General features: G+C 48.2%; 2 protein-coding genes and 1 non-coding gene across 10 annotated transcripts; 2 read left to right on the top strand and 1 right to left on the bottom strand.

Annotated features, from left to right (window-relative positions):
• Positions 1–14,667: 14,667 nt before the first annotated feature.
• Pla2g5 (phospholipase A2 group V) lies at positions 14,668–54,749 on the top strand. 8 transcript variants are annotated; one of them, XM_036179124.1, is made up of 6 exons: positions 14,668–14,713; positions 23,103–23,197; positions 45,794–45,843; positions 47,624–47,768; positions 53,030–53,136; positions 53,806–54,749. In XM_036179124.1, exons 2-6 carry the CDS (start codon positions 23,109–23,111, stop codon positions 53,925–53,927), a joined length of 513 nt encoding a protein of 170 aa, XP_036035017.1. In that variant the 5' UTR covers positions 14,668–14,713; positions 23,103–23,108; the 3' UTR covers positions 53,928–54,749. The 8 variants fall into 8 exon arrangements, with proteins under 8 accessions (XP_036035017.1, XP_036035016.1, XP_036035022.1 ...); XM_036179123.1 differs by lacking the exon at positions 14,668–14,713 and adding an exon at positions 16,729–16,822; XM_036179129.1 differs by lacking the exons at positions 14,668–14,713; positions 23,103–23,197 and adding exons at positions 29,060–29,329; positions 42,752–42,843.
• On the bottom strand, positions 18,269–20,956 carry Pla2g2a (phospholipase A2 group IIA). The gene is made up of 4 exons (XM_036179131.1): positions 20,914–20,956; positions 20,570–20,714; positions 19,912–20,021; positions 18,269–18,411 (listed from the first exon to the last, which is right to left on the bottom strand). Exons 1-4 carry the CDS (start codon positions 20,954–20,956, stop codon positions 18,269–18,271), a joined length of 441 nt encoding a protein of 146 aa, XP_036035024.1.
• Positions 24,369–24,538, top strand: LOC118579053. Its single transcript, XR_004944420.1, has one exon. It is a non-coding gene; the product is annotated as a U1 spliceosomal RNA (small nuclear RNA).
• Positions 54,750–69,058: the final 14,309 nt, after the last annotated feature.

The following is a 69,058-nucleotide window of genomic DNA, read 5'->3' as shown; positions in this document are numbered from 1 at the left end:
ACTCAAGCAGGCAGCCATCTTGGCATGGTGGAGCCTGTTCTCTGGCCTCAGAGTGGAGCACTTATAGAGTGAATAAATCCCTTTCACGCCCTTGTTGATGTCTTCTCTTAGCACAAATGGCATCCGTTGTGTCTTCTTTCCTCACAAAGACCCAGAACGATGAGGAAAATGAAGAAGGGCTCAGAAGCCTGTCTTCTGCCAGCCAGCTTCCAGCTCTGCCTCCAGATGGCGCCCCATCCCAGGGAGCAGCAAGATGGGAGACAGTTCTCACAAAGTCAACGAGGCCTTGTTACATTTTTCTCCTGAGAAAAGAACGAAGGCTCAGAGAGAGAGAGAAAGTAACTTGCTCGGCAGGAAATTTTTTAAATGTATTTGATTTTATTCATTTGTGTATGTGTGCATGTATCTGTATCTTTGTATGTGCACGTGTGTGTGTGTGAGTGCCTGCAGAGGCCAGAAGAGGGCGTTGGATCCCAGGGTTGCTCTTTCACAGCATGAAGCTGTTTGCTGTGTAGCTCCTCAAGCTCTCAGTGGAGTGTTCACAGCAGCCGGGTTCTTAGTATTTTGCTCAAGGCAGCCAGGGCACCAGGGAAGGGTCTGGCAGCTGTCAATCAAGGTATCAAATCACCCCAAACCCCCAGCACTGGAGCTTATTTAAAGAAATTTTAAAATGAGCACTTACATTAAAGACATCATTAATACTAACAGTGGTTTGATAGCATCTTCCAGTGCTTAACTTTTGTCTGGAGCTCTCAGGGGGCTGACATGGACCCCTGACATGAGGATAATTCTCCAGTCGCAGTCAGTGCTCATGACTTGTAGTAGGACTGACCACGACTTCTGTCCCCTTCCATATCTGGATTCCTGCTAGAAGGCTGTGATGGGGAGGTAAGGTGGTGAGTGAGGATGTGGGTTCAGGGCTTCCTGAATCTTCTCTAGTTCTGTGGTCAGTGCCTGGGAACATGTTAGATGTCTGAAATGTCATTGGAAAGGTGACCAGCAAGTTAGTCATTTGGCTGTATGGTTTCTCTGACTACAGTTGTTGGTTGGGAGACCATGAAGAGACCCAGATAATAGGTGGCTTAAAATAACAAGTATGTTTTAAAAGAAATAATAAAATGGCGTTTTCTGGGCCAAGCACAAGTGAGCACGGCCTTGGGGACATAGATTCAAGTTACCCAGAATGGCAAACACTTCTGCCCACGAAGAGGCTACCTTATGTCAGTTATGCCAGCAGCAGGTGGGGTCATGAAGCGGGCCGACTGAAGAGGCATGGGCAGTCTTCCAGTTCAGATGCTGTCTTTCATGAGTTGAGAAAATCTCTACCAAGAATCGGGCTTTGTTACCTTCTTAGTCTGAAGCCAGAGAAGCTCAAGCTTGGTGTACATTGTATCCAGTGGTAGGGGTGTGTGTGTGTGTGTGTGTGTGTGTGTGTGTGTGTGTGTGTGTGTACAAGTGTACATGTATCCTGGGCTACATGTATATGTGGATGTTAGTTACATGTGTGCAAGTGCACTTGGAGGCTAGACACCTCAGGGGTCACTCCTCAGGCACTATCCACCTTCCTTTTGAAACAGAGTCTTTCACTGACCTGCAGCCCCAGGACTTTTGACTGTCTGTACCTCTCCAGGACTGGGATTATAGGCATAAGCCACGATATCCTGTTCTCACTCCCCATATCAGCTATGTCTTTTTTTATGGTTAATTTAGTTTTATGGGAAACTAAAACCTAAAAACAAAATATACTTAGCCCAGATGATCATCGAGTACTGTGTGGGCAGACCTTCACAGGCAAACAAGCTTAAATTTATTTCTGAGCACAGAATCAGCACTTGGGAAGGTGGATGAAATGCAGCAGCCTAGCATGCATCCATGCCTTTGGGTTCTGGGAATTGAACTCAGGCCCTCACACTTGTAAAGCAAGTTACTCTACTGGCTAAGCCATCTCCCCAGCCCCCAAATAACCCGAGATGACTCTGGCTTCTTGAACTCTCCAGAGTCATAGTGCTCCAATGAGTGCTCACCTGTCAAGACCCCCAAGCACAGCTCTACCTCTAAGGAATACTTCATGTCACTGGTGTGACTCTGTGAGATCAGTATCTACAGGTCAGAGTGGGATCACATGGGGAACTGACCGCTGGGCCTGAGTCCATAGACGCGTCAGTGACAGTGGTGTTCCTGGGTCAGTGTGACAATGTGACGAGGCCAGGTTGCTGAGCTTAGGAGAGAGCAGGTAAAGATTGGATGATGCTTCTTCTTCTTCTTCTTCTTCTTCTTCTTCTTCTTCTTCTTCTTCTTCTTCTTTTTTTTTTTGGAAGTCCTATTGTAAGTAGGAGAAGAGAGAGAATGGAAGACTGCTGGGAGATTATCTTTAGTGTGAGTCAAGTGCCCAATGATAGAGCTCATAGTTAAGATGGAAGGTTCTAGAAGGCTTTCTGTCTCATGCTGAGGCTCCTCCAATTCAAGGACGGTGTCCTCTCAGTGTTGAATTTGGTCTTATACATCAGAGGAGAAGCTCCTTCCAGGAAAGGGGCTGTCTTCCCCCTTTCCCATTACAGTGGGAGCTCCTCCAAAGAGCCATGGTGCCTCCGTCATCAGATGTAACTATTTGCGGAGGTAAAACTGTCTCCTCCATCACACTAAAAGTCTCTCGATGACAGAGTCTAGGTCTCCCTCAGAATGAGTGCTCCCAGGCACCAGGGATGATGTCTCTTTTACTTGACTAAGAGATCCAGAGAGAATGCATTGTCACCACTGGCCTGGAGGCCCTAGAGCAGTGGTTCTCAACCTGTGGGTCTCAACCCCTCTGAGGGCCCAATAAGACCATCAGAAAACACAAATATTCACATTACAATTCAAAACAGTAGCAAAATTACAATTATAAAGTAGCAACAAAAATAATTTTTTGGTCGGGGTTCACCACAGCATGAGGAACTGTATTAAGGGGTTGCAACCTTAGGAAGGCTGAGAACCACTGTTCTAGAAGCAAAGGCTGACTCTCCCCTGTCCTCTGCATGTCCACAGTATATCCAGTGTTGATATTGACCAGGCACCTCTCTCCTTCCCCTGTGTCTATTTCTGGGGTTTTAATTCTTTTTTTTAAAGATTTATTTATTTATTATTATGTACACACTGTTCTGCCTGCATGTGTCCTTGCAGCAGGCCAGAAGAGGTACCAGATCTCATTACAGGTGGTTGTGAGCCACCATGTGGTTGCTGGGAATTGAACTCAGGACCTCTGGAAGAGCAGTCAGTGTTCTTAACCTCTGAGCCATTTCTCCAACTCTATTTCTGGGGTTTTAAAGGGTGGCTTCTGCCAGGAAGCTGCCTGGGATCCTGATGGGGATGTAACTTGCTGTTTCCTTGACAACTGCAGCACCCCTACAACAAGACTGCTGCAGCTGGACTGGCAGTTGCCCAGTTTTCTTCAGCTGATGGTGCTATTGTGGTATGGGATCTTCGGGAGGCAGGGACGAGCTGATAGAAAGCAGCCACTTGAAAGACTTTGAAGGGGAGCCATCCCCTGCTCTGGCTTACCCCCCCTGCCTCCAATGCCCCTCCCCCTCTGCCTCCTGGTCTGCTATGGTGTGAACAACCTTCGCCTTATGCTCCTGACTCCATGAACTGAGATTCCCTCCATGATGGACCCAAGCCCTCCAAAGCCACAAACCAGGAGGAATCATCCATCCATGTCAGGCATCCTGTCTCAGAGACAGAAATAATACAAGGCCATTGTGCAGTCGACCCACCTCTTGGGTAAAAAGCTGGTTCCCAAATACCGAGGGACTTCTTCTCTCCAACAAAATGTACATCATTCTATCTGTGGTGTTTGAATGCATAGGGCCCCCATAGGCTCATGTGTTTGAACTCTTGGTCCCTCATTGGTGGCATTTGGGGGATGTTATGGGGCCTGTGCTGGCTGGTTTTGTGTGTCAACTTGACACAAGCTAGAGTCATCAGAGAAGAGGGAGCCCCAGTTGAGGAAACGCCTCCATGAGATCCAGTGGTTAGGTATTTTCTTAATTAGTGATTGATGGGTGAGAGCCCAGCATGGTGGGTGGTGTCATCCTTGCGCTGGTGGTCCTGGGTTCGTCCTATAAGAAGGTGGGCTGAGCAAGCCATGGGAAGCAAGCCAGTAAGCAGCTCCCCTCCACGGCCTCTGCATCAGCTCCTGCCTCTGGGATCCTGCCCTGTTTGAGTTCCTGTCCTGCCTTCCTTCAGTGATGAACAGCAACAGTGGAAATGTAAGCCAAATAAACCTTTCCCTCCCCAACTTGCCTTTTGGTCATGGTGTTATGTCACAGCAATAGAGACCCTGACTAAGACAGAGCCTTTAGGAGGTGCAGCCTTGCTGGAGGAAGTGTCACTGTGGGTGGGCTTTGAGGACTGACAGCCACACCCCACCTCCTGTCTCCTCTCCTCCCCACTCCTCTCCTTTCCTCCCCTCCCCTCCTCTCTCTTCCTCCCCTCTCCTCTTCCCTTCCCTTCCCTTCTCTCCTCTCTCTCTTCTTCCTATATGTCTCTCCTGCCTCTTTCCCTCTGGAACTGTAAATCAAAATAAGGTGTTTCATTTTTAAATTTTTCTGACCATGATATTTTATCACAGTAACAGCAGAGTGGCTAATATACTTTTACAGTATTAGTACCATATACTTACATAATTACCCTCATAATTTATAGAATTAAAAACATATAGAAGGCTGGAGAGAAGGCTCAGTGGTTAAGAACTGGCTGCTCTTCTAGAGGACCCAGGTTCAATTTCTAGACCATATGGTGGCTCACATTGTCAGTAACTCTAGTCCTGGGAGTCTGATGTCCTCCAAGACCATATGGTGGCCACCAAGAGGTATGCATGTGGTACACATCCATGCATACAGGCAAAGTGTCATACACATAAATGCATTTTAAAAACAACACAACACATTTCTGATTTGTGCAGAACATGAATTAATTTCTTTACACCAAATAGAATAATTCAGACATAAAGCCTCCCAGTGTATTATTTTGTATAGGCGATTCTAAAGCAAGCAAACTAAAATTGCATAAATATTCTAGAAATAGTGCTTTTCTCTGTGTTAAGGGTTTAACTGTGCGCCCTCCCCCCCATTTATATGTTCAAGTCCTCACCCCTCTGGTTTCAGAGTGTGACTATGGCCATGTGATCCCAGCACTTGGGAGGTGGAGGCAGGAGGATCAGGAGTTCCAAGTTCGTCCTTGGCTACATAGTGACTTTGAGGGCAGCCTGGGTGACTTGAGATCTTATCTCAAAAAACACATGACTGTGTTTGGAAGTAAGGGATTTAAATAATGATTGAGTTAAAATGAGGCCATTAGAGTGAGCCTCTACCAACATGGCTGCTGCCCTCATATGAAGAAAAGATCTGGACACAGGGCAGTGGTGAACACAGGGAGGAGGTGGGCATCTCTGGGTTCCCTGGAGGCCCCCCAGGAGAAGCCCACCCTGTATTTAGCCTTCCTGTTTTCCAGATAGGATCTATTTTTGTTACTTAAGCTCTCACATTTATGATACTTTGCTCTGGCAGCCTCTGGAAAAATCTTATACTTTGTGTTGCTCTGGCAACCGTTTAAAATTAAAGTTGGACTTGGCGCAGATTCAATACACAGCCAGTTTCTAGTTAATACCTGCTCCAGTTTCCCAAACGGTCAGTTCAGATATCCGCCTTCAGTCCCTTCCTCCTAGCGACCATCTCCCCACCTTCCTGACTCACCCCTCTTATTCCCCAAAGCCTAGGGGAGCCACACAGATAAACCTCTTGAGTGCTGGATGTCAAGGATGAGTGCCTTTGTTTCTGTTGCTGTGACTAACTTTGTGACCAAAAGCAGTTCAGGCAAGGACAGGGTTAATTTCAGCTCACAGATTGCAGTCCACCATCAAGGGATGTCAGGGTAGGAGCTTGAAGCAGAAACCATGGAGGGATATTGCTTCCTTGCTTGCTCAGTTGCTTCTCTTACAGGCCCACCTGCCCAGAGACGTCATGGCCCATAGTGGGCTGGACCCTCCCATATCAACCCGAAACCAAGAAAACACCCTACAGATATGCTGACGTGCTAACATGATGGGGGGAGTTTTCTGGCTGACATTCCCTCTTCCTCGGTGACTCTAGCTTTGTGTCAAACTGACAGCTGAAGCTATGACAGATGAGTCACCATGCTTGGTTACTTACTGAAGATTCTTAGGTTAAGTCGGTCTAAGAATGGGTGGTCATATTACCCATCATCCATTTCTGTGCAATGAGGAACACTACAACCACATGAGAGTGAAGACACTGAAAGTCTGAGGTCTTACATTCTAAAAGGAACTGAGTGGCCTGCTTATCTCTTACTCACATTAAAAAAAAGAAAAAAAAATTCCCAGGAAGCTGCCAATCCAGGGATCACCAAGAGTCAGGGGAGTTGGCCACTGAGAGGAAAGCCTATACTGAGGAATCCCCCAGATCACATTTAGTCTGTGGGAGATTGTCCTGATTATTAACTGGTGCAGGAGGGCCTAGCCCAGTGTGGGTGGCACCATCCCCTACACAGACGATGCTGGGCTGTATAAGAAGACTACCTAAGCATAAGCCTCCCTGTTGAGCCAGAAAGTGAGCCAGCAGGCAGTGTTCCTCCAGAGTCCTGCCCCAAACACTAGACTGGGGTCATGGAAGTGTAAAGGAAGTAAATCCCCTCCTCTAAATTGTTGCAACAGAAAGGACACCAGAACACAGGGGAGGGGCAAAGACTCGTCCTTTAGTTAATGTGTGTCTGTCACACTGTCCTTAAATCAGTGTATGTCCATCATACATCCCACCTCGACCTCCTGATTGCTTAGGGGCTGGGATAGATGGGTTGGGAGGCCTTCTTTGGGGAATAGAGAGGAGTTCACAGGGAAGCTCTCGATAGGCTGCCCGCCACTTCCCTATAACAGTGGGGAGAAAAAAGAGGCCACTGTGGGTGAGTGTGGCCTGAGTAGCCACTAGCCCAGACCGACATCTGACCCTAAAATTAGTGATAAAAGAATATAACTGAAACCAAGTGAATTCAGCTAGGGAGTTGACTCAGGCATTCTCGTAGCTGCAACATGGAACATTTTGGAAGGACCAGACGACTTACCCAAGTGCTTCACTTTTGGAGGTGGAGGTGGGAATCCCACACCTTAGAAACAATGGGATGTGCTTTTCATTTGCATGCAGAAGCTTCTAAAAATATCTCAGGATTGAAAATCTTGCCTCTAAAAGAATCCTTACAGGAAGACAAATGAAAGCCAGGCAGCTCATGGATGGAAACATTCCAATCTTGTAAACAGAAACATGATGAAACAGTATCTATGTAAAAAGCAAAATTTGTACTATTTAAAACAGCCTGTGGGGCTGGTGAGATGGCTCAGAGGGTAAGGGCGCGTTAAATAAATTAGTTTTGTGTGTGCATGTGTGTATAGGACTCAGAGGACAACGTGTGGGAGTCACTTCTCCCATCTTATGGGTCCCTGGGACTTAGGTAGTCAGGCTTTGTGGTACTCACCGGGCCATCTCACCAGCCCCAGACTGCTCATTTGGGTAACAGATTTATTAGAAGTTATTTAATAGTACAGACAGCATGGCAGGAGTTTAGAGTTTTGTCCCACAAAGCAAAGTGGGGTTCTCTTCTTATGGGTTCAGAGAGCAGAGGAGGACCCCATGCATGTACTTAGCACTAAGTGCCTGCTTGTAATCAGGTCCTCTCTGGGTGACAGGAGAAGTTTAGGTGAGGTCACAGAGGGGGTGCCCATCAGCTCCTCCAGCTGTGTCAGCTGCTGGGGTGCAGCTTGATGGACTGTAGCTCCTGATGCAACACTTCTAAACCTTTCCCCTCCTCACTGTCACTCCCCCCTTCTCTTCTTCTATTTCCCCATTTGAAAGGAGAGCTCATTTTGTATTCCAGACTGGCCTCAGACTGCAACCCTCAAGCCCCAGCATCCTGGGTGCTGGGACTAGCGGCCTTTGCTTCCAAGTAGGATCTCTTATCTATAGTCAAAGCAAGTTCATTATAAACAGAATCTTTTGGTTTTTTGAAACAGGCTTTCTCTGTGTAGTCCTGGCTGTCCTGGAACTCACTCTGTAGACCAGGCTGGCCTCAAACTCAGAGATCCTCCTGCCTCTGCCTCCCGAGTGCTGGGATTAAAGGCATGCACCACTACCGCCTGGTCCTGAAAACGGCATCTTAACTTCCAAATGTATTGAAGTTTTCTGGGCTTTGGGTCTAGCAGACAGTTCTCTGCTGCTGTGGTTCTCAACCTTCCTAAGGCTGTGACCCTTTAATACAGTTCTCCATGTTGTAGTGACCCCCAACTGTAAAATTATTTCATTGCTACTTCATCACTGTAATTTTGCTACTGTTATAAATCATGATGTAAATATCTGATATTTCTGATAGTCTTAGGTGACCCCTGTGAAAAAGCCATTTGACCCCCGAAGGATCATGACCCACCGGTTGAGAACCTGAGAACCGAGGCCCTGGGACTTGCTCTGCTCCTTTTTCTAGCTAGCATCTGAAACGGCCCCGTCAAGCCTTTACTTTCAGACATCCCTCAGCCCATTGGTTTTGCTTTCACAGCCCAGACTCCAGGCATTAGGAATTATTAGAAGGATACACGACGTGGTTTGAATCCTTGGAGAGTCCCAAGGCACAGGGAGATAATTTACACCCCCTGCCCCCAGATGTGGGCTGCCCAGAGCCCAGTAGATGGCAGCGCAGCACAGGCCACCCTCATCTAGCTGTGGGCCATGCGCTAAGGGGTGAGGCTCCAGGGTTGGTTTTAACCATTTCCTCTTCTCTCACCTCCTCACCCATTTTTGTTTTTGTTTTATTTTGTTTTGTTTAAAGATACACAAGCCAACAACGGAGGGACAGTTTAAAGCTGTGGGCAACCAAACGTCTTTTCTCAAGAACAAACCTGTAGGCTGCATTTGCCACTTTAAAACACATGACACAAATAAAAAGAGGCTAATCATTTTATATAATAGTGTTATTGCTCAGAGAGGAAGAGAAGAAATTTGTCTCAACCATGGAAGCCTAAACCACATTGCAATTCGCCAATCAGGTTTGCTTTACAAAGAAAAGGGCAGTGGTCTGAGGTTCTGTGCTCGGACAGTCATTGGCACCGTGGCAGACCCGAAGTCCAAGAGCAAGGTGGGATTGGCAGCGCTGGTACGCCTCTGCGCTGGTACGCCTCTGCGAAGCAGACGTGTGTTCTCTGACCAGTATGAATTTGGGTGGTGACTGCAGCCTACTGCACTTGCCTGCTGAGATCTGAGAATTACAGCCATCTCTGTCTCCCCAGATTCTCTCTTTTGGAAAGTAGCAAATGATAAAGGAATCAGAAGAGCACATTTTCAGTTTAAAACAGCTCATTAAAGAATACATTTTCACTTGTAAAGGAGTCTCCTATTACGCTGTTCAACTCCGTTTGTTTGTTTAAGACAGGTTCTCACTCACCTGCCTCTGCTTCCTGGGTGCTGAGACTGGAAGTATGCACCACCACACCTGGCCAAAACCAAGCGTCGGCCACACAAGTTGATCTAAATGTGTCGGCTAGAGAAAATATAATCTAGGTATCGTGGCTCACGTTGTAATTCCAGCACTTAGGAGGCAGAGGCAGAAGAATCATGGCCAATCTGGTCTATCTAGTAAGTTCCAGGCCAGCCTGGACTAGAGTGCGATTTTTTTAGGGGGGAAAAAGGAGTGAGGAACCATCACCCTTCAAGAGAGAGTTTTATTAGGAGTTATTAATGCCATAGGCAGACAGGAGCATAGCGCAACTAGGGTCTGAAGAGAGAGGGAGGAAGTAAGGGAGAGAGAGCAACAAATAGGGAGGGAGACAGAGGGAGAAAGCGAGAGAGAGTGCATGCTTTCAGTCCTGTCAGACACACTGAAGCATCTTTTTTTTTTTTTTTTTTAAGATTTATTTTTTTATTATGTATACAGTGTTCTGTCTGCATATATGCCAACAGGCCAGAAGAGGGCGCCAGATCTTACTACAGATGTTTGTGAGCCACCATGTGGTTGCTGGGAATGGAACTCAGGTCCTCTGGAAGAGCAATCAGTGCTCTTCACCTCTGAGCCATCTCCCCAGCCTGTACCAGGAAGCAGCAGGTTTGGTTAATAAGCATGCCACAGTCAGATGCCAGGATTAAAGGATGGAGAAGGGGCCAGCACTGAAGTCACCTGGAGGGGATGGCGGATGGGATGAGGTTTGTGTGGTCCACCTGTGAGACAGCAGAACCCCTGGCCTGACACACTGGGTTTCCAACCTTCCCAGCAGCTTTACTGAAAAGACTCGATTCTCCAGTGCAGGCTCTTAGCCTTTTTGTAAAACAAAAACAACCCCCCCGCAAAAAAAAAAGCAGGCTGTCTGTTCCGTCTTAGGCCAGCAGCAGGTCCTCACCTCAGCACTGGAATGCAGCTTTAATTAGGCAGAGCGATGCCTCCTTCTGCTCCAGGTGACTTGGGGTCTTTGGTGTGTGTGTGTGTGTGTGTGTGTGTGTGTGTGTGTGTGTGTGTGCATTTCTCTGTGTATGTGCATGTGTTTGTGTATGTATGTATGCTTGTGTGTACATGCACACATGTATGCTTGTGCATTCACATTTCTGTCTCTGTTGTGTGTGCTTGTGTGCATACATGTGTTTGTGTATACCTGTGTTTTAACATGTAGTTGGTGAGTTTGTACACTTGTGCTTGTTGTCTGTGTGTGTGTGTGTATTGCTTCTGTTTGGGTGTGCATTTTCATCTGCATCCATTTCATGTGTGTATGTGTCTGTGTGTTTATAGTTTTCTGTGTGTTTGTGCACCTGTGCCTGTGTGTTCATGTGTGTCTGTGTGTGTTGGTGTCTATATGCATTTGTATGTGTACATATACATGCATGCACATTGTGTATGTTGTATTTGCATGTGTGCTTGTATGTGTCTCTATATACACTAATGTATTTGCATGTGTTTGTGCACGTGTAGGACTGTGTGTTTGTGTGTTTATATGCATATATATGTTTTATGTGTGCATGTGTTTGTATGCTTATGTGTACTTGGTATGTATGTGTACACATGTGTGTGTGTCACATGTGCATGTGTAGGTTTGTTTTGCATGCATCTGTGTTTGCGGTTTTTGTTACCATCTGCATGTTGGTTTCAATGTGTTTGTATGTGTGTGCTGTGTGTGTGTGTGCTTATGCATGTATATTTTGTGTTTGTATGATCTTGTATTTGTATTTGTGTGTCCATGTGAGTTTGTTGTGTGTGTGCTTGTGTATGTATATGTGGTGGTATTGTGTTCCCCGAAATATTGTGCACCCAAATAAAGTTATCTGGGGTCATAGACAGAACAGCCACAATATTAAACATAGAGGATAGGCAGTGGTAGCACACGCCTTTAATCCTAGCATTCCAGAGGCAGAAATCCTCCTCTTCAAGGATACAGCCAAGCATAGTGAATCATGCCTTTAATCCCAGAAAGCCGAGCCTTTAATTCCAGGGAGTGATGGTAGAAAGCAGAAACGTATATAAGGCGTGAGGACCAGAAACTAGAAGCATTTGGCTGGTTAAGCTTTTAGGCTTCTAGCAACAGTTCAGCTGAGATCCATTCTGAATGAGGACTCAGAGGCTTCCAGTCTGAGGAAACAGGATCAGCTGAGAAACTAGCAAGACTTTTTTAAGATTCCTGCTACATGTATACACAGCTATGTGCATGATTTTTATATACCTGTGTATTTATACTGTGAGTATGTATGCATTTAGGTATGTTTCTGTGTACATGTATATGTACATTGGTGTTTGTGTGTGCATGTGTATTTGTGTGTTTATGCTGGTGATTAGTTTGCGTCTGTGTGTTTGTGTCTGATCATTTATGTATTCTGTCTACTTGTGCATTGTGTTTTTGTTTGTAGGTGTGCATGTGTATTTATATGTGTTTGTGTGTTTTTGTATGTTTGTATATATGTGTACACATGTGCATATAGCAGCCAGAGGTTGACATCCAGTATCTTCTTTGATTATTCTCTATCTTTTTACTTTTCAGTCAGGGTCTCTCACTGAACCAGGTACTCACCAACTCAGTTAGACTGGCCCAGGATGCTTTTGTCTCTGCCCTGACACCCTTAGATGTTGGGGTTATATGCCTACATCCTTACATGGAGGCCGGGATTCCAGACCCGGGTCCTCGCACCTATACAGCAAGCACTTTGCCCGTGGGACCAGCTCTTGGCCCCGGCATTGGTATCTGCCAGTGAGCACACTGGACTAGCGGGTCCTTTGGGTTTCCAGGGCTGCTTCCTCCTATTCAGAAGCGCGGTTGTCTCCCGTCCCCACGTCCTCTTCAAAGCTCTTCACAGTCTCCATTTGAGAGCTCGCACAGTCGTTTTTGGGGTTTTAGATTTTGTCACTGCAATGAATGTTTTTATTTTTGATGGAGTGTTTGGAAAGATCATGATGTGTTCAAATTGGCAATTTGATAATCACACTTTCTCTCTCCTGGTTTGGATGCTCTTTGTAATTACCCAAGTGACTCGGTTTTGAATTTTTGCTTATTATTTTGCATTTTGCCCATCAGATATTTTACCCAGCAATCACCACAAAGCTCTCAAAAAATCTGCTTTGGATGAGAACAAGCTGTTTTGGAACGACAGCAACAGAGCATGTCTGTAATGACAGATGAAAACGAGAAAACTGTGTCACCTTCCAATAGAATTAGTATATGTTCTTCTTTTATTTCTTTTCTTATCTTTATAAACATGCCACATAGCTGTTGTTTCAAACAAGCGTGTGATATTTACTAAATTTCTTGACTTAAGTAGCCCAGGCTGGCTTCAACTTACTATATAGCCAAGGTTAGCCTTGAACTTCCAATCCTGCTGCCTCAACATCCCAAGTGCTGGGATTATAGACATGCCCCACCATGCCTTGTTTTATGCAGTGCTGGATCTTGAACACAGGGCTTTGTGCATGGTAGGCAAGCACTCTACTAACTGAGCCACATTTAAATTAGGGCTGATGATATAGCTTAAGGCTTGGATTTGATCAGCAGTACCGAAGATTTTTGCTTGTTTGTTTTTTAAAATTGTGATGCCATGGAACTGAGATAATGCCAAGAGTTTGAGATCCTCCATAAACAAACAGAAGCTCCAAATCAATAGTAAAGAGACCCTGAAGCTCAGCCAGTCTCTCACTGTGGCTGTCCATTTTAACCAATGTGTTTTCATTTCTCAAACATCGTATAAGATTTTTTTTTCTCGCTTGCCACCCTCAGTGATGTTTTAAATCTTTCATAATCTCGAGCTGCTTGATTTGTGCATGAATCAAATTTGCTAGATTTTAATTGCCCAAGTTTATCTTTCTAACAATTCCTTTAGATGATCTGGCCTGGGGCTTGGTGCTGCCCATTGATCATGCTCCTTCCTCTTGGCATCCTGAGAGATCAAAAAGCTGTAACGGGTACATCCAACCTGTGGCCTGTGGGCCACATGTGTCCCAGGCCAGCTACAAACACAGTCCAGCACATTTGTACACCACAATACCATGTCTCAGGGCCATCCGTGGGATAGCCTGGGTGTAGCACGTGTCCTGGATGCTGGGTGGAGTGGAGGGTGGTAGTGACTCTAAGTGGCTGAAGATTGGTCTCTGTTGGGTACAGTGTCCATGTCTGTCTCATAGGTTCTCCCAGACTCACGGGTCTCCTTAGAAGTTATAGAGAAAATGCTCACATCTCTGTGTCACCCAGAATGAACCTGACTCGATTCCACCCGTGACCAGGTTGCCTTGGTCCTAAAATGGGACAGGAGTGGAATGAAATAGATTCTTGTGTTAAACAATGAGCTCAAAGCTGAGACGGAGGTGAGGAATCAGTGTCTCCCTCTGGCTAGCTGGTATGAACTAGTCAGAGGCCCAGCTAGCTGATTTCGGGGTGTGGGGGGGCACATTCAACGACCAGCCATTATTCCAGATGGCTCTGGTTTTGACTGTCCCTCTTCCTGACACTCCCAGGTGTCCTTGTGTGTTTGTGTGTGACTGCACATCTGGAGCCTTTTTCCACAAGGAAGGTTCGTGTTTGTGTTTTCTTTTAAAAACCATTACTAAATTTATTTATTATTTATGTAAGTGTGCACATCCCTGAGTCCTGGTATATGTGTGGAAGCTGAAGGCAGGTTTGCAGGAACTGTTTGTCTCCTAATCATGGGGATCGAATTCAGGTCCAGGATGGGTGGCAGGCACCTTGGACCATCTAGCTGGCCCCTAAACACCTTTCTAACTGCTCAGTTCTTAACCCCGTGCCAGTGGTCTCTCTTCACAGCATGCTGTCACCACTGGCTGGTGGAAGACACGGTTTTGTTGTATTACGTTCACTTTCCTCTCTGGTTCTCCATCCACCGTTGGTGCCACTCTTTGCTTATTTAGATGTGTTGTTCCTTGAAAAAGGACTCAGTGTTTGTGTAACTCTGTGTGTGCTTTTAGATTATACACACGATCCTGCACTGTACACCCCACCCCTTTTTTGTGTGCCAAGACTGTAAATTAGCAGAGACTTCTGGCTCCTTTGCCAAAACCAGTCTGGCAGAATGACAGGCCTGAGAGAGGAGCCTGGATCTGGGGAAATAACAAGAAATCCTCTGCCAAGCCTTGTAGGAAGCCGGGGACAACCTGGACGGCAGGGTGCAGTTGTGGGGAGCTGAGCCCGTGGGTCCTGGAGCAGAGGGTGAGCAGGGTCAGACCCTGGGTCAGGGCGGAGGAAACTTTCTTTTCTCTCATTATGTGGTCTAGGCTGGTCTTAGATTCAGGCTCCTCCTCAGCTTCCCGAGTGCTGGAATTACAGGCCCCAGCTACTACAGCTAGCTAGAGAACTTTCTAGCCTGTGTTTTTCTTCTGTTTTGCTCCTTGATTCTGAGATGATTCAGCTCCAGAGGTGTGATGATGTCGCCAGAGCCCTTAGAGTCGGAGGCTGGGCCCTGGCAGCCCTAACAAGCCGGGCTCAGCCACCCAACCTCAACAGGCCAATTAAACGGAAGCAACCGTGAAAAGCAGAGAAAGATATAGTCAATGTAGCCATGGTGGGAAGAGGAACAAGGAGGTTCGGTGAGCCCCAGATCCATCTTCACGGTTTTGACATGGAGAGGGCAAGAGCTGTGCCTAACTAAGTGGCCCCGGTCAAGGTGTGGTCCTGCCCATCACTGACCCAGTGGTGCGTGCTCGGGTCACCCCTGTAAGGTGGTCTGGGGCGAGCCATCAGAACTGTGTGAGTCAGATTCTTCCTCAGGTTGGCACTGGAGATTCCATCATCGAAGGGCGGGGCACAAGTGTCTTCTAGGACATCTTCATTTCTGTCTCAGTGACAGCTGTCCCACATCACTGCCTGGGGAGAAATGTTGAAAAGCAGTGCAGGCTGTCCCCTGCCCTCCGAGGCCATCCATTCCTCTTCTCGGGTCCTTATTCCTGGGGCGGCAGGTCATGCCTCAGGATGAGGATCTCAGTCAGCGCTGCTGATTCAGGTGCTTGGCGATAAGGTGCTGAGCAAAGTACCTGCCTTATGGTGGCAGCAGAGGGGATGATGAAAAGGATGATTTCTCACCTCTCTGTCCCCCTACCCAGAGTGACAGTCACCAGGAGACAGGACATTGACTGGGCAACATGGACCATCTGATTCAGTCTTGCCAGCAAAGGGAAGGGCAAGAAACTGCCTGAAAGCCCACAAGTATAAATGCCAATTATAAAGAATGTAATTATTGACACAGGCCAGCTCGCCAGGCATGAGGGAGCATGCCCGAGTCCCAGTGTAACGGAGCGTAGCGAGCTGGCCTCTTGGTGGCTGTCTTAGTTTCTTTTCCTTTTGCTCTGACACCTCAACAAAAGCAACTCGGGAGAGAACGTGTGTGCTCTGGCTCACAGTTCAAGGTAAGCTCATCGCAGTGGGGACATCGAGGACACGGGGAGCGTGAGGTGGCTGGTCATGTTGCATCCACAGGCAAAAAGAAGAGAGCAAGGAATGCTCCCTAGTACCCAGTTCTCCGTTTTATACAGTTCAGGGCCCCTAGTCCAGGGAATGGTGCCAACCACATTGAAGATGGTCTTCCCATGTCAGCTAACAGAATCAAGATAATATACACAGGCGTCATCTGCTGGGTTGAGTCTAGCTTCTCTTCTGGGCAGTTGACACATGAGGATGACTTTTTTTTTTTTTTGGAAATTCCCTGGAGACAGTGTTTCTCTGTATAGCTCTGGCTCTCCTGGAATTCACTCAGTTTACATGTTAGCTAGCACTAGAGAATAACACACTGCCCAAACATCCTGAATTTAATAAGAATAATAATGAAATTGCCTTTTATAAATTATTTGTGTATACATATGATGCATGGATAAGCACACAGGTGCCTCCCACTGCACACATGTTTGGGTCAGAGGACAGCGTTCTTCCCTTCCACCATGTCAGTTCCAGGCATCAAACTTGGGTTGGCAGGCTTGCTCAATAAATATTTTTACCCACTAAGCCATCTTGCTGGCCCACCAACACCCCTCCCCTTCAATCCTTTTTTTTCTTTTGCTTGGATGGTTTGCTGGGCTCATCAGTTTGGGCAGGAAGCATTTTGGGGAATGAGTTTTGAAAGGTCCTTGGCAGTTTTTGTGTAGGTGTGGCACTTAAAACTGATTTTCCATGCCAGAGATCTTCTTATTGCACAAGGCTCAGACTCCGGCATCCGGGTGACCTGAAAGCACGGAACAACTTCATGAAGCTCATCATCTCAAGCCTCAAATCCCAAGTTTTCATTTCTGAGAAGGGTGCCTTAGGCGCCTGGGTTGCCAAGGAGATGTTGTAAGTTACAAAATCACTATTTGGGGGTGGGAGGAATTAAAAAAATCTTTTCTTCTATTGGCCAAAATGTCAAAAGGAAAACTCTCATCTGAGGGTTGGCATAGTTTTTTGTTTTTAATTGTTTTTAAATGCAGTTTGTCTTTTTATTTTAATACAAATGAAAAAGTTAGCAGATTCAGACTAGGCAGAGGGGTCAACAGAGACAGACAGCTGAGAGTGTTTATTTGTCATCCTGCGCCCACAGACCATTCCCAGAACTGGGGATCTCGCTGCTTTCCGGTTGCTCTTTCAGGGGCAAAGAGAATCCTCGGAGCTGTCAGGGCATCTTAAAGATCTGTGCAGAGATTCTCAGTTTGACAAGTGCAGGCGGCACAGGATTCTATTTTTGCTTGGTGGCCAGCTTTGCACACGCCATGGCTCTGGCAGTGTTCCGGGAGGAGGTCTGTGTCGGGCGTGTGGGCACAAGATGCCATCCTCCATAATCTTTGTTTTCTTTAAGTTCAAAGTGGTGGAGGCTTCACGGAAGCAACTCCACTTTACTCTGCCAGTTTCAGCTTCCGCATCCTCCGAAAGCCAGGAGAAATGGCTCTGGCCTCGGGGTGGGGAGAGGGAGGCCTGCCTTTGACAGGGAGGCAGCTGTAGTCAGATTGGATACTTCTTGCCTTCTGTTTCCTCTCTTAATTCTCAAACAAGCCCTAGCGGGAGGCACCACTTGAACAAGAGAGTCAGGGCTTAAGGTGGTGGGAGACTTACAGTTGGACCCATCTAGACTGATCCGGAAGCCTGTTCTTTTGTGTTTGTGTCTCTGAGAGTGCCCATGCGTACATGCATATGTGTGCACGTCTATGGGTGGAAACTGTAGATCAAGCTCAGGTGTGGGTCCGCAGGACACCATCTACCTTGTTTTTGGAGGCAGGGTCCTGCACTGGCCTGGAACTTGCCAATTGCCAGTGAGTCCCAGGGATCCATCCGCCTGTCTTTGTTTCCCCAATTCTGGGATTGTAAACAAAGTGTCTGTGGGTTCTGGGGGTTGAACGTAGGTCCTCATGCTTGCATGGTAAGCAGCCTATGGACTGAGCTATCTCTCAAAGCCTGTACTTTTAGAATGCACACTTTACATCTATCTCATTTCACGTTAAGAGAACACACACGGTCGCTGGTGAATTACTTTATTTGTGAGAGCCTCCCAGGACTCTTTTTGGTTCTGAGAGGCGGGAAGTTGGATGTGAAGGGGAAGGTGGACATGGGAAATCTGTCAGTCCAAGGTAATGGAGTGGTGGGGACAGGTCAGTCTAACTCACCAGGCTTTGGTGTCTCATTCTGGGTGGCGACAGGAGGGCCCCCACCTTGCCTTTGGGGTGGGAGAGGGGTGTTTTCTTTATCACTAGGGGACTTGGTGGGGCTGGGGAGGGGTGTTGGAGGAGGCAGGTCAAGATGTCACGTCTCTCAGCACCTGGGTGACTTCCCACTGCAAAACTTATTGGGAAAGAACTGATACTTTAAATGGTAGCTTTTCCGGTTCCGGGCAAAGCATTCAGTGGCGGCTTTATCACACTGGCACAGCTGTTTCCTACAGGAGTTCTGGTTTGCTGAAATTAGGGGAAAATAGACACTGAGCTGACGGTTGTTAATATCCCACAGCTGCTTGTGGGGACCTGCCTGTTCTGGGACAAGTACTAGGGCTGCTGGGAAGGCGGAACCCCATCTGGTGGGGATGCAGCAACCAAGCATGGCACTGCCAGAGGGTTGCTTCACTTCCTGGGCACCCTCTTCTAGGTTGTTGTGTTTTCTCAAAGGCAGGGTCTCATGTAGTTCAGGCTGGCCTTGAACTCTCTATGTAGCTAAGGATGACCTTGAATTTCTGATCTTCCTGCCTCTACATCCTGAGCTGTGGGATCCCAGGCATGCTAAATCATGCCAATATATATAGTGCTAGGGATGAAACCCAGGCCCTTGTGTATGCTAGGCTAGCATTCTGCCAACTGAGCTATGGCTCTGGCCTCACCTTCTTTTCTTTTTGGTTTTTCGAGACAGGGTTTCTCTGTATCTTTAGAGCCTGTCCTGGACTAGCTCTGTAGACCAGGCTAGCCTCGAACTCACAGAGATCCATCTGCCTCTGCCTCCCGAGTGCTGGGATTACAGGCTTGGCCTCACCTTCTTGCTAACAGACCTGCTTGTGTGAGGAAGCCCAGCCTCACTGGCCTCGGGATGGATGGTACTGGTGAGAACCTGTGGGGTCCACCCATTCTCCTTGGCTGTGATTGGTTTTAAGGTAGTATGTATGCGGCTTCATTCTGAATGAAGCACCAGAAGAGGAAGTCAACAGGGACTCTGGGAAGTGTTCATTTCCCCTCTCCAAAGAGTCTTAGAGAGGGAAAGCCACCTGTCACTGGAGGATAGGAGGGCTCTTGGAGCTATAGCGTGCTTAGAGTATAAGTACAGACATTGGCAACATGCCGGAGCTAAGGAGCAGATCTGATCCTGGGATGTAGCAGCTGCCCAGACTTGGCACCACACTGTCCTAGGATTCTCACAGGTTGTCATCTTTCCAATCTGACCTTGACCGTTCTATACCATGTGTGACTGACTCTCTTGCAGGTAGCATGGCTCACTGGCGCACACCCCCCACCCCATGCACCCAGCTAGTGTGAGCCTTCTTTTCACAAAAGTGTGTCTTGCTACTTTGCTAAATAACAGGTCCCTGTTGCTGTGGTCCACAAACCTCAAGACAATGGCCAGGAATTCTTGACCCTGCCCCTTCCTTGTCGCTCTGCTCAGACTCATCTTCACATGTCCACTGGGTAGCACATGTCCTCTTTGACCCTTTGGCCATACTGTGCCTCGCCTGGGGGATGGCCCAACCTTCCTCTCCCACTGTGTGCCTCACTGACTCTCTTAGGACTCAGCTGAGACATCACTGCTTGCAGGATTTACCTCAAGCTCAGGCTGGGCAAAGGCCTTTTCTGCCTTCCTGTTAGAGTCTTCTGTGAGGTTCTTAAATTCCCTTTCTGCTCCAGCAAACTGCCCAACATTTGTGTGCCCAATAAACACATGAGGGAAGCTTGCTGGCATCTTGGGGGCTTTCTTACCAGCGCAGGTGATTGTGCCCCCTCGGTAGCTGAACTTGTAGGACAGAAATTTTGTACCACACCCACGTTTTTCCAGACGGTAGTAGCAACAGTCATGAGCCACGCAGCACCTGGTTGGGGGACACGTCTTATTGAGGCTGGCTTCTCACAGCCCTGGAGACCTGGTGCCTCTGCACTTCCCTTGACCTTTTGACCCTTTGCAGAGACTCAAAAACTTTGGAATGGTCTAGAGTGGAGTTCCCAAAGAGCTGACTATTTTGCTGGCTGGGATTCACCAGGGTCCTGAGGCAGCAGGCACCAGCCCTGCTCTAGTCCCATCCCCACCAGGGCATTGACACAGTGGGCACCAGCCCTGCTCTAGTCCCATCCCCACCAGGGCATTGACACAGTGGGCACCAGCCCTGCTCTAGTCCCATCCCCACCAGGGCATTGACACAGTGGGCACCAGCCCTGCTCTAGTCCCATCCCCACCAGGGCATTGACACAGTGGGCACCAGCCCTGCTCTAGTCCCATCCCCACCAGGGCATTGACACAGTGGGCACCAGCCCTGCTCTAGTCCTATCCCCACCAGGGCATTGACACAGTGGGCACCAGCCCTGCTCTAGTCCTGTCCCAGCCAAAGTGAACAGAAGATAAGGAAGACTGGGGTGTCCTCACCGATCTGTTGCATCCTTGGGGGATCCTCTGCCACCCACGCCACAGTGGCAACCATAGAAGGCATAGCTTAACTCAGCTCTCTTTCCTGTCTTAAGTAGGATCATTTGCCAAAAGTTGGCAATGCTCCCTTGTATCTGCATTGGGCCTGAAAGGAAATGGAGAAATGGCTGGTGAAAGGCAGGGACCCTGTTCCCCTCTTCCACATTGGCGTCTCTCTCCCCACAAATGACTTTCTTCCTCTTCTCACTGAAAGAGGGCTGGGGTAATGAGAAGGAAGGCTGGAGGGTGGGGTGCCTCTCTCCCAGATGACACCCCACCCTGTGGAGTTCAGGGTCAGGTCTTACCAAAAGCCATGATCACAGCTGCCAGTAGCCAGAGGACCTTCATGTTGTCAGTCTGTGAAGGACAAATATCGACGGACTGGCCTGGGCATTTCCTCCCAGGACTCTCAGCCTCTGCCCCAGCCCCTGCTCTGCTGGCTGACTTAGCAACCCTGGAGCACAGATATGCTCTTGTGTGGGGCCAAGTCATAGAGAGCATAGAGAGTGGCTTTTGACAGTGCATCATGAGTGTCAGCTCTTGTCCCTTCCTGGCACTGTGGCACGGTTTCTCATACAGGAATGACACAGTACTGGGACCACCCTTACACCTCCTTCCTTCCTCCTGGGAGACTGGACTCATTCCACAAAATCGGGAAGTTGAAGGCAATGCCTCTCCTCGTTAGCTACTCCACCTGCATCCTTACGTTAGGCTCAAGGCTTGGGAATTCCATCCATGGAGTCTGATCCCCAATCTTCTCATCCCCAACTAAAACTGCACATTCTCATTGCAAGCCTTTCTAACCCCGTGTAGATTACATGTATACACACATGCTCTTGAATTCTCCCTCAGCACCTTCCCAAACCCATACAGCATACTTGCACACAAATACTGTCTTGTACATGTTTACATGATGGGGGCTCACATCCACAGGCATGTCCATATGCACACACATGCATACACCCACCTATACAACCACTCAAATGCAGCCACAGGGCAGAAGTCTCTGGGCATTTACCTCTGAGATGATGCTGCAGTTTCCTGTTCCAGGGCCTGTCTTGTTTTTCCTGAACTTTAACTGCCCTTAAATAGCTATTCCTTCTGTGGGGCTGGGGGTTGGTGAGGCACAGGGATGGAGAGGTGGGCGTGGCCAAATAGTGGACTCCAAGATAAGCATACCCAATGCCCTGGGTAATCCCCCCTTTTCCCCCTTACCATCTGGCAGGAAAATCCTTTATATCATGGGTTGACACCACAATAAATTCCAGCCGATTTTGAAACCTCGCTGGCTGCTGAGAAAAGGGCTCAGTTCTTGGCTGAGGAACTTTCCATAATCCAATCTGGGAATGACCAACAGGTCACCTCCTAGAAGCCACTACCAGGAGTAGGCAAGGACTGTGTGGTGGGAATAGGAGTGTTTGTAAGCCAGAGATGTTCCTTTCTTCTGAAAGATTGTGACATTTGGGAAGAGGACAGAGGACATTGATTGGATTTGTTCATTTCATCCACCCATCGATTACAAAGGGTACACGCTAAACCTCTGTGAAGGTCTAAGGTTGCACAAACTTCTTGAGGGGTGATGAGGGTGATGCAGAAGTCCAGTTCTTGGGGCCCCACAGTCCACTCCAGCATGAGAAGGATTGGATGAGGTTGATCCTCGGTCCCCCCAAAAGCCGCCCTAGCACCTTTGTATTTTCTTCTTCCCTCCTCCTCTCCTCCTGCGTGATTTTCTTCTCGTGTGTTTATGTGTCTGTGGCTGTGCCTGTGTGTGCAGGTGCCTGTGTGTGCAGGTGCCTGTGTGTGCAGGGGTATGTGCATATGTGTGGAGTTTAGGGGACAACCTTGGATATTGTTCTTCAGGAACTGTCCCCCTTGTGTTTGGAGACAGGACCTCTCATTGACTTGGACTTTATACAGTAAGCTAAGCTGGCTGCCCAGTGAGTCCCAGGGACCTGGTCACCTTCACCTCCCCAGCACTGGGATTACAAGGGCATGCTATCACACCTGAGTTCTTTACCTGGGTGCTGGGGATTTGAACTCAAGTTCTTTAGACTGCAAGACAAGCACTTTACTGACCGAGTCACCTTACCAGTCCCACATGAATTTTTAAACCCACCAAACTACTGTCGTCGTCCCCCCCCCACAGTCCCTCCGAGTCCTCACTTGTTAGGCAATGGGCTTCTTAATGCTTCCTGAGTCCATGCCAGGCTTCAGGGATACAGTGATTGGAGCGCTTTAGTTCCTAAAGTAAACATCTTTCCCACTGCCCTCCAACCTGTGCTAAGAATTTGGCTCCCATGGCCTTAAGTAAAACACCAGACACCAGTCCTTCAGACATTCCTACAGAAGAGGCTGTGGGATGACAATGGACCCCCATCTATTCCTTGCTCTTTCCAGCCTATGGCAGAGGAATATCATAGAACTACCTAAGTTCAAAGGATCATGTTCAGGCCAGGACAAACCCAAACCAGAAGCAACCTTTCTGTGTTCGTAGGAGATTATGAAGATGGGAGCAGTCTTCTGGGACACTGAGTCATGGAACGAAGGACATCTATTCTGGAATATTCTGCTACTCTCAGAGAACCTAGTGTGAGTAAGAAGTAAAGTATTTTCCCCATGAAGTTATTGATAAACAAGACTGATAATCACTGCATCATTATTTACTTTATACTGTGAGTCATTCAAGCAGATGTCCTCCTGAAAATTCAAATTTACCTTGTCAAAATGCAGATTTTCTTTCAATATGTTATTGGTTGGATGGTGTTCCCCTTTTGTGACCTCACTTCCTGTTCAATTTTGAAACCTTTGAAATATGACCCTGTTCGGAAATAGGGTCATTGCGGATATGAATAGTTAAGATGAGGTCATTAGAAGTCTGACCCTATATACCTTGATGTCTTTACACAAAGGGGAAATGTGGGTTCAGGGAAGTATTCACAAGGTGACATTTCTACTCCCCAAGGAGCCCAAGATGCCAGAACAGCAGGCAGGAGAGTCCTAGACAGACTCTCAGGCCTCCCGAGGACCCAACCATCTGCATTCCTCTGGTCTCAGAGCCCTGAGCCAATCAGTTTCTGTTACTTATGTCAGCAGTGAGCGAGGTGGGGTCAGCACCCCAGGAAGTGCGGCCTGTGGGTTCCCTTCCCCACTTAGAGCCTTGCACTCAGGTGAAGCTGGATTCTTGGCTTTGCCATGGAAAGCGTTATTAGGCCAAGCCAGCAACGAAGCAGAGCTCATCTTCAAGCACAGACCTTAAGCACAGAGCTTAATAGAGAGTTGCCCAGGGAGAATGAGACATCCTCAAGTGTGGGTATGGGCTTCTCAGTGGGGAGTCACTCCTTGGCCCCCCGTGGCTTTCTGATTTCCATCACCCAGTGTAAATCACAGGAAGTTGAGAAGTAAGAGAGTTTTCTTTTATGAACAAAGTTGTAAAGTGGATTTACAAGGAGTGTTGTCGGGAATAGGAAGTGCTAAAAATCAAGGTTAGAAATCATTTGGGTCCTAAGTAGGCATGGCTTAATTTGTCTTTAACATTTTCGGTTGAGATGTCTTTAGGAAAACGCCCCTCATCTCTGTGGGCAGTTCTGGTGTTATCAGCGGTGTGTGGAGTTTCCTGGCTGTGCCAGCAGGAAGGATAAACCAGCCAGATCACAGGGTGAAGGGTTTCCTTCTCATGTCACCCCACTTTTGGGTCTTACTATCTTGCCACTTTTAGACTACTCATTTTGGGGGCTTTGCTGTTATTAGAAAGCCCCAGTGAATACTTACCTGGCAGAGAAGATACCATGATCATGAAGGTGGCTTTCCCAACAATGCTTACCCACTGCACTGCAGATGTGCTGACCCCGAAGTTTCCTCAAATGTGGGGGGTGGGGAGGGGAAACCTGACTATAATTTGTGGTAGAAGGGGAGCATTTGTGTTCTCCCCTTTAAAAAAAAAAGAAAGAAAGCCACAATGAAGTAATGTACCCTCCAAAGCTCTCTGCCAGCTCCTGCATGCCTCTCAGCCTGGGGTCCTTCCCCAAGAACCTGATGCAAAGCCTACATCAAGGTTCAGGGAGATCTCATCCCCTCAGAGACCTCATCCCCTGGGGTGGACCATTCACCTTCCGTTCAACCTCTCAGGCTCTGGAGCACTTACTGTGCAATAGACAGAAGCTGCCTCCCCCTCCATACATCCTGGTGGCTCCACCAGGTCCAGGCTTTAGGACTGCATCAATACTAAAGACCCTGGTGACACCAGAGGTTTTTTTAATTTCTTATTTCTTCAGCGCTTTTTCTCAGAATCCTGGCCACTGACTTGTGTTCCTTCTACCAATGTCTAACCTAAGCTCTTGGACATCACTGAACAAGGCAAGATGTCTGCTCAAATGGGAATCACATGCTGGTTGAGGGAGATGAAAACCAAAATGTGTTCTCTGATGAGCAGACTCAAAGATCCTCAGCAGCATCCTCACACCCCAGATGCGACAGTGGGTTAAGAAGGCCACACCCAGGATCGAGTGGGATCCATCCTCATACGCAAAGATGGTTTGGTATCTGCATCGTGTGTTGAGGGAGAGGGAGAAGCAAAAGCCACCTGGCCATCTCAACAGATGTAGAACAGGCATTTCATAAGATAGACTTTTTATGATGAAAAAAAAAAAAACACCTCAACAAACTAGATAAAAGCCTAAAGGCTATGTATGAAAACGCCTTTGCCAATGTTCTGACCATGGAAAGCTGAAACTATTTCTAAGATAAGACAAGGACTTGCCACTCAACCGAGGCAGGATAGAAAGAACACTGAGGAGGTGGGAGATGGCACCTGAGATCTGGTTGGTTCGTCTGCTGGCAGAGTCATGAATCCCCACACACTGCTGATAAAGCCAAAACTGCCTGCAGAGACAATGGGCGTTTTCCTCAACACATCTCAAGCCAAAAACCGTTAAAGATAATAAGTAAACTAAGCAAATTCTGGGCTCAAAGGACTTCTAACCCCGACTTTGGGTACTTCTTCCTGACAACGCCCTCATAAATCCACTTTACAGCTTTGCCTATAAAAGGAAATGCTTTAACCTTTCAACTGGCTGTGAACAATTTTCTCCTAGTGATGGGAATTAGAAAGCTGAGGGATTATATGTGCAGCCATTGCCAAGACATGCAGTGACTCTCTCTTGAGAGGCCATCCCCATACTTGGGTGTGCCTCACTGTTCTCTGGGTACCTGTGATTAAAATCAATGTCAAAATGCTTTTTAATAAACTCCAACTCCACATCATCCTGAAATTCTTCCCCATGGTGTAGCCAGGAACATGGTTTTACTTGAGTGGAAGTCACTGAGGGGAAAAGGAACAGCTCAGCTGCAAGCATCGTGTGGACCACTTGGTTAACATGATGATGTATGTATTAGTATGAGAAAAGGCAGCACTCTGCCAGCCCCAGCTGGCTGGGCTAGGCTGCCATCCCCAGGACTTAAGGGCAAAAGATAAAGGTAGAGAGAGAGGTGGGGAGAGGAATATTCAGGATTCAGATATCCCTTCCCGGAATGGTCCCAAAGATCTCCCCCTTGTTCACTCTCATCCCAAGTTTCCATTATTTCGCAATATGCTGTAGGGTGGGGACCAGGCCTTCATCATTATGGCTTTTTAAGGGACATTTATAATCCAAATAATTACACCAGCTAACCAGCCTCTTTCACTTTCCCTGGAGTTTCTTCTTTTCTGGAATGTTAAGAATTTCCGTGATGTTGGAGTCCCACAGTCTGTAGCCTAACATGCGGTGGGGGTCCTGCTGGCCTTGACAGTCGGGGCCTTTGTTTCCACGTGAAGTTCTGGATTTTGTTTTCTGTCTTGGTGGAGACTGTACAGATAGCTTTTGTTGGGTTAAGTTTGGAGTTTCTTTGGCTGTTTTCTTTTTCCTGGAGGATGGATGCATCGATGGAGGCAGGAAATCAAAGCTTCCACTAGTACTGTATCTGGATCCATCCCTCTCTTTATATACGGTAGAGTTTAGTACATATGCATTACCAGTTCGCCTCTCTGTTACTGTGATAAAACTCTGACCAAAAGCAGCTTTGAGGGGGAAAGGGTTCATTTGGCTTACAGGTTACAGTCCATTTTCAATGAAGCCAGAGTGCAAAGCAGGAACCTGGAGGCAGGAGCTGATGCAGAGGCCATGGAAGAATGCTGCTTTCTGGTTTGCTCCTCATGTCTTGCTCAGCTTGCTTTCTTATACAACCCAAGGCTGCCTGCCCAGAGATGGCAGGGCCCACAGTGGGTTGTGGGTCATCTCAGATCAACCATCCATCATGTAAATGCCCCCACGGACCTGCACACAGGCCAGTCTGATAAAGGCAATTCCTCAACTGAGAGTCCCGATTTCCGGTTATGTCTTAGAGCAGAGGAAGGCTTTGCCATTTCCCCCTGAGTCTCACCCCATCCCCACCCCACCTCCACAGGGCTGGGGAAGCTTTGCCATTTTCTCATGGGTCTGAGGACTTTACTCGCTAAGGGCTTCCTCCACTCCTTACAGTGCCTGCAGCCAAACCGGATGACTTGAGCTCAAACCAACTGAGCTGTTGACATTCTCCCTCCTCTGTCTCTTGATCTTCTCAGATGTGAGTAGGCAGCATCAGATCCCCAAAGCATAGTGCTGTGCCCCTCCCTCCCGCTCTCCCTGCCACAATGGACTGTATCCTTTCATACCAGGAGCCAAAAGAAATCCTTCATTCTTTAATGTTGCCCTTGGCGGTATTTGGTATCTTTTCCATATCTCACAGCGTTGAGAAGAGTAAGTACTATAGTTGCTGCTGCTAGAAATGTAAGCTTGGATGGTGTGCTGGCTAGTTTTTGTCAACTTGACACAAACTGCATTCACCTGGGAAGAGAGAATGTCAACCAAGGAATCATCTCCTCTATCAGATTGGCCGTGAGCATATCTGTGGGATACGTTCTTGATTAATGATTGATCTGGGAGGCCCAGCCCACTGTGGAGGGTGCCACCCTGGGGCAGGTGGTCTTGGGTTATAGAAGGAAGTGAGCTGAGCAGTCACGGGAACAAGCCCGTAAGCAGCGTTCCTCCACGGCCTCTGCTTCAGTTCCTGTCTCTAGGTTCCTGCCTGAGTTCCTGTCTTCACTTTCCCTCCATAATGGACCTAAGCTGTAAGATGAAACAAATCCTTTTCTCCCCTAAAGTTGCTTTTTAGTCATAGTGTTTATATCACAGCAACAGAAAACAGTCAGGTCCCTTGAGAAAAATGTTGGCAGACTGTTACGATTTAAATCTGAAATGTTCCCCACAGGTTCACGAATTTGAACACTCGATCTCCAGAGGGTGGCACTGTTAGGGGGAGTTTGTGGGGCTTGGGGGGTATAGCAGCCTAGTTAAAAGTAGTCACTGGGGTGGCCTTGAAACTGCTGCCAATATCTGGTTCTTGTATGAGCTTTTGCTTCCTGATTCATCAAGACCTAGGAAGCTGCTGTGACGCACTCTAGCGCCATGAAGCTGCTCCACCATGCCGCTCTCTCCACAGTGGGCTCAACGCCCCCATCCCTGTAAGTTGGTTCTGTTGGGTATTTGTACCGCAGTGATGAGAAATAACTACAGCAGAGAATGACTAGCAAGGTTGAAAACACACAGGTCCCCCGACTTTGGCCCACATGATAGTCTTACTAAAAAAAAAGGTTTAGCATTGTTCTTGTGCAGAAACCGACAAGTCCAGGTGGAGGAGGTTCTGCAGAACAAATGTCCTGCCTTCAAACATCCGTGTCAGGTATAGAACCAAGGAGGAGACCAGGTTGAAGGAGACAAACCAGTCACAATGAGTGAATGGCCAGTGTGTGAATTCTATGGGGAAATGCAGAGACAAAATAAAGAAGAATGATATTTAAGGGCGTTCCTGTCCTTATAATAGGAAACTTTTGATTGTTAGATAGTTGATGGGCACCAGATAACAATATTGTGTTAGTGTGAATTTCTCCATGGTTTTTCTTGTTTATGTAAAATACCATCTTCTCATTAGTGGAGAGATGGGGAATGATTTAAGGGTAAGTTTTTGCAATTAGCTCTCAAATAATTGTGTGTGTGTGTGTGTGTGTGTGTGAGAGAGAGAGAGAGAGAGAGAGAGAGAGAGAGAGAGAGAGAGAGAGAGAGAGGGAGAGGGAGAGAGAACAGTAAAATAATAATTAAGGATTTATGGATAAATCTCATAACTTTCAGCAGATTTCAAATTTTTCAAAATGAAACTTTGGGAGATATGTGGCTCCTTGATGACCCAGCATTCTGTTTGCTCATTTGTCCATCTGTCTGTCCTTCCTTTTCCTTGTTGTTTTGGCTGGGCAAGGAGTGGCTGCCGGCTCCCTCTCTCGTTCTAAGTTTATCTGTCACTCACTTGGCTGATGTTTTTGGTGATATGCCTGCTGTGTTCAGTGTCCAGGGTTGAACTCCCAGTTCCTCAGGGGCCATGGCTCTCCCTTGTGAATCTGAGCCCTAGCCAAAGACTCCCACAAGGATTTTCCCTTGTTAAACAGAAGAGAACTTTGGAGCAATCGAAACTGAAACAGATGATTCTCTGCCTCTGCTTTTGGACTCGGGCCCAGCATCCAGAGTCACTCTTGCCTCTCCAGTGGCTGCAGCAGCATCCATTTCTCCACCATCCCGGGAGCCATTTCCAAGCTCCTGGCCAGGACCATATCACGGCAACCTGGTCCTCAGACAGTCATGGCACTTAGCAGCCTCTCAGGTAATTAAGAAAGTTCCAGTGTAAACTCATGGGGGTTAGTCAGGACTGAAGGGATTAGCAAAGGCTTGTGACAAGGATAAGGCAGTGACCTGGATAACCTGGCCACTCCCCTCCCCGCTGGAATGTGCTGGGTAACTGGTGGGGGAGGTGGGGGGGCCCTGTGGCAAAAGGGACAGTGAGGTGCCAGTCTCTGCTTTTGTTGGATTTTCTGCCATCATGAAGGCTGCTGGGGGCTGAGCAGGATGCTTGCAGGCCAGTGTTTACTGTGGGCTTCACAAACAACATCCCAGAGTTCCTCTTATTTCACAGCTTGTCAGCTCCAATGCTTGGGCTGCAGGCCCTAAACTTAGGGATCCAGACTCTAACTACTGTGACTGCTCATGGGGACAGGGCCTGGGAGCAGGAGCTGAGACCCGGCCAAAGAGGTCAGTTATGGGGAGAGATGATCCCCAGACAGGGAGGGGCAACGGGCTGGGGAAAGAGAGAGAATCTGGGCAGGTGGGGTCTGAAGACCCCAAGAGAGGCCGAGAAAGGGCGGGCACAGTTTCTGCCAGAGGAAGCTCCTAGATCTTCAGGATCCCTTCTGTGAGTCTTTGTCAGACCAGGGCTGGGGCAGTTCCTGAGGCAGGTCATGTCTGAAGTAAGGGTACTCAGATGGTCATTCCTAAAATGAACAAAACCAGGGCAGGCAGGGTTATGAGCAGGGTGGGTTATGGCTCATGCTTGCATCTGCCTGAAGGTTTGTCCAACTTTCTCAGGTGTGTATGTGTATGTACATGTTTGTGTGTATATATGTATGTGTGTATACACACACATGTATATATACATATGTACAGGCATATATGCACATACATGTGTATAAATGTGGAGGCCAGAGTTTACCTCAGATGCCTTACTCTATCATGTTTTCAACTCATTTTGGGAGGCAGGGCCTCTCACTGGACCTGGAACTCACTGACCGAATACACCGGCTATTTGTAAGTCCCTTGCCTCCCAAGTGCTGGGATGGCAGGCACACACCCACTGCCAGTCTTTTGTTCGGTTTTCTTTACATGGGTTCTCGGGAGCAAGCTCAGGTCTATTCGCTTACATGTTTGTATGGATGAACCACCTCCTCAGCCCCTGGGTTTTTTTTAATCCAAACCACAGGAAACATTCCCCTTTGGGGAAAGGGGTCATCCACATCTAGTTAACACCCTCTTAACTTCTGTGTGCTGGCCACCTAGGGCACAACCCAAGCAATCCAGAGAAGGGTGCCACACCATTGCTGGCTCATACAAGGAGTCCTTTCTCCTCCCTCCCACATCCTCCAGGCCCCTTCCTCCATTCCCTGAGCACTCCCCTCTCTGGGAGGTATCTGGGCTTGACATTGGAGTCATCAAGGGTGAGCCAGCTCCTGCTCCTCAGGTCTCCCACTGTTCTGATCTGCAAGGGGCACATTGCTATGGGGGAAAGAGACAAACCTAGTTTAGCAGCTTGCCACAGGCCTTCACTATGGTGGTGATTGGAGTCAGGCATCACTCCAGACCAAAAGTGATTCCAGATGCCCCACCCTCTCAAGGGCAGGTTGTATTTATAGCCAGAGAAAAGGAAGTGGTGTGGAAAGTGAGAGACAGCCTGATTGGCTAGAACTCATCTTGTTGTGAGCACCTGATTTGAACAGTAGGGAGCTTGTGATGGCCCAACTACTGGGTTATTCAAAACAAAACAAACAAAACAAAAAACCAACCAACCAAACACATAAACCTTCAGCCAAATATTCACATAGGCAATGTTTTTTGGCTTCTTGCGTTGAGAGTATCTTAATTTTTTTCACTATTATATTCATTGTGCAAAGTGATGAATTTCATCACAACAAATTGATTAATTTCCTTACTTATTTATTTATTTTGTGGGAGTGTGAAGACTTGCACAAGCCACGGTGTGTGTGTGTGTGTGTGTGTGTGTGTGTGTGTGTGTGTGTGTGTGTGTGTAGATCAGAAGACAATGCATGTGAGAGTCAGTTCTTTCCTTCCACCACGTGGGTCCTGGGGATTGAACTCAGGTCGTCAGGTTTGGTGGCAAGCACCAGGAAGGTTCACCCACTGGACTATCTTGCCGGGTCTCACTATGACATTTTTACACGTGTGTATCACACTCTCTGCTCATATTCACCACCCATTAGCCATTCTGTTTCTCTTCCCTCTTCTACTGGTCCTTTATCTTATCTCAATAACCCCCTTCTCCTTTCGTGTAATATGGATAATTATAGACGAGTACTAATAGGTAGGTAGATGGATAGACTTCACATATAAGAGAAAACATGATATTTATCTTTGTGTCCCTGTCCTTTCATTTAACAGGATAACCTCCAATTCTGTCAATTTTCCTACAGATGATGTAACGTCCTTTATTGCTGAATAATTCTCCCTCCTGCATACCTGCAACTCTTCTATAGATGAACATTTAGGTGGGCTCCATAACTTGTTGGACGGATGACTATTTTTTGTAGGTATGTTTTATTTATGTGTCAAGTTAAGCTTTAGTTTAATATTTATAGAGAAGTCTTTGAACAAAACTTTATAGAGGTGATGTTAGACAAAATATCTGGTTTAACAAAACAATAGAATCTACCCTATAGAAAAAAGGATTTGCCCCACACTGGGCTTGAAGATGTCAAAACAAGGCACAATTCCTGTCTCTAGGGATTTTGGTGGAGGGGGCATCACAGCATGATGAGGTTCTGTTAATCCCACTGGATGAGAATAAGACTGCTACCATAGTTTTGGGGCCAAATTTGAAATAAGCTTTCTTAAGTACTGGCCAGGATGATGGACACTAGCCAAGTCCTTATCTGAGATTCCCAGAGAATGACCACAGGTTACATTGTTCAAGTATAAAGGCAAAAGTCCACAAGACTACATACTTCTGCCTTTGTCCAATTAAGGGCAAGAATACATCCTGATATACTTGCTGCCTATGTACCTCCCACCTACATATGATCAAGTACATCCTTTGCAGTTTTGGGCAACAACCTCGCTTATAGAAGTGAAAACGTGATGCTTGTTATCTTACATGAACAACAGCTGCCAGCATTCCAGGAAGTTATCTGCCCTTGGGCAAGTGGGGCATACACGTGAGAGGCATTTTGTTTTATAGTTCTCTTAAGCACAGTAATTTAAACTTAAAATATAACTTTAGCCCTCAACAGTTCCAGGTGCCCAGAGGACTCAGAGTTGGGGACTTTGCAGCTCGGGGTAAGGTGGATTCACAGGAAGGTTTCTCCAAAGGGAGACCCGGTTTGCTTGTTTCTCCAGCTTGCAGGCCAACTCCTACAGGCCTTTGCACTTGTTCCCCCTGCTTTGGGCATTCTTAAGATGGCCCCATGCTTGCTTCCTTCATGCTGTGTTCGAGTGCTTACAAAGTAGTCATTGAGGAATGAGTATGTTGTATCTAGAAAGACAAAAGGAACAAGAGGAGAGAGAGACAAAAAAAGGATGAGAAGTGGAGAAAGGGAAAAAAATGGAGGCAGGACACACTGTGGGCTGTCATGGAGGTGGGAGAGGTCGAAGGATGATCTTAGGTGGCCAGTTGGGACTATCAGAAGAGCATGGGTTCTGGGAAGGAGTCCATGTCATTCCAAGGGCGGTAGACATTCTGAAGGGCTCTTTACACCTGCCTTTCTCAAGGGCAGACATTGCTTTATAAACGTGATGTGGGGCTGCGGGAGCGGGATAGGGCTTGGCCACAGCTGCTCCCATGGGGAATGCTTGCTGCTTGGAATGGGTAGAGCTGAATGGAATGGACAGCCCTGCTCAGGTATAGAGATCCAGAACCCTAGGTGCTATCTAGGACCCCAGCAGTCAAGAACAGAAGCTCACTCTTAAGACTGTCCCTCCTCTGAAAAGGGACAAGAGAAAGCAAGTGAGTTTTGTCAAAAAAATTTTGTAGAAAAAGACAACATCAGCCGGCCATAGGGGCACACTCCTTTGATCCCAGCACTTGGGAGGTAGGGGGTGGGGGTGGAGGCAGGCAGATCTCTGGGAGTTCTGGGATAGCCTGATCTACATAGTGAGTTCCAGGGCAGCTGGGGCTACATAGCAAAACTCTGGAGAGGGCATGGGGGTGGGGACACTGTAGGTAGAGCTCATTCCTGGTATATTTCCTGGAGATGTTTTCACTGATAGGCTTCTCAGAGATAAAGCATGTGCTGAAGTCAGCCACTCTGGCCAAGTTGGGGAAGTTACTGTGTTTAGGGTCAGAATGTAGACCCTGAAAGCCTTTGCCTGCAACAAGCCAGGCTCACCATCCCTCCTCCATAGCCCAGTTATTGACATAATTGATAATGGAAATCAGAAAAAGAGCAAAGAAGTCCAGTGAGCATCCTCTGTGTCCATGTTCAGGGTCCTAACATGAGGTTTAGCTTTAAATGGTCTACACGCATATGCATAGCTAAGCAATCCTGGCCGAGGTGTGGCCCTGCCCCTCACCACTGTCTGGGCTTCAGTCATAACTGTGAAACCTCCAGCTGGAGCTAAGGCCCCCAGACTTTGATTTCTGGGGACATTTCAATTTTGTGGGATCCATTGCTCCAGCAGTCTGATAACCAAAGGGAAGGGTATGCACGGCTACACATTCCTCCCCAGGATGGTTGCTAAGCTGTACTTGAGCCAGTGACTGAGCGGTGGCTGTGACACCCATCCGAACTGTGACAAGCCATGAATACCGGGGAGGGAAGACTAGCCATGTGTGTTTGTAAGACCGGCTGCCAGGCCCACACTGGGCTCCAGCCCTGGTGGAGCCGCTGTTTCCTCCCAGACTCCACACATTCTTAATACAGCAGAGGAGACAGATGTACCTTTGTCCTGTGACACTTGAGTTCTGGAGGGAGGGTTCTCGGCAATGTCATGACCAAAGCAGCACAGTGTTTTAAGGTAAGAAAACAAGCATGATGACCTTAGGTAGGTAATCTAAGAAGGCAACTGTTAATCCCATTGATTGAGAGTAAGACCACGACCACAATTTAAAGCCAAATTTGAAGCCAACTTGACCAAATGCTATCCAGGTGGGTGGACTCTGGCCAGGTCCATCCCTGGTTCCCCAGAAAAAAAAATGGCCCTGAATCAAGTTTTGCAGCAGCTTAAATATTTCCCATGATGGAAGCAATCAGGGATACTCATACATCATCCCTTCAGCCTACGTCTAGTTAGGGGCAAGTGTACATCCTGCTTGTGAACCTCCCGCTCACATGTGACCAAGCCCATCCAGTGCAGATTTAGGAGATCTGGTGCTTATTTAGGAGAGTGGCTTGTTATCTCCCATAAACGATAATCTCCATCACTTCAGGAACTACCTGTCCTTGGGCAAGGCGCTTGCAGATCAGAGGCATTTTTGTTTCGTGGATCTCTTAGGCATAGTCATTAAAACTTAAAATGTAACTTTGGCTCTCACACATCTTGGATGAGGTGGTGTTAAAGATGAGGCCTGAAGGTTAATAAATCAAGAGCGCACAGTGACTGCTAAGTATTCTAGAGGGCATTCTGTGAGGAAATCTGAGTAAAAAGCCCTTGAAGGTCTGGAGCAAACCAGTTGCCCCACTGGTGAACAGCAGACCTGGAGGGCGCCTGCTGCCCAGTCTGGCTCCCACTTCATGGATGTTGCTTTGTTGCTCTTTACAACGTCACTGAACAGGACTCTGGCCTGAGGAAAAAGTAGGGGAGGTGTCCAGGGTAGAGAGGGAATGAAGCATTCAATAGCCTCTCCAGGGTATATGACTGCTGCATGATTTTTCTTCTTTAAAAAAATCTTGATTGGCTATTTGTCCCTGTGCTTTTTGCAATCTTGGATTCAACAATTCACGCTCTTGCAGTCCCTCCTCTTTCTCGACAGTTGGACACCTGGAGCTCCACCTGGGGCCTGGCTGAGGATCTCTGCATCCACTTCCATCAGTTATTGGATGAGAATTCCAGCTCGACTGTCAGGGTGTTTAGTCATCTGATCACCAGACTAGGTCAGATCAGGCTTTCTCTCGACCATTGCCAGCAGTCTACAGAGGATATATCATTGTGGACTTCTGGGGACCTCTCCAACACTCTGCCTATTCCTGTTCTCATGTGGTCATCATTTATCATGGTCTGTTATTCCTCGTTCTCCCTTTCTGTTCTTGATCCAGCTGGGATCTCCTGCTCCCCTAAGCTTTCTTTCCCTCAAATCTTGCCCTTCATTACTCCCACTGTCGTCCAGGTTGTTCATGTAGATTTCATCCATTTCTCTGTCATTGGGTGATCCCTGTGTCTTTCCTAGGGTCCTGTTCAAATGGAAGCACATGAATTATGAACCAATGGCTGAGGAGCCCCCAGCTAGATCAGGCCCTCTGGATAAGTGAGACAATTGAATAGCTTGATCTGTTTGGGAGGCACCCAGTCTGTGGGATCAGGAACTGTCCTTGGTGCATGAGCTGGCTGTTTGGAACCTTGGGCTTACACAGGGACACTGCTCAGTCTGGAAAGAGGGGATAGGATCTGCCTGTACTGAATCCACCAGGTTTAAATGAATCCCCAGGGGTGTCTTGGTCCTGGAGGACATGGGAATGGAGGGGAGGGGACTTAACTTGAGGTATATGGGCTAATCAACTTAACTTCATATCCCCCTGCCTCCATGTTCCAAGTACCAGGATCATAGGTGTGCACTACCACATCTCATTCATGCAGTGCTGGAGATGGGACTTTGTGTGTGCTAGGTCAGTGCGCTACCAGCCAAGCCACAGCTCTGGTCTTTGTTTGACAATTTTACAGAGTAGCATGGAGGCGTTGCAATGGTTGATTTGACAGAGCACCACATTTCTAACCCTTGGGAAAAAACTTGATTTGCTAGAAAGGTGAAGTGGGGTATGTCCTTCTATCCCTACATTCCAGTCTTTATTGATCTTCCTGACAGATGGTGGGTAGAGAGTGCCTTGTAGTGTACAAACTTTCTTGTCAGACTATCTTTTGTGGAATTGCCAGCTCCCCAATAACAACATGGAGACATTATTAATTATGAAAGCTTGGCCTTTAGCTTAGGCTTGTCTGGACTAGTTCTTATAATGTAAATTAACCCAGTTATAGTAATCTACGTTCTGCTACATGGCATTACCTCTTTTCCATCTTGCACCTCCTGTTTCTTCTTTCTGTCTAGCTCCAAACTCTACCTCTCTTCTTCCCAGAGTTCTCTCTGTGCCTAGAAGTCCCGCCTATACCTCCTGCCTAGCTATTGGCCACTCAGCTTTTTATTATACCAATCACAACAATATGTCTTCACTCGGTGTACAAATATCCCACAACACTATAGGGACAAGAAAGTCTCCCATGATGGCTCATCTTTTTCCAGGACACATGAGATGTGTTGGCCTAAGCCAAACTCCATAAAGTGAGGAACCTGGTGCTGGTTTGTCCATCAGAGCACCACGGTGTATCTGTGATCTTCTCGGTGCCCTCAGCCCTTGAGAGACTTGAAGACAGTGGCTCCCTTAGCCACCTTCACAAGACCAGTCAGCCACTTCCTATGTCCTGTGACCCAGATGTCCCCTGCCCTTCCAGAAGCCTGTTCAGTCCAAGGCTGGGCCCTGGGTTCCCTCCTGCCCTCCAGGGGTGGTCTGTGGTCTACTGGAGTTCCTGCGAGTTTGTCCTTCAGCCACCATGTTCAAGGTGCCCTTTGCAGGTGATGTCATGAAAATTGGCTTGGGGCTGGTGTCACACCTGTGATGGCTGAGCTGCGTCACCCCTCTCCCTTCCCTTGTGCATTTCAAGCCTAGAACAATCAGAGTCACTTCTTACGGACTGGATCAAGGCCTTCTACAACAAAAGACAGCAGACTGGACTTCTCTGCCTGCTCTCCTAGGTCCCTTCTGATGCCACAGCTGCATGCTAGGCCTGCCCTTCCCTACGCATTATTTAAAGACACTTATCATTTTCTATGATAAGTGAGCGAGGAGTGTGCTCCTCCCTCCTACTGAAAATAGTTAACATTTATTGACCCCTTCCTGTGTGCCCAAACACCTGGTTTGTGTCATTTCAGAACAGGGAAAAATCACTGGCCCCCATACTCCTGATGGTAAACCCAGACACAGAGCAGTTCAGTAACTTGTCCAAGGTCACATGTCTTCTCAGCTCTACGTTCAGGTACCTTGTGCTGGTGGCAGGGGATGGCCCACTGTGGGAACACATGTTTGGCTACAGAACCTGGAAGGTGTTAAAGGGGCATTTTCTTCCCTTACAGTTAGTTAAACATCCGGTCTACCTCAGCTATTTCTGGTTCCCTGAAGGTGCCTGTGGGTCTGGCTGTTCCTTCTACCTCGTATACCCTTCAATTTAACTGCCCTCCACCGGGTTCATGCCCTTAGAAACAGGGATTCTTGGCTAGCCTAGAACTTAGCATGACTGAGGGTGACCTTGAACTTTGCATCTTCCTGGTTCCATCTCAGGTGTTGGGAATGCCAGCATGTGCCATGAGGCCTGGTTTATGCAATGCTGGGGATTGAACTCAGGGCTTCAAGCATGATAGGAAAGCTCTGCCGACTGACCAGATCACCCTGTAGGTTTCCATACAGGTGTCTCCTCTTCCTCCTGCAGTGGGTACCCCTTATGTATTGCACTATGCATTGACTGAGCAACTACGGTCTGTGGGGCTCAGAGCTCAGCACTTGAACTGTGAGACAGCTCAAGAGATGATCTTTGCTCTTTGAACTCTGAGTCAGATCATTAGAGAACCCCTATGCCCCCAGCAGTGAGACCCCATGAGTCAAGTTGGGCTAAAGACAGTAAGGATTGGTGAGGATTGCCGTAAAGGAGACTGGGGCCAACACAGGATGTCAGATGCTTTAAGAGAGGTTGGAAATTTAGAGTTTTGTTTAAGATTTCAACACTAGTATATTGGCAGCCTACTACATATTCTTTTGTTTGTGTGTGTGCATGCTTGTGTGTTCATGTGTATGTGGAGACCAGAGGACGACCTTGGCTGTTGGTCCCAAGGCTCTATCCAACCTTTTTCTTTTGAGACAGGCTCTTCCACTGATCTGGAGCTACCAAGTGGGATAGGCTGGGAGGCCAGCAAGACCCAGGGACCCCCTGTCTCTGCCTCCCTAGTGCTAGGATTGCAAGGACAAGCCATCAGTCTATTTTTTTTTTTAAAATGTAGGTTCTGGGGATCGAACTCATATCCTCATGACTGCATTGCAAGCAATTCACTGACTGAGCTGTCTCCTTGTCCTAGTTAAGTGTTTTGAAAAAGCACCACATGGGCTAAGCCTAGCTCCTTTTAAGGGAACACACAATACATTTGCTTTCTGGAGCTTGCTGGGTCTAAAAGGAGCAGGCTGGTACCTAGGCCAAAGTAAGGATGCCTGGCCAATCCTGCTCTGAGAATCCAAACTTCCACAATAACTCTGGGCTGAAAGTGAATAAGCAAAGGTCCTGGGCTAGTCACTCGGCATCCCCTGAAGTCTTGAGCTCTTGTGACTAACGGGGGCTCTGCTTTCCATTCCCCATTTGTCTCAGAGGAAAGCACTGGGTACTGGGTGGCAGGTCAGATTCATGGTTCTGAAGCCTTTTTACTAGCTGTATGGCCTCGGCAAGCTTCCTAACACCTGTCCCGCAGTTTCCCTATTCTTACTCATGGGAGCGGAATCACCGTGCATCCCAGGACCCTAAGAGGGTTTCAGAAGACTGCAAATCCTAAATCCTCACCTTCCTTCCTGAGCCACCATCTGCAGGAACCCCTCCAACAGGAAGCACCCAAGAGGACAGTTATACATGGTGAGATCCAGCATGCTGAGACCCATCAGCTCCCTGCAGAAGGAGGAATCCTAGAAGACGTCCTGCAGGAGGAAGGCTCCAAGCAGATTTTTCTGCCAGGGATCCCTGGATGAACTGTCCTGGGGGCCACAAACCATATTCCATAGCCAGGGTTATTGTGGAAGCATGGGTTCTTGGAGCAGGAGTGGGCAGGTGTCCTTGCTTTGGTCTGGTGCTCTTAGATCCAGAAAACTCCAGAGAGTGAATATGTTATGAGATTCTTCACTCATCCCATGGGGGATTTCCTGGGGCCCTTTTAGCGTGAGAAACTGTTCTTGGGACTGATCAGACATGATCACACAGGAATTATGCCCTGGTGTGGCCCACCCATCTCCCCAGGCTTTCTCTGCCATTGCTGAAGACCGCTGTAGCTTCACTATAGTTTCTATGAGAAAACTATGCTCCCAAGCAGCTAAGCTCCCTGCTGGGGTGAGGACATGTAGATTGGAATTGGAGTGTGTGACTTGAAGCTTGGGTTCCCTGGCTGGTACTGTGTCATGTTCTGTCCTTTGGTTGTTAAGCCTGTTTTGCAGAGTCAAAATTTCTACCAAACTCTGCCCCCACACCCACCTAGACACCTGTCACCAACTAAGAGTGCGTCCCTGAATGCTAATGGGTCCACCCAGGGATGGGTGGAGAGACATTCCTGAGAGCAGGTCAGGGTGTGTATGAGTGGTGGGGAGTCCACCTGTGTCTGGGGGGCGGGTAAGGGTGGGCAGCAGGGTCAGGGGATTGGGATCTGGAAAGGGGGCTGACCCAGTGGGGCTTGTGCCAGCAGAGGGAGAGCCTGGAGAAGGAAGTGAAGTACCCTGGGAGACTCAGGCTACCAGGGTTGGGGCACTGCAGAATCCAGGCCAGGAGGGGTAAAGATCAGGTGACACGGAGGCATCTACCTAGAAATGGGACTTGTAGAGGAAAATGAAAGCTAGAGAAGGCATCAGAGGCAAAGGGAGGTGGCACTTTTTTGGTTTTTTTTGAGACACAATTTCAATATCTTGGGCTGGCCTTGAACTTGATATGTAGCTAAGGATGACCCTCTTGGCCTTCAGCTCATGAATGCTGGAGTTACAGGTGTGCACCACCATACCCAGTTTATACGGGTGCTGGGGATTGAACCTAGAGTTTCCTGCAGTCGAGGCAAGCACTCTGCTGCTACTGCTGCTGCTGCTGCTACTACTACTACTACTACTACTACTACTACTACTACTACTACACACACACACACACACACACACACACACACACACAGGTACACAATGTCCTTTTTCTAGAACATTCCTTCATTCATTTATTAACAGTGTCCTGCCTTTACCATTGTTATAAGTGTTTTATATAAGAGTGTGCATCCACATCTCCTTGTCTTCCTAGTCAGTTTTGTCCCATTTAGAATGGCAAGCCCAGCAGGTGTTTGTGGCAGAGGAAGTAATTTGAGGGGCTGGCAAGTTGGCTTAGCAGGTAAAGGCTTGCTGCCAAGCCTGCTTCCATGACTTCTATCTCCAGGCCCACCTAATAGGAGAGAGCCAACTCCTGCAAGCTGTTCTCTGACCTCCGCATGTCCCATGGCCAGCCTCCCCCAAGGAGAAGACTTGGAAAGAAGGAGAAATGGGAGGGCAGAATAGAGAGTTCTGGCCGCAGCACCTATCACTGCCCATCATGGGCCTTGACTGTCTTTCCCTGCCAGAAGGTAGGGGCTCGGTCTCCTTCACCACTGGATCCCCTTCGGTGTCTGGCACACAGCAGACGAGTGTTTTGTGTGGAGTTGAGTTCCCAGGGTTATGTGGAAGATCCTGTGGTTAGGTCCTAGGGAGAGAAGTAGTCATGAGTGTTCCTTGATGCTGCTGTGAGAGATGGGAAGGAGGACGGGTAGAGAGAGGAGGGCTGGGAGATAGCTCAGACAGCAGAGTGCCTGCCGTGCTTGTATAAAGCTCCAGCTTTGGTCCCTAGAGTTAAAATAAAGCCAGGAATGGTGGTGTGCACTGATAATCCCAGGTACCTCTGGAGCTTGATGGCTAGCCAGTTGAGCTGCACAGAGGAGTTCCAGAGCAATTCAGAAACCCTGCTCCAAAAAGTGAAGAGGGCAGTGTGTATGTGTGTGTGTGTGTGTGTGTGTGTGTGTGTGTGTGTGTGAGAGAGAGAGAGAGAGAGAGAGAGAGAGAGAGAGAGAGAGAGAGTTAGATTCACACAAGCACACAATATCCTATTTCTAGAACATTCCACCATCCATTTGCTAACACTGTTCATCCTTTAACATTGTTACAAGTGTTAATACATGCTCTGATTCATTTAAGGCTCATGACAGCTCTCCCAAGCAGGTGGACTAGCCTAGATGATGTTTTCAGTTAGTGAGAATGTCTAGATTTGAACCCAGGATGTAGAATCTGTGACATTACCCATGGAGCCACATGCTTTTCTGTGTGACATTATTCAATAGTTTGTCCAGTAACCTCCTCACTGGGCTCGGGGGGAGTGTCATTGTATTCTTGTTTCACATGAAGAAACAGAGAGGTATAGTTACTTTCCTAGGGTCACACAGCTACTCAGTGGCTCCTAGGGACAAGCTGGGTGTTCAATAGTGAGTGAGCCAGATATCAACAGGTGGTACCAGTTGGGCTAGGGAAGTGGCATCTTACAGTGTCCCCAGAGGGGGACTTTACAGGCTCCAGAGAAAGCTGGGGCTGAAGGAGAGAAGGAGGAAAGGGTTGTGAGTAACCCCGCTCCCATGGCTACTCCTGAGCTGTGGCTGAAGAAGACAGAACAAAATAGAAGCTGTTGCTGTGGGTTGGGAAACCACAAGGAACCAGAGACTGGATCACTCCACAAAGGCCTACTGTAGCAGAGGAAGTGAGACTGGGGAGGGGACCCAGGGCTCCATCTCTGGTGGGAAATAGCCTTGGACCCAGGTCAACTCAAGCCAGACTCCTCTGGGTATCTCTCCTGAAAGCTACCCAGCCCTGAGGTCTGCATCAGGAATCTAGAGGGGAAGCGACAGGGGGTCTTGAAGTGGGGCCTCCCTGAGTTCCCAGGAATCTTGGAGGTGGCCCAGGCAGCGTGTGGGAGGCATCAGGACAGGCTTAAAATCAAGCAGGCCCAGCTGCTGCCTATTCTCTGGAACGGAGGACAGAGAGAAGCCCTCAGGTGAGACTCTCATTCTTGGGGCTGCCCAAAAGGGGTGAGTGGGGGCCTGCCCCTTGGTGGGGGAGCAGAGAGAGGCCGCCCGGGGTGCTGGCATCTCAGAGCTGACTGGACCATTGTATTATTTTCCAGGAAGGATATGGGAATGGGGGTCCTGGGCATATGGGGGTCCCTCATGTGGCCTTGAAGGACCTGTTCCTCACATGACCTTGGCGGCACCCTGGCTGCCACATCCACATTCCTCCTCTGGTCTACCTCATCCTTCCCTACCTTTTCATTATCACAGCACTGCTCCACTCTGAAGTGATCTCACAGTGTCCCTGTGCCCCGCGGTCATCGGGAAAAACAGACAGACCGTAGTCTCAGGGCTGCCTCGGGCTCCAGCGATGGTTAGCTGTCTCCAGGTCCTACTGGCAACTTCTCCTCCGAACTTGACTTTGCAACTCTTTTGTAGGGACTCCTGCTCTACCTCCTTTTGTAGGGACTCCTGCTCTACCTCCACCGCTGCGGTGCAGTCCAGGGAGCTCTGTAGAGTCCTGGGTGAGGCCAGCAGGCCAGAAAAAGGAGGACAATGTAAGAGTCTTGTATTTACAGTGCACAGGAGAAGAGGGCTACAATGCCAAGCTGAGTCACACTGGGTGGGGTTGTCACTGGCTCAAGTGAGTCTGAAGAGAAGAAAGGGAGCAGAGTGGATGGACTAGTGAGATTCGCCTCAGTAGCCCCGGCTTCCCTCGAGGGACAGTTGGGTTGACGTCGATTGGACTAGCCTGAGAGAGTCAATTTAAGTATGTGGGTGCTGGGGGTTGAAGGTTTTGACTTGCTTGACTGGCATGTGAAAAAAGCATGCCCGCAGGAGAGCCAGGTCCTAGCTGTAGGAATGGCTAGCCTACGGGGTGGGAGAGGGGGGGCATTGTTCTGTTTATCAAGATCATTGAGATGTCAAAGCTTTATGAAATAAAATACATGGGCTGGGAATGTAGCTCAGTTGGCAGAATGCTTGCCTAGCGTGTATGAGGCTCTGGGTTCCACCCAGTACCGAATAAACTGGCTGTGAGGGTTGGTGTGTGGAGAAAATGGGATCAGGAATTCAAATCAACCTTGGCTACATAGTTCAAGGTCAGTCTGGCCTCCAGGACACCCTGACAAAAGGAAAAAGAAAAGGGTGGGAGAAGAAAGACAAAAAGGAACCAGGAAAAGAAAAGCAGAGCTAACCACAGGGTAGCTCAGCGAAGTGGAGGAGAGTCAGTAGGAGGGGACTCACCAGTTTGGGTTAAACCTTTGGGCAGCTGTCTTCACCCATGCGAGGGCTCTGTCTCTGTCTCTCTTTCTCGTGTGTGTGTGTGTGTGTGTGTGTGTGTGTGTGTGTGTGTGTGTGCTCACGCCTGCGCTAAATGTGAGCATAGTGGTCAGAGAGGAGCATTGGGGTGACCTGTTCTATTGCCCCCCCCACCCCTTGAGACAGGGTCACTCACTCACTGAATCTGGAGAATCTGGAGTCAGGCTGACAGCCAGCCAATCCCAGTGACCCTCCTGTCTGTGCCCCACAGCATGAGGGTTAGAGGCAGGTGAAAACACACCCAGCTTGCTTTATGAGAGAGCTAGAACCCGAACTCACATCCCTGTGCTTGTACAGCAAGGGCTTTAACTCACGGAGCTGTCTCCCCAACCCCTGCCTGAGCCTTACAGTTCCTGAATCTGTAAAATCAACAGCTGATGTCTGTTCATCCATTTGTCCGACAAATCCCTGTTGAAGGGGAGACGGTGGCTTGCCAGGGTGTACCCATCAAGGCCATGGGTAGTTTGGGGGTGACACAGATGGTGTCTGGCACATGGAAGATGCCCGTTGTGTAGTCTCTGGTGTCTCTGCTTCAGAACAGCTTGAGAAAAGCAGCAGAGGAGACTGCTGTGGAAAGGATCGTCTAGGATGGTTGGATCTGGGTGCTTGGAGCCCTCAGAGCAGAGGCTGTGTGGGGACAGAACTCTCAGGAATGTTCTTGGAACTCAGAGGTGCTCCTGAACAAAGGCCATCTCAGTAGCCAGGAGGGTTATGCTGTGTTTAGAGGCCATGCCTTTGAGGGTGCCAGGGACCTGGACAGAGAGCACCGGCACAGAGACCCAGCCACTTTAGGGCTTGGAGACAGTGTGGCACCCAAGAGGAAATCCTAGCTGACCACAGGCCAGCTGAATAGCTGTTAGGGATTCAGGGATCCTGGGAGGGGAGAAGAGCAGGCAGCTGCCTGCAGAGGAACCTTCTAGAGGCCACTTGGAAACCTTGCGTTTCCTCTGCCTATGGCCAGGACTGCTTGCAAACTTCCAGCCAGGAGTCACGTTTTTGCTAAAGACAGACACAAGGGGGGAGCAATAGAGGATGAACTTCATGGAAGACAAAACCCCAGGGTGAGAGAATTTGCCCTCGGCGGGGGGGGAGGGGCATGGTGTAGTGAGGGTCAAAGACCTGGGTTCACATTCTGATTCCACTCAGATCCTGAGCCTCATCTTCCCGTTGGCACATGGGGAGAGGGACATCTGTAGGACTGTCAGAAGACCTGCAGTGTGCCTTGGGGCCACAAAGCCATAGTGAAGTCCTCAGTGGCCAGGATAGGGGCTGGATTCCATTCCAGAGCACCAGTTCTGGCTAGCCACCATTCTCAATGCAGGAATAGTGGGGAGAAACAGCTACAACCTCACATAACTCAGGGAACTCAGAGATATCAACTCCAGGAACAAGACATAAGTGCCAGCTCCCTCCTCCCTCAGTGCTCCAGCTCCTTCCAACCTCAGTGCTCCAGCTCCCTCCTCCCTCAGGGCTCCAGATCCCTCCATCCTCAGTGCTCCAGATCCCTCCTCCCTTAGTGCTCCAGCTCTCTCCACCCTCAATGCTCCAGCTCCTTCTGCTCATCAGTGCTCCAGTTCCCTCCTCCCTTAGGATTCTAACTCCCTCCTCCCTCAGTGCTCCAGCTCCTTCTGCTCATCAGTGCTCCAGGTCCCTCTGCCCTCAGTGCTCCAGCTCCCTCCACCCTTTATTTACATTTTATTTAGTATATGGTGCATATATGTAAAGGTGTGCACCTGGAGATCAAAGGACAATTTGTGGGAATCAGCTCTCTCCTACCATGTAGGTCCCCGGGATCAAACTCAGGTCATCGGCTTGTCATCAGGTACCTTTCCCCACTGAGCCACCTCACCAGCAGCCCGTCACACTGATTCTTAGCTGTGTCTAGGGCCCATCAATTTCTGCCCTTAACCTTGTGCCCCTAGTATCTTTTACACATCTGCTGGGAGACAAATGTAGGGGGCACTTGTCACTGCCACTTTCTAGTGGAGTCAATAATGACCCTCTGTCTCCAGCGAATTCAGTAGATCAAGGCCTGGAGGCTTTGCCTCATCTTTTCCGGATGGAGCAGTCCATGGATTACCCAACGAGGGAGGGAACACTCAGACCTAGTTAGGAGCTGGGTGGGGTCTGAACAGGCCTTGGCAATGATGACGTCAAAGACGCCATGGGATGTGTTTTGTTTTCCAGAACCCAAGAGATGAAGGGCTTCCTCACACTGGCTTGGATCCTGGCTTGCAGTAAGTGTTGACTCCGTGACCTCTGAATGTTCCCCTATCCCAATCTTTGGAGTGACTGGGTAGTGGAAAGGAAGGTGACCATCAGCCTTTGAGGTTTAGAGACCTGTGCCTGAGTCTCAGCTCCGCCCTTCTGGGGTGGATGAAGAGATCAGCAAAGGCCTTGGTCCCTGGGCCTCTGCTTTTGTGCTGGGTGACATGAGGCTGTGGAGGGATTTGGATACAGTAGGTCAGGGTGTGAAGACTGGGAAGGTGAAGATGTGGAGCTTGTGAATGTGGGAGGCAGATATTTCCCAGAAGTGTAAAAATAGAGTAAGGACAAATGGCAAGAGCTGAGTAGAGTACAAATCCTTAGGAAATATCCCAGCTCCGGGCTGGGGGCTAGCTCAGGAGCAGAGCACTTGTGGTGTAATAGTACCTTAGGTTCAATGAACAACACATAGATAGATAGATAGATAGATAGATAGATAGATAGATAGATAGATAGGTAGATAGATAGATAGATAGATGATTCTGGTATGTAGATGATAGATAGATAGATAGATAGATAGATAGATAGATAGATAGATAGATAGATAGATAGATAGATAGATAGACAGACTCCAGTTGATGATTCTGGAGTCATTCTCTGCTCAGTATTTCTGTATCCCGCCCCATCTGGGAGATTCTGAGAAGTTGCGGGGCAGCCACTAGAGAAGACTGCTTGGACATGGGTTTAAGCCAATAGAAAGTTTATTAGCTGGCTGGCAGCTACACTGGGCGAACCTTTCTCAGGGTGAGCTTTTAAGAACAAAAACTGTATTCTGGGTTGACATACTTCACTTAACAAGAACAGTTAGCCAGAGTGGAACTACAGAAGCCAAGAAGCAGGGTTAGTGCAATTAGAGACTTTCCCAGAACTATGATGGACTTTGATGGATTAGGCCTTTGTTTTTGTTTTGGCTGATGGCACTGTATGCATGCTGAGTTTTATGGCCTGAATGGTACTTCCATCATGGAGTCAGTCATGCTAAGGTCTTGGGGCCTGGTACAATACATCTGGCTTTAGGCTTCACTGCAGCCCCCAGCCCCTCATACAAGCCCCTGGTGGGCAACTCTGCTCTTTGATGTCATGCCAGCTATTTGGAGGTCCTAGGAGGAACTTGAGAACCAAGGCAGGAAAAGTGCCCTGGGCTCCTTGAACTGAAAACCCTAGGCAAGATGCTTCCTTCTAGACTTACTGAGTGATCCTGTCTTGGTTTCCAATTTATAACACAAGGGAGTTGGCTCCAAGCTATGACCTACTCTGCTTCTAAATTCAATTTTTAAAAAATTGTTTTTTAGAAAGCGTCTCTTGTAGCCCAGGCTGGCCTTGAACTTGCTATGTAGCCAAAGATGACAATGAACTTCTGAACCTCCTTCTTCCGCCTTGTGGGTGCTAGGATTACAATCATGCTCCACACCCACTTTACAAAGTACTGGTAATCAAAATGCATGCTAGGTGAGCCCTTTATCAACTGAGCCTCATGCCCCCAGCCCAGGGAGGGGTGGGAGGTTTCAAGATAGGGTGTCTTTGTGTAGCCCTGGCTACCCTGGAACTAGCTCTGTAGACCAGGCTGGCCTCAAACTCACAGAGATCCGCCTGCACCAGCACTGCCAGGCTAACAGATTTTAACCTCTATTCCAGGTTATGTCATCTGCGGCCCTCCTCTCGTTCACTGGGAGAAGCAGAGCGGGTGGAAAGGGAGGCAGGTGGGTTGCTGCAGAGTGCCCAGTGTCACTGGGGCCTTGGGCTGTTTTCCAGGTGTGCCTGCAGTGCCCGGGGGCTTGCTGGAACTGAAGTCCATGATTGCAAAGGTGACTGGGAAGGATCCAATAATGAACTATGGCTTCTATGGTTGCTACTGTGGCTGGGGCGGCAAAGGAACCCCCAAGGATGGTACTGATTGGTGAGCTGACGTCATCACATGCAATGCTCTGGCTCTGCCCTCATCACCTCCCCTGATTCCATGTCTATACTCTAAAAGAGAATTACAACTGAGGCTCGGGACTAGAGAGATGGCTCAGTGGTTAGGAGTGCACACTTCTCTTGCAGGGAAAAGTAATTAATACACTAAGGAAATTAAAATAAACTATGGATATTTTTTTACAATTAATGAGACTGAAAATATATTATCAATTCCAGAATTGGTTACTTAGTTTAGAATATATCCATATCAATCCATTAATTATAGCAAATGCAGCATATAAGTCAGGTGTTAGTAATGGAAGGAACCAGGAGTTTCCCTGTTTGGCCTCAAGTTTTCTGTTAATCAAATAGATAGATAGATAGATAGATAGATAGATAGATAGATAGATAGATAGATAGATAAATAAATAAATAAATAGATCCAGGGCTGGTGAGGTGGCCCAGCAGTTAGGAGGACTGGTTGCTTTTTCAAGGGACCTGGGTTCAATGCCCAGCACCTACATGACATCACACAACTGTCTGCAACTCCAGTTCCAAGGCATATCACACCCTCTTCTGGCCTCCTTGAGCCTCAGACACATGTGTGGTGTACAAACATACATGTAGGCAAAGCATTGTCACATATGCTACATATAAAATAATAAAATAAAAAATACTCAAATAATGCCAGGCGGTCATGGTGCATGCCTTTAATCCCAGCACTCGGGAGGCAGAAGCAGGTGGATCTTTGTGAGTTCAAGGCCAGCCTGGTCTACAGAGTGAGATCCAGGAAAGGCGCAAAGCTACACAGAGAAACCCTGTCTCAAACAACAACAACAACAACAACAACAACAACAACAACAACAACAACAAAATACTCTAATAAAGCCACCACATACAACACACTAGAAGTTAAGTTTTTGTTCACTCATATTATGTAACTCATATTGATTAACAAATCTGAAGCACATTCTCTTTATGGTTTAGCCATCCTCTGCTTAGGTCATCTCCACCATCTAAAGAGGGAGAAAGAGAAGGGGAAGATATGTAGTAGGTTTTCATGGTAGGTATGGAAGCCATGTACAACTCTTTTTGGCTAGAACTTGGCCATGCAGTCATCATACCCACCTGCAAGGCAAGTGTAACAGTTACCGATTGCCTCACTAGGGGTGGTGCTTCAAGGTCATAGCTGGAACAGCTACCCACTTTAGGCATACATAGTGCTGGAGAGTTCTACATCTGGATCAACAGGCAGAGAGTGACTCTGGGCCTGGCTTGAGCATTTGAAACCTCAAAGCCCCTATGACACACTTTGTCCAATAAGGCCATACTTACTCCAACAAGAATACACCTTCTAAACTGGGAAATGTAGACTAACAATTATTCCTTACTGTCATAGTTAGGGTTTTATTGATGTGAAGAGACACTGTGACCACAGCAACTCCAATAAAGGAAAACATTTCCTTGGGGCTGACTTACAGTTCAGAGGTTTAGTCCATTATCATCAGGAGGGGAGCATGGAAGCAGGCAGGCAGATGTAGCCAGATGTTTCTCTGCGTGGCCCCGAGGTCCAGAAAAATCTCTCCCACCCACGGTCCCACAGCCACTTATAAAATAATTACTCAGAGGCTTATATTAATTACAAACTGTATGGCCTATTGCTCAAGCTTATTGCTAGCTAGCTCTTAGAACTTAACTCAGCCCATTTCTATTCATCTATGTCTTGCCATGTGACTTTGTGGCTTACAAGTACTTTCACATCTTGCTTCTCCTGGCGGTGGCTCGTAGCATCTCCCCCACTCTCCTTTCTTCTTCTCTCTTCAGGTTGAATGTACCACCTAACCTTATCTGCCTTGCCATTGGCCAAACAGCTTTATTTATCAACCAATCAGAGCAACGTATATTTACAATTTATAGAAAGACATCCCACAGCAGTAGAGCATGAGACTCTTAATCTCAGGGTCATGGGTTCATGCCCCATGTTGGGTGCCAGATAATGGGCCAAATATTGCTAGCAGTCCATGGAGTCTTCTTAAAGGGCAAAGGAATTTATTAGAGAAGGAAAACTCACCATACAGAACAGAGGAATTATTGCAGGTCCTGGAAGGATGAGGCATAGTCCCACGCTGTTCTTTCACCTGGTCTTTCTCCAGCATCCAAAACCATGGGGGAGCCAAGAAGGAGGCACATGCATGCATCCTAGGTCTTAAGGGTCCTGAGCAACCATGCCCCAATGACATGTACTTCAAGGTCATAGGCAAGTGTAACAGTTACCTGTTACCTCACTAGGGGTGGTGCTTCAAGGTCATAGCTGGAACAGCTACCCACTTTAGGCATACATAGTGCTGGAGAGTTCTACATCTGGATCAACAGGCAGAGAGTGACTCTGGGCCTAGCTTGAGCATTTGAAACCTCAAATCCCCTATGACACACTTTGTCCAATAAGGCCATACTTACTCCAACAAGAATATACCTTCTAATAGTGCCACTACCTATGAGCCCCCATAGGGGGCCATTTTCATTCAAACTACCACATTCTACTCCCTGGCTCTGATAGACTTGTAGCCATATAATAATGCAGAAATGCATTCAGTCCTACTTAATAAGTCTTCATGGTCTATCACAGTCTCAACATTGTTTAAAAGCCCAAAGTTCAAAGTCTCTTCTGAGACTCGTGCAGTCTCTTAATTGTAATCCCCTGTAAAATCAACATGAGGAAGCAGATCACATACTCCCATCATATCATGGCACAGGATATACATTACCATTCCAAAGGAGAGGAAGGGGGCATAGTGAGGAAATACTGGACCAAAGCAACACTGAAAACCAGCTGAGCAAACTCCAAACTCTGCCTCTCCAAGTCTGATGTTGAAATGCTCTTCAGATCTCCAACTCCTTTCAACTTTGTTGACTGTAACATTTTTTTTTTTTTTGGAGCTGAGGATTGAACCCAGGGCCTTGTGCTTGCTAGGCAAGCGCTCGACCACTGAGCTAAATCCCCAAACCCCCCAAACTTCTTTCCTTTGGGCTGGCTCCACTCCCTGTTAGCAGCTCTCCTTAACAGGTGTCCCACAGCTCTGGCATCTCCAACAACTTGGGGTCTCCAAGGCAATCCTAGCTTCGCCTTCACATCTTCATGCAATGGCCCCTCTAGGCCTCCATGCAGGGACACATGCCTGGCCTCAGCGGCTTTCCTTAGTCATGGAGGGAGATTGCATAGCCCGTTTCTTGTATCCTTAACTAAAGATCCTAAAGACAGAGCCACAAGGCTGAAGTTGCCAAGTTCTGCTGCTCGCTGGGGCTGGAACATGCCCCCCTGTTCAAATACATTTTCATCAGTTTTCTGTTATTGATGGTCTCTTTCACTGCTTAAGCTTGACTGTCCTGTAACTGGATCTGTAGACCAGGCTGGACTTGAACTCTGAAATCCACCTACTTCTTCCTTTCCAGTGCTGGGATTAAAGTTATGTGCCACCACACCCAGGCCTAAACATTTTTTAAAATTCCTTCTCACAAGTTGAAAGCTTAGCAGGGTGGGGTCTCACCCTGAGGTCACCACTCCCTTCATTCCATTTGGCATCAGGGTTTTCTTCCATCTTTTTATCTCCTTGAACACAGGACTTAGCTCCATTACACTTCTCATGCTCCTTTTCTCCTTAAACTGTACATTAAAAAAAATTTTTTTTCCTTACTCAGCTTGCTCCTTTTCATTCTAGATCTGCATAAGACTGGCCACTAATAACCAAGCCACACAGTCAATACTAGGTTGTTTTGTAAAGGCCTCTGCCAAAGCTGTTAATCCATAGCTACTCAATTTAGCTTCAGGTAGATTTTTTTTTTTTTTTGACAAGGGCAGAAATCGGCCACATTCTTTGCCAAAGTATCACAAGAACAGTCTCTAGGCCACATACTAATATTCCTCTCTTCTGAAGCCTCTTAAGCCAGGCTCCCATAGTTCAAATCACCCTCACTACCACTGTCTTCCATTCTCCTACTAGGATGGCCCATTAAGGCCCACTTAAAGTGTTCAGTCACTTTTCTAGTCCAAAGTCCCAAAGTATTCCACATTCCTCCAGACAAAAGCATGGTTCAGCCTATGACAGCAAACCACAGTCCCTGGTACCAACTTCTGTCACAATTAGGGTTTTATTGCTGTGAAGAGACACTATGACCATGGCAACTCTTCTAAAGGAATATATTTTATTTGGGCTTACAGTTCAGAGATTTGGTCCATTGTTGTCATGGCAGGAAGCATGGCAGTATGCAGGCAGAGTCCGTGCTGGAGAGGTAGCTGAGAGTTCTACATCTGGATCAGTAGGGAGCATTTGAATCCTCAAAGCCCACCCCCAGTGACATACTTCCTCCAACAAGGTCATGCCTACTCCAACAAGAACACACCTCCTAATAGTGCTAGTCCCAGTGAGCCTATGGGGGGGGGGGGCTTTTCATTCAAACTATCACACCTACACTCCATCCAGCTATTAGGAGGCCAAAACAGGTCACTGAACTTCTGACCAGTGACAGTTCTAGTGGCTGACAGGTGCTAACTGACCAGACACCATCCCTGCCAGCTCGCACCCACTGCCACAGCTTCTGCCAGAGGGACGTGATTGTAGTTTCCCACCTGCTCGGGACGTTAGCCCAAATAACATGCAGAGAGAATCTTCAAAGAATGGCCATTGATTTGGAACAGTGGCGCACTACAGTGAGAAAATCCATGCTCCGGTAGAAACCATGGGCCTGTTCAAGGAGGGTGAGGTAGGGGGAGGTTTTCATTGGCAGAAGAGACAGCACTTTTACAGAAGCTGCTCAGATACCAAGCTCACTGGTTGTGGAGACCAGAGGCAAGACTTGGCATCTGCTCATTGGCAGAGGTGCTGTTACTAGGCAAGCCTTCTATGTAGAGCATCTTGGCTAAACTGCCAGTCTTAGAAAGTCAAACTTTGTCCCAGGCATCTGTCCTCTCGAGCAAGCTGCATAAAGCTTGGAGTGCATGCAGGACAAAGAGAAAACATCTCGAAGGGGGTGGTGGTGGTGGGGATTGAAAGTCCTTCAGAGAGAACTTAGCTTAAACAGCCAAGCACAGTATCATCATGTCCCCCCTACACATACACACACACACACACACACACACACACACACACACACACACACACACACCTCTGGCTCTAATTCTGTTTACATTTGACTTGAAATCTCTCCCAGGTACGGAGGTCAGGAGGGTGCCTCTCCACTCAGCACCCCCATCTCTCATTTTGACAGGTGCTGTCGGATGCATGACCGCTGTTATGGGGAACTGGAGGAGAACGGCTGTAGCATCTGGACCCAATCCTATGACTACAGAGTCATACAGGGGTTGGTCACCTGCGGTAAGGGTGATTTCCCATTCAGGCGGGGAGTTACGCTGCCTAAGACATGGGCCAGCCTATATCTTCTGAGGCAGTGTGAGGGTGAGGGGCATGGCAGCCTTTTTAGGTTTCCAGGGAAGGGTGGGCCCAGTTTAGACCCACTATTCACTAGGTACTGTGGGCTAGCAAATTTCCTCTCCCTGGATAGGTTAGGTTTCATCTCCCTTATTTCATATGTGTAACAAAAGCTCAAAGCTTTGCCAGTGTGCAGCAGGACTTATGTCCAGGCCCCTGAGTTCAAAGCCAGGCCCCAGATGCATCTCTATTGAACGCCTCCCACAGAAACTGTCTCCACCCTTAAACTAGGCTCTCCACCCAAAGGGGATGTGTCTGTTCCACCAGATGGGGGACTTCCTGAATGAAAACATCATCCTGATCAAGATCTTGGCCTCTAGCTCAGCAGCCAGCCTCCTCCATCAGATTACACATCTCCCTAGCTCAGGAACTGAAGCTCTCCCATCAGATTAAGTATCACCCTGGCACAGAGTCCTCCTCCACACACTGTGAGATACCTCAGAGCAGGACACAGATGGGGGTCTGTGCAGACTAGAAGCCACTTTCTGATGTGACTTTGAACAAGTCGGTGTTGGTGGAGCACAATTTTCCCATGCTCATTCTGCCCTTTTGTAGAATACACGTCCTACTGTCCAGGGAAGCTTTGTGACTGTGACCGGAAACTGGTCTACTGCCTGAAGAGAAACCTCTGGAGCTACAATTCTCTTTACCAGTATTACCCCAACTTCCTCTGCTAATGCCCTGGGTGGGCTCTGCTCCGGGGGTGCCCCTCACAGCCGAGACCCCCCCACCCCATCCCCGATGTATCCCTGATGCATGCCCCCAAGGTCTTGGATCTGTCTTCCTCTGTATTCCACTGGGCTGGACAGATCCCCAGGACTACACTTCGTTCTCTGGAGTCCCAGAGAGGGAATTCTGATCCAGGCTTGGCAAACTCCCAGGATGGCTGAGCCTGCACTTGTGAAGTTGGATCTGGGCCCGGAAGCTCCCCCAGCTCCAGGCCAGTGCCATGTTAACTTTTCTTTCAATTTCTGGACCTGAACTCTCATTACCACCCTCCAGAGACCCTTTACTCGAGTAGAAGCCAAATTAACTCTATAAATCTGCTTTGTAGACATTAAATAAAAACCCATTCTCAAGGCTACTAAACACCATCCAGCATTTCCTCTGATGGGGCTGGGGTAGGGTTGCCTGAACCTTTCTAGCCCCTGAGGCACCTGCATCCCTCAGGGATGGAGGTGGAAACAGGCCTTCTGAGATGCCTTCTGAGTTTTGTCTGAGTTCATTTTCTTAAACCTTGGCATCCTTCAAGCCAGACCTGGGGCTCATGCTTCTTCTAGAGGGAGATGAGACACAGTCCTGTGCCACCTTGGGCTCCTGGCTAGAGGGCAGCATCCGGCTCCCAGCCCTGGCTTCTGTAGCTGTGTGGTCTTGAACCTCTGGGTAGTCTGAATCTCTCTGATTTTCCTCAAGATATAAAATGAGACTCCCCCTAGGAGCATACTGGTGCACACCCCTAATCCCATCACCCGGTAGGTGGAGGAGGCTGGAGAGTCAAGAGTTCAAGGCCAGCCTCTGCTCCATAGTGAGTTGAGGTTAGCCTAGACTACATGAGACTGTGTCTCAAAGAGAGCCAATTAACTAATTAAAATGAGACTCCTAGTGCTCACCTGGTGCAGATCCAGGGATGCAGAGGTTCTGAGATGTCACTGAGTGGGAAGAAATGGTTTAAATAAGATTCAAGGGGGCTGGAAGTACAGTTAGTAGCAGAGTGACTAGCTAGTTTTCACCAAGGGCATCGAAAATCCCAACTCATCTATCACCTTGTAAAAGATGGCGCTTTCTCATACCAATATGAGAAGAGGGTTCTTCCCAAGGAAGGGCCCAGGCTTCTTCACTCACATCTCCAAAATGCACAGGACACATGAGGTCTCTATTTAGAGAACTCCAGTGTTCGAACATTTTCTAAATAAAGTTAATTATATGAGATCACGCTAGTGACTATATTTAAACAATACCAGAGTAGGCCTCACACGCTGATTTCACACATGAAAATTGGGGAAGGGGAGGCTAGGGAGAGATGGCACAGTTGGTAAAGAGCCTGCTTTGAGCAAGCATGAAGACCTGGATTGGATCCCCAGGACTCATTAAAAAAAAAAAAAAAAAAAAAGCTGGACATGGTGGAGGTGAGACAGGCAGATTTCTGGCTCAATAGCCAGCCATGAGACTGACAACTGAATCTCTCTCTCTCTCTCTCTCTCTCTCTCTCTCTCTCTCTCTCTCTCTCTCTCTCTCTCACACACACACACACACACACACACACACACACACACACACACACACGGGCACCAACATCTATACCCACACACATTTTTTTTTTTCAAAAATCAGAACCATTTCCCAAGCGCAGCCTTGAGTGGGTTTGTGGGGAACTCAGAAGTGTCCCTCTGATGCCTGGTGTCTGTTTTGATGGCATGAAGAGACCTGGACCCTGCTTCTCCTGTCAGGGTCAGGTGGCAGGCAGGGTGGCATGTTGCTGGTAAGTTCTACAGAAGGGCAGGTGGTTAGTTCCTTCTCTCTGGGCCTCCTAGCTCTAAGACCTGGTATCCAAAGATGTTCAACCAGGCCAGGAAGGCTGTGAGGTTAGAAAAACAGCAACACAATGTGGAGGCTTTGGGCTGGGAGGGACCACGAGGAACTTATATTTATCTTCTAGGGCCAGGAGAGGTTGGGAGACTGATCCCAGAGTCAGACCTGAGGATCTGGTGCTAAGCCTTCACTTTGCCCATCATCACGCACTCCCAATGAAGGAGGAAACAGAATGCAGTACAATTCAGTGACTACCCCCACATTAGGGGGTTCCCAAGAGATGCCCTGCACTCAAAGCAAAAGCTCCTTTTTTTTTTTTTTTCCTCTGTTCTAAATGCCTCTTTGAATTCTCCCCTGGGTGGTTAGTCTGGCAGGGCTCTAGGATTCATCCCGACTCTGTGGAGTGGCACATGGTCATTGCCACCCTGGGCCTGCCTGCAGGGCTCTGAACAGCTCTGAGGAAACAGAGAGCTGAGTGAACCCCAGGCCTGTGAAGAAACCTCCTCGTGTTTGGTCTGCCCTCTCCTTAGCAGAAACACCATCAGATAAGTCATCTTCCTGAAATTTCATGGCTGCCCTTTAAGAGACATGGAAATGCACAGTGTGAAAAAGTTAGTGGAGAACATGAATATGCATGCACTCAGCAGGCCCCTGGGACCACAGGACCCATGACAGCATCTGAATTCGTGCTTTGGACTCAAATGGGGCAGCAACATGAGCCAAATACATGAACACATGGATGTCTGTGTGTGTGTGTGTGTGTGTGTGTGTGTGTGTGTGTGTGTGTGTGCATGCTTATAGCTGTCTCCAGACTGAAAAGGAGACAAAGGGGAAGTCTAGTCATGGCTCAGCAGGGAGAACAAAGCTGAGCAAGCCAGTGTGGTAGCAGGTGCATTGAGCTCCTCCATGCAGGAGGCTGCCTAGCCCCGAGCACCCACATGTTAGGCAGATGTTCTCATCCCACAGTGAGGGTGCCACCAGAAGCTCAGGGTGGTAGAGTGCTTTGCCTGAGGCCACACAGGTTCGGAGGAAGTCAGGTAGGAAGGAAGCAGCCAGCTGCCGGATGTTCAAGCTGGCACAGATGGTATCCGCTTGCCTCAGAAGCTGGGAGGGAGGGCCAGGTCTTAAAACAAGTCTGGAGGAAAACTCATTTTGTCTCTGCCAGGGTGACTGTGGTAAGCTGAACCCCTGATGTGCTTCCCAGGGCTCCTTTCCCTGCAGAGCACTGGGCTTGCAAGAGAAGGGTTTGTGTGTGTGTGTGTGTGTAGTTTGTCTAGAAAGCACAAGGGACGTCACAGATTTTCTCACTTTGCACCTAGAAGGTCTAGGCCTAACACGAAGTCAAATCCACTCATGGCTCAGACCCACTGTCACAGGTTGGCTCACCTGGCATGTGGGAATCTGCTGGGTCTCTCCTCCTGCACTGGCTCAGGTATGTTTTTTACTCAGTGAGAGAGGGAGGAGGAGGAGGAGGGCTTCTGCGGGCTGTAACACAGCAGCTAGGCTGAGGACTCTGAGGCTTACATGGTTCCAGCCTACCCCGTGGGCACTTCTCACCCTCACCCTCCTGGCTTCCATTCAAACCTCTTCATCCACTAGATAGCCATCCTCCCTTCCTGACTGTCTACCCTGCTAACTTCCTGATGTGGTAGCTTCGGGCACAAGGAAAACAGCCTCCCTCCCATACCATGTGAAAGCAGCCAGAACCCCAGATCAATGTATCACTGCAGTGTGGTATCCTGCCTCAGCCCAGTCCCTGGATGGTATAGAAATTGTTACTATCTGTAGTTTCTGAGGAACAGAACCCAGAGGAAGGTTTTCTGACTTGCTTTGGAATTATCTGGGATTGTTTTTTCTTCTTGACTGAAATGTATTTATGACTGGATTTCAGTGATGAAGAGGACATGCATTTCCCACAGCCTGCAGGGCTCAAGCAGTGACCTCATTGGGCACTATGCATACCCCATTCAAGCACGGAGTCCTGGGATGGCCAAGTAATTGGTGGGGCAGAGCATTTTAGTGAGATAAAAACAGGGGTAGAAGAGCTTATAGGAAGAAACCATGAATTCAAGGCTCTAAATTCCCACTCAAGACCTGAAGAAGGGACACGAGTGTTTTCTTCCTGCCTGGGCAGAGCACAGGTACCCACAGAGAGGCTGGGGTGGGAGGGCCCTGGAGCCTGCAGATGGCACAGCTGTTCTGAAGCAGTTCGAGTGGACCAGCTCTGTCCCCTGGCTCCTGTTGACAGATGTTTGCTGCATGACTTGTCCTGTCATGAAGCTGTCACAGACTGGCTTTAGCTGTCAGAACGGCACTGCTCCCTTGCTTTGCAATGACCCAGCAGCAGGGGCTCTCCCTCCTGGTCGTGACTTGGCCAGAGGGACCTGAACTGGATCATCTCTCAATCCACAGGACACCACACTGCTCGGTCCTACATCCTACATTGTGCTGGGTGGACCTGGTGACTGGGAAGAAATTTCCTTCCTTCCTTCCTTCCTTCCTTCCTTCCTTCCTTCCTTCCTTCCTTCCTACCTTCCTTCCTTCCTCCTACCCTCCCTCCCTCCTACCCTCCCTCCCTCCTTCCCTTCCTTCCTTCCTCTTTCCCTCCCTCCCTCCCTCCCACCTGCCCATTTGTCTTGTCTTTTCTTCTTTCTTGTCCAGTTGTGGGGACAGGGTCTTGATAATATAGGCCCAGCTGGCCTGGAATTTGCTGCATAGACCAAGTAGGGATTACAGGTGTGTGCCACCACGCCCAACTGAAAGGTACTTTACACTAAGACACAAGGATGCCTTAGATAACAGCAAACCCCATCACAACACAGGGTCTGCTGTCTCAGGGGCTTCTAGGGGGGCCTTGTGGCCTGGAGTCTTCCGAGAACCTTCTTTTAAGAGGCTCTGCTGGTTGGTTGTTGGATCTATCAAGTCCTAGAGTCACATGCGATTCCACCCGCAAAGGGCAGTGACCCATAGGAGACGGAGCTGACAGGGTCGGCAGGGAGCGCGGATGCCTTCACCCCAACCCTGCTGCAGCACAAGGAGTGAGTTTCCTGTCATGGGTGGGCTGTGTGAGAAGATCCAGGCCCAGCTTGCTGACATTGACTGACACGTCTTGCAAGTGGACCGCTCTTGCTCCACAGTACCTGGCTGTTTGGGTTGGATGTGTTAATGTGGTTGGCCTTTGGTCTTGGTGCTTCAGTTAACAAAAGGGGACAGTGGCTGGACATGGTGGTACATACCTGTAATCCCAGTACTTGGGATGTGGAGGCAGGAGAGGCTCAGGGGTTCAAGGTCATCCTCAGCCATACAGAGTTCAATGACAGCCTGGGCTACTTGAGTCTCTCTCTCAAAGAAAGAGCCAGAGAGATGGCTTTGCAGCGCTCTTCTGGATGACCTGGCTTCCGTTCCCAGTGCCCACAATGGGCAGCTCACAACTGCCTGGAACTCCATCTCCAGGAGATCCAATGCCTGCCCTCCTCTGGACTCATGTGCACAGACACACAGACATACACATATACACACTCAAAAAAAAAAAAACCAAAAAACCCAGCCTTAATGGGTTGGGGATTTAGCTCAGTGGTAGAGCACTTGCCTAGCAAGCGCAAGGCCCTGGGGTTCGATCCTCAGCTCAAAACAAAAAACAAAACAAAAAACAAAAACAAAAAAACAGCCTTAAAAAAACAAACAGAACAGAATGGGGCTTACATCCTCCCAAGGTGATCTCAGGCCTTTGATTTCTGTTCTCTATGCCGCTGTTCTGTGGCTGTCCAGTGGGCTACTATATGCCTTCTTCATTAGCTTGCTGGGGGTGTCTATATGATAAAGTGGGGTACAAGGCATACCTTACATTGCCTGGCATATAGTCAGCACTTGATAAATGGTACATGTCATGGGAATGGAGCACCAAACCAAGCCTGAGCACTCCAACTGCAATGTCAGTCTCTAAACACAGGAAAGGAGAGCTGAGGTAGCTTTGAGCCATAGGGGGGGGGGGGGAGGGACCCTCCTCTTCCCAAGACCCCACTTTCATGGATGTGACTACAGGTGATGCTCAAATGGTGTAGTTCTTAGGGGAGCACTAGTGAGCTCCCAGGAGGAAGAAGCCAGCTGTGAGAGAGGCAGCACCTGCAAGGAGACCCTAGTTGAACTCCGGGCAAACAGGCCTGCAGCTGGTCCCAAAGGCTATCCATTCCCACGTCTGCCCTTTGCCTGTGTGGTGCATCCGGTTATATGGATGCACCAGCTCCACCTCACCAGGCAAAGGCTTCTGCACCAAACCTCTGCTCCAGCTCCAACACTTCCTCTAGAAAAGTATGTCATCTCCATCTTCCCCAGCAGGGGTCCTCCTTCCTCTTCTGGTCTCCCAGTCTCTCTCTCTCTCTCTCTCTCTCTCTCTCTCTCTCTCTCCCTCCCTCCCTCCCTCCCTCCCTCCCTCCCTCTGTCTCTGTCTCTCTCTCTCCTAAGCACCCATGGTGAAGCCCGTAACACATGCTTACTAACCATCTACCTGTGCCAGGCTTGGCTGGACTCACACCCACCAGTCTGTCCCTGGAGATTCACGTCAGGGCCGGGAGTGACTTGAAAAGACACTAGCTTTGTGAGAGAACAACCGGTTAAGGGAAGAAGAGTCAGCTTAAACCAAGAGACAGGCAGGAAGGTGGGGGCCTGCCAAGGACCCCTGGGCCCCATGTCCACCTAAGCAGAGCCATAGCAGCCTCTGACGCGGAGCCGAGACTCTGGATCAGGAAATTTGACTTGTTTGAGGGCAGAGCTCAACTCCCTTCACCTAGCGGAGAGGAGAAAGCTCAGCCCATGTGGCGCCTAGGGGATTCTAAGACTATACCCTAGGAATATTTTAAGATCTGTGGCCTTGGGATGCACAGGCAGAAAGTCCATTTCAGAATGACCAGATGCCCAAGTGATCATAGCTGGTGGTCCACAGCCTGGAAACCTGTGGTCAAACGTGGAGGCAGCAGGGGGGACCAAGTCCTGGGAAGCTGAACGGGTCACAGGCATGCCATACTGTTTCCTTACTCCCAGTCAAAGAGGTGGGCAGAGCTCATCTGGTGCTCACACATATCCAGAGCTGTACTATAGACATCTAGAGTCTGGGACAACTTGAGTTTCTGGCACTAATTTTTCAGGTCTCTGAAGCTGGGATGGTGGCCCAGAGGTCAGTGTGCAGGAGGCATATCCTGGTCATGAATACAGCAGAGACACCACGACAAGCACCCACCACTCGGGGGACACTTTATTTATTTATTTTTATTTTATTTATTATTTTATTTTTAATTTTTTCTTTTTTTACCTTTTACGGGTTTATTTATAGCTTTCCTCATCTGTTATGATAGAACAATTTCTTACATTGAAGTCTTCACTTCTCTGCTTTTAAAACAGAGTATATATATATATATGCCTGTAATAACTGCTTTGCCCCCTCTGGTGTGTGTGTGTGTGTGTGTGTGTGTGTGTGTGTGTGTGTGTGTGTGTTCATAGTCCCATGCATGCATATGCATGTGAAGCCAGAAGGTAATGCTGGGAGGCTCTCACTGAATCTGGAGCTCATCAGTTCAGCTATACCAACTAGCCAGCCTGCACCAGGTATCCACCCACCTTTGCCTGAGCTGGGGTTACAGCCGTTTGCTGCTGTGAAGGCTATTTTTACAAAGGTTCCAGGGTATCAGACATTCATTTCCATCATGCAGCTGCAGCCAACCACTTATAGACTAAGTCAGCTCACTAGCCTTTTCTTACCCTTTCTAACTGGTTCTGGGCCAACAGGTCAATTCCCCTGCACCTACCTGCAGCTACTGACCTACTGATCTTTTCCTAACCCAGCAAGAAGCTTAGGAGAACACAAGATGACACTTAGAGAGAGAATGGATGCCTTTCAAAGTCACATATTCCTCTCTGCAGAGTCTCTGGGAATCTGCCAAGCCACTTGTCGAGTCTGAGCACCCAGCCCTGAGCCCCTGAAGATTGTTTTTCTCAGTGTCGAAAATTCATTGAGTCATCAGTCCTGAACTGCTGATCTGGAAATTCGGAATGCTGCACGACTGGTTTCCCATGAATCAAAGCAAGCCAGCTGCTGGGCGCCCGGGCTTACTCAGGTTTCCAATAAACCTGTGGGCTGCAAACTGTGACCCTGTCATTACCTTCCAGATCATGGCTCTGTCTAGACAGGCCTGCCACCTTGTGGAACATCGGGAATTCTAAATATTCGGTCCAGTGTGGACCGCTGGATTGTCCTTTTCCAAGTGTTCTGACCCCGGCTGAATCTCCCAGAAGGCCACTTGATTGAGAGGGAACCTGAGAAATGAAAGAAAGTGTCTTGGGGGAAGGCTTCACTTGAATTTGTGATGGAGGTGGGACTCAAAACAGGCTCTCTGACCCTGGAGTTTGGGGCAGTCCAAGCAATCCAAGCCAGCTCCCTGTAGCTGATTCACAGGACAACTCGAGGGACCAGGACAGTACAGCTGCTGTCCCAGGATGAGCGCTACATGTCGGTGGCATCTATGAGCTATCCTTGGCTCCCCAAGTCGCAGTGACAGCAGAGAGATCACTTCTCTGTGGCTTGCTGGATCATTTCACAGAGCTCAAATAAGCTGCCCTGGGTGGCAAGGAGCCCTGGGGAAAGACAGAAGAACACAGCCATAAAAAGTGTCAATAAAACATGTTACTCATCGCCTCCAATGCTGATGGTAACAATGATGATCACAGCTGCTGGGTTCCACACTGGCCTCTGTGCCAGAGCACACTTCATTTCATCATCACCCTTTGAAACCGGTGGGGACCGTGATTCTCTTCCTGGGTAATATCTGAGGCCTAGGGAGTGCCAACACCTTATACCCAGGAAATCAGAGACCCCAGCACTGACAGTCCTGCTCATGGGACTCAGAGACCCCATATATGACCACGACATCGGTTTTCCCTGCCAGCCTTCCATGCAGCACATCTCCCCAGGACTGTGTAGTGTGTTTGAGATTATCTAGTCATTTTTCTATTAGTACAAGGTTTGGGGTTTGTTTGTTTTTTTCCTTAGTCACTTGAATGTTGATGGGAAATTGCAGGCCACCGTTGAAGAGAAAATGTTCTCTACCCTCTTATGTTCAGACATTGTGGGATCAGCAAATTGAACTAGGAAAGGGCAGATTATCAAGGCAAATACACACACACATGCATAAAGTGTGTGTGTGTGTGTGTGCATGTCCATTCACAAAAGTGTAAAATGAAGTTTAACTTCTATATCACTTTAATAAAGAGAACTTTGGGCTTCAAGGGATAATGCATTGAGGAGGAAATTACTAGGAAGTACATGTAATGAAAGATAAGGGCTTCTATGGCAAGGTCTGTTTGTACAAAATCATCCTGATGTTCATGCCTGGCTTCAATAGTACAAGATAAAAGGGATCCCCTTCCTCAAAGGGAAATTGATCCCTTGCTGGTGTGATAAGGGGAGGCCAACAGTGCTCTTTTTACATCTATCGATTCTTAGTTGCTGTTAGCGTTAGTCCTTACATCAGAGCAGCACATCTTTTGGGTAACATGCTCTGTTTCCCTTCATTACTGTGATGTTGGTTGTCCACCTGACAGAATCTAGAATCACCCGGAAGATGGACCTCTGATCATGCCCGTGATTATCTTGATTACATAGATTGGTGTGGGAGAACCCATTTTGTTTGTGAGTGCAACCATTCCCCAGGCTGGGGATCCTAGGCTGTGTAAATGGAGGAAGCCAGCTGGACTTAGCAAGCACACTCATCCCTCTCGTTTTCTGGTTGTGGGTGGGATGTGACCAGCTGCTTTAAATGCCTACTGTCTTGACTTCCCTGCCACAATGGACTGCACCCTTCAACTGTGCTAAAACAAATCCTTCCTCTTCCTGGAGTTATTTTGGGCAATGTATTTGATCACAGCAACAGCAAAAAAGGCAAAGGTAGCTAGCTAGTGAGCGTGGATCATTTCCTGGAGTCTTTGAACCAAGGAACTAGAGAGTGTTAGGTAACTCTTTCTTAAACGCATTATTTAGATTAACGAAAGTGGAAAAGGATTACTGGTCCCTGCATGGACGAGGCTCTACATCAAATAAAGGAAGCAAATATTCAGTGGCTCCATGAAGGCCCTGCAATAGGCCGAGGCTTGCAAGGTAAGCTGTCGGTGAGGGGTAGGAGCCTACAGAGTCTGCTGGGCTAGAGTTCAGTATCTTGTCCTTTGGCTCTGTGGCTGTTCCTTGGCTCCAGGGATAGATGTGGTTAGTCCAGGCTGGTGATGGGGTGTCTAGAGGAGGAAGGTAGGGTGAGTGCTAGTTGGGGTACAGGGCTAGAGGAGAAAGGCTTCTTCAGAGGGTGATCCGGGCCAAATACAACTGAATCTCCAGTATGGATTGTTCAAAGTTCAGCTTCTGGGGCTGAGATGTCTCAGTTGGTAAAGTGCTTGGCTACTTGGCCATGCAAGCACAAAGACCCAAGTTTGAATCCCAGCAGCCACATAAAGAGCCAGGCACTGTGGTGGGTATCTATAGTCCCAGCATTGAGGAGGTAGAGAGGAGAGGATCTTTGGGGCTTACCAGCCAGCCAGTCTAGTCAAATAGGTGAGCTCCAAGGTCAGTTACAGACTGTGTCTCAGATTAGGTGGAGAGCGATCAAGAAAGACTCAACATTGACTTCTCACCTACGTGTGCATGCACACACCTGTGTACTTGCACCTGTACACTCATACCTATGTACACACAAAAACATCCACATCCACCACACATATACATACACCACACGTGTAACACAAACATACATGTAACACACATATGCACTGCAGTTTCCTGGACTCAGTACAGTGGTATGCACTTATGACCCCAGCTATTTGGAAGGCTGAGGCAGGAGGACCTCAAGACACAACTGGGCAATTGAATAAAAAACTTTATCCCAAAATAACACTTACAGGAAGGACTGGGAAGCCAGGCATGATGGTACATGCTTGAAGTCTGGACACATGGGAGAGGGAGGTAGAAGGATCAGGAATTCAAGCCTCAACTATGTATCAAGTTCAAGGCATGGGCTGTCTGAGGCCCTGTCTTGACACATACACCCTCAAAGATAGAGGATATGGTGTAACTCAGTGGTAAAGTGATTGTCTAGCATTATGAGGCTCTGTATTTGATCCCTAGTATAGGAGAGCAAGGCAGAAACCTGGAAGGGAGGAAGAAGGGACAGCGGAGGGAGAAAGAGAGGGAGGGAGGGAGAGGGAGGAAGGAGGGAGGAGGAGGGAGGGAAGGAGGAAGAATGTTTCTTGTCATCTACTTCAGGTCTAGGGGATGAGGATCCTGAGGTTGTGGAAATGAAAAGGGACATTCCTAACAGAAGCAACATGAGACGTTTTGTAACTAAACAATTGATTAATTATCAGGGGGCACTCACATGACAGCACATGTGTGGCTGTCACAGGACAACTTGTGGGAATCAGTTCTCTTTTTCTACCCTGTCTCGGTGGGTCCCAGAGACTGAATTCAGGTCTTCAGACTTGAAGGCAAGCAGCCTGGAAGAGGTTTAGGAAACAAGGCTGGAGATTTTAAGAAAACAGATTTGAGTCTTCCTTCAGGCTTCACGGGGGAAGTGAAGTGGCCACTCTGTCCATCAGCAGAGCAGAGACCATCGTGGCTCTGTCTCAGGATGGGGCTTCACCCCATCCTTAGTCCCATTCTCTGAGAAGCGAATGGGCAGAGCAGCCTAGCTGGAGACTGCCACATAGTGGCCTCTGGGAAACAGGGGGCTGTTCTTCACAAAGGTAGAGGGTTCTTTTTGGTTTTTTGTTTGTTGGTTTGTTTTGTTGAGGCAGGGTTTCCTGTAGCTGAGTTTATCTTCAAACTTGTTGTGTATCTCAGGATGACCTTAAATTACTGACCTTCCTTCTTTTACCTCCCCATTCTGGGATTATAGGTGTGCCACCACCTCATATGCCTTATGGAGGAAGGGGGCTGGGAGGTGATAAAACACATCCCTTTCCAATGTGCCCCCCACCTCTGCTGCCCTGTCTGTCATGAGTGTACTATGCCATAAACACAGGATAAGCACATTTTTGTGTCTTACCACAATCCCAGAATTGATTGATCAACAATGAATTCACAAGGTGCAAAGGTTCCAATGACAGCAATTTGTCATATAATTCCACCTACTCTAGTAATTGGCTGATGCAAATGCAGGTACTTTTACTCCAATTTTAATAACTAATATTAAGTCTCATATCACACAGCACACAGCTGATCATTTTTTGTCTATCTCTATCTATCTACCTACCTATCTATCATCTATCTATATATTATCTACCTACATATTGTAGGTAGAGTTTTTCATCAGGATCACTGGCTCCCAAATAACCACACAGAGACTTATTATTAATTATAAATGCTTGGCCAATAGCTTAGGCTCATTACTAACTAGCTCTTAAATCTTAAATTAACCCATATTTCTTGTCTAAACTCTACCCAGTGGTGGTACCTTTTTTCATCACGGCATGTTCATCTCTTGCTTCCTCTGCGTCTGGCTGGTGACTCTGCCCTCCTTCTTCCCAAGCTCTTTTTTTGTCTACAAGTCCCACTAACCTCTAACCTGCCTAGCTATTGACCATTTAGCCCTTTATTAAACCAATGAGAGCAACAAATATTCACAGAGTACAAAAAGATTGCTCCACAGAAATATATTATCTATCCTCCTTCTGTCTGTCTAACTATCGATCTGGATATGTGGTTTATAGAGTGAATAAAAGTTACAGGGGCTACGACAGAGTATAGAGGACTCAGAAATATAAGTACAGTCTGGATTGACAAGATAATGAACCCCAAAGTAGCCAAGAAAAGGAGTGTGACCAGAGGGTCCAGGTCCAGGTGGGCAGGCAGGTGGATGGGCCCTGCAGATAAGTAGGCCTTGTCAATGTCTGTGGTGGTTTGAAAGAAAATGGCCCCCAAAAGGAGTGACACTGTTAGGAGGCGTGGCCTTGCTGAAGGGAGTGCGTCACTGTGGGGATGGGCTTTGAGGTCTCTTTTGCTCAAGCTTCCCTCAGTGTGACAGTCAGTCAATTTCCTGAGGCCTTCTGGTCAAGATGTAGCACTCTCAACTCCAGCACCACATCTGCCTGCATGCCTCCATGCTCCTAGCCATGATGATAATGAACTGAACCTCTGAAACTGAAATCGAGCCACCCCAATTAAATGTTTTTCTTTATAAGAATTGCTGTGATCATGGTGTCTCTTCACAGCAATAAAAACCCAAACTAAAGCCCAGTGGTGGCGCACACCTTTAATCCCAGCACTCGGGAGGCAGAACCAGGAGAATCTCTGTGAGTTCGAGATCCAGGAAAAGGCGCAAAGCTACACAGAGAAACTCTGTCTCAGAAAACCAAAAAAAAAAAAAAAAACTAAGAAAATATCGTGGAGATAAAGTGGGGCTAAGTTGAGCTGAAGCCCCAGGAACAATGGGGAGTTCTCTGCCTGTTGGTCACACACACACACACACACACACACACACACACACACACACACACACACACGGAAGGCAGATTGGCAGTGCTAGGTGCCCACCACTTTATGGGGTCCAGGCAAGGAAGTTACACCCTTTCCCTAGTCTGATATATTAAATGAATTCTTGGACCTGATTTCTCTGATATAATTTTAATACACCCACGTGCCCCTACAGTCTCAATTCACCCCTGTAAACGTAGGGTGGCTCCCGTTCTACTCCCAGGAATAAATCACGTATCAGTCTGCTGCATGGGTGGTGACAGAGATGGTGTTGTTTTCTTGGTCCACCCGGGAGCCTAGTCATTCTCCACCCTCAAAATGGAGTCACAGTTGCTTGTAAATGGAGTCTCTCAGGGCCGGGCATGGAGGCTGTCAGGGTGACACTGTTCGGGGTTGCAGGTGTGGGCTCTTTTTCTCCACCAACTTAAAGAATAACAAGGCAGGGAAAGCAAGGTCTCAGCACTGACTGGAAAGCCAAAGCTGTCAGATGTTTGGGGGCTGGGGGATCCCCTCCCTCAGAATCTGCTGGTTTGCTCTATTGAAGAGAATTGCATAATCTACACAAAGAAAGGGAAGCAATGGGTTCCCACCACAGGAGCCTGCCCCATGGGTCGGGAATTTGAAAGTCCCACAGAACAGTCTCCTCTGGTGAGGAGCGGGGAGACACCCACCAAGTCTTTGTCTTGGAGACGGAGAAGATGCCAGAAGCCAGCCATGGTCAGTGTTTAAGGGAAAAGTACATTGATCTACCTGGAGCCTGTCTGTCTAACCACCCTGCCAGCCCCTCAGCACAGGCTGAAAAAAGCCACTGTTCTAGGCAACTTAGAACCGAGCAGAGCTTGACCTCAGTATCGTCCTACCTTCCCATCAGTGAGAAGTGCTCACCGGAAGAGAGAGAGGTCACCGGAAGAGAAGAGAGGGACTCAAAAGGTCCCTCTCAGCTAGACTCTCCATCTTACAGATCACAAACTAAGGACCAGGGAAGAAAAGCCAGTAACTCAAGCTCACACATCTAGGAAGTGGCCCCATTGGGAGGAATAGCATGAGCTTTCCTAGCAGGCTGTGTGACTGCATTCATTCACTTACTCAGCTAGTCAGAAGAATTTCTCACCCCCCCCCCACCCCCAGCATTGGTGATGATGCTGGAAACGGTCCCCCCCCCAGCATTGGTGATGCTGGAAACGGTGCAGTCCACGACTGCCTTGCCTGCCTTTACACATGCTAGTTGAGAATGGGGTGAGGAGGCTGATGAGCCAGGGATTAGGAACAGATAGAGCAAAGCAGAAGTGGGGGTGGGGGTGGGGATGGTCTCAGCAAGTTCAAGGTCAGCGTGGGCTCCAAGGTGAGTTCCAGACCAGAACTATCTAACCCCGGGTTAGATAGTTGGTAGCTAAGAAGATGAAGGAAAGATGGGAATGGAGAGGTGGAGAGAGAAAAAGGCAGAAATAGATGAAGGGAGACAGACACGGGAGAAAGAAGAGAGCAAGGCGGAGTAGCAGTTGAGAGGGGAGCATCCCAGGACTGGGAGGAGGAGGGAGGTCAGGGGTTGGGATGAAGGCTGAGCAGGTTAAGTTGGAAGCACTTCCCTAAGAGGTGCTGAGATAGAGTGTTAATCCCAACACCAGAGAACAAGACCACTACCACAGTTTTTTAGCCCAAGTTGGAGAATGCTTTATTAAATACTGGCCAGAACGATGGGCACAGGCCAGGTCCATACCTAGAATTACATTGGTCAGAGGCTTAGTAAAGGCAAACCCCCAAGACTAGTACTTCCTG

Source organism: Onychomys torridus, chromosome 2, assembly GCF_903995425.1.
Source record: "Onychomys torridus chromosome 2, mOncTor1.1, whole genome shotgun sequence".
NCBI lineage: Eukaryota > Metazoa > Chordata > Mammalia > Rodentia > Cricetidae > Onychomys > Onychomys torridus.
The sequence above is the reverse complement of the archived record's forward strand: the minus strand, read 5'-3'. Positions and strand labels throughout refer to the sequence as shown.

What these genes read in the sequence shown, in the direction of transcription:
- Pla2g2a (XM_036179131.1), bottom strand. Translation starts at nt 20,956, where the DNA reads ATGAAGGTCCTCTGGCTACTGGCAGCTGTGATCATGGCTTTTG. An exon ending in AGCTGTGATCATGGCTTTTG is followed by an intron (nt 20,715 to 20,913) that starts GTAAGACCTGAC and finishes ATTTCCTTTCAG; the next exon opens with GCCCAATGCAGATACAAGGG. An exon ending in CCCAAGGATGCAACAGATCG is followed by an intron (nt 20,022 to 20,569) that starts GTGAGGACACCC and finishes TCCCCCAACCAG; the next exon opens with GTGCTGCGTGGCTCATGACT.
- Pla2g5 (XM_036179124.1), top strand. Translation starts at nt 23,109, where the DNA reads ATGAAGATGGGAGCAGTCTTCTGGGACACTGAGTCATGGAACGAAGGA. An exon ending in CTACTCTCAGAGAACCTAGT is followed by an intron (nt 23,198 to 45,793) that starts GTGAGTAAGAAG and finishes TTTGTTTTCCAG; the next exon opens with AACCCAAGAGATGAAGGGCT. An exon ending in GGCTTGGATCCTGGCTTGCA is followed by an intron (nt 45,844 to 47,623) that starts GTAAGTGTTGAC and finishes GCTGTTTTCCAG; the next exon opens with GTGTGCCTGCAGTGCCCGGG.